Source organism: Panthera tigris, chromosome X, assembly GCF_018350195.1.
Source record: "Panthera tigris isolate Pti1 chromosome X, P.tigris_Pti1_mat1.1, whole genome shotgun sequence".
NCBI lineage: Eukaryota > Metazoa > Chordata > Mammalia > Carnivora > Felidae > Panthera > Panthera tigris.
Window position 1 is genome coordinate 84,082,873 of NC_056677.1, and position 72,089 is coordinate 84,154,961.

At 37.5% G+C, this 72,089-nt stretch overlaps 1 protein-coding gene across 1 annotated transcript; it reads left to right on the forward strand.

Moving 5' to 3' along the window:
- Nucleotides 1–22,726: 22,726 nt before the first annotated feature.
- Nucleotides 22,727–51,609, forward strand: FAM199X (family with sequence similarity 199, X-linked). Its single transcript, XM_007086425.3, has 6 exons — nucleotides 22,727–23,237; nucleotides 31,328–31,547; nucleotides 40,793–40,942; nucleotides 41,333–41,494; nucleotides 43,807–44,073; nucleotides 45,367–51,609. The coding sequence occupies exons 1-6, from the start codon at nucleotides 23,041–23,043 to the stop codon at nucleotides 45,535–45,537; spliced, it is 1,167 nt and encodes a 388-aa protein (XP_007086487.1). The 5' UTR covers nucleotides 22,727–23,040; the 3' UTR covers nucleotides 45,538–51,609.
- Nucleotides 51,610–72,089: the final 20,480 nt, after the last annotated feature.

Below are 72,089 nucleotides of genomic sequence, written 5' to 3' on the forward strand. Positions count from 1 at the left end.
CACTATACTAGAATTATTTACCTATGAGCATTCATTAATTCACCCAACAAACTTATGTGTCATATCTAGGACAATGAGTTAGGCATGGAAGACACAACAGTGAACAAAACTAGTTGAGCATATAAAGAGAGAATTAAACATGTAAACAGAGCGAAATTAGCTACCTTCCCACCTACTATAAAAATAATAGTTATTTAACATTTGTTGAGCACTTAATATATTCCTGGAACTTATCTAAGTCCTTTACATATATATGTATTAATTCATTTAACCCTTAAAAACAAATCCAGGCGGTAGGTAATATTATTATCTTCATGTTATAGATAAAGCAACAGAGGCACATGAAAGTTAGGTAAGCTGGCTGAGGTCACAAAGCTAGGAAATGAAAGATAGTACTTAGATTCAAACCTGACCTTGGTCCAGAGCCCATGCGCTAGTTAAAAAAAATACTACTGCACCCCCACCCCTTCCCAATGCCTGTTTGATGATTGAATAAATAAAAACCTTGGACCTCTGAAACCCAATGAGAAAATCTCAAGTAGTAGAATCTCCTAGTAGAAGGTTAAACTGATCAAGACTTCATCCCTCTGAATCTCACCTAGTTCCTGGAATTCTCTCTGCTGGATCATTGCTTCTAACACACTCTTTGCTCCCAAAGTGAGTGTTTTTCCTTTAATGTGCTGTCTTAAATATAAACAAAAACACTCCATATGATTCTTCCTAGCATGAAAAAAAACATGCTGGCATTTTCAAAAGATGCTGACAAATTCTAAAGGTAAACAGAACAGAAATAAACAAAGCAATTGCAGAGAGCATTCAAAAACAGTTTAGATTCTGACCACATCCATGTGATTTCCAGGCTTTGTGCATTTCAATATCTGGATTTGTAGCTGGATTCAGAGATAAAAATATGGCTGTCTTTTGGTGAGCACTTACTCTACACAAGGCAGGACAATAAAGAGAGAAAAATAAATTAAAAGCAGCCATATTGGAAGGGAAGAAGTGAAACTACCTCTACTTATAAGTGGCATGATCTTGTATATAGAAAATTTTAAGAAATCCACAAAAATACTACTATAAATAATAAATTCAGCAAGGTTGCAGGATAAAAGGTCAATATACAAAAATCAACTGCATTTCTATACACTACCAATAACACTACAAACAGGAAATTAATAAAATAATTCCATTTACAATGGCATAAAGAATACTTAGGAATTAATTTAACAAAATAAGTGAAAAAGTTGTATACTGAAACAACATAAAGTTGGAATAAATATAAAGACATCCTATGCCCATGGATCAGAAGATTTAATATTTTTAACATGGCAGTACTCCACAAATGGATATACATATTCAACGCAATTCCTGTCATAATCCAAGCAGTCTTTTATTGTAGAACTTGATGAGATGATCCTAAACTTCATATAGAAATGCAAAGAAACCAGAATGGCCCAAACAATCTTGAAAAAAAAAAAGAATAAAGTGGGAGGACTCACATTTCATGATTTCTAAAATTACTCCAAAGCTGTGGTAATTAAGATTGGCACTAGCATAGGATAAATATATAGATCAGTGGAATAAAGCTGAGAATCCAGAAATAAACTCAGCCCTTTACGGACATTGATTTTCAAAAAATAGTCTTTTCAACAAATGTGCTGGGACAACTTAGATATCTACATGCAAAAGAATGAAGTTGGACTCCTACTTACACCATATGCAAAAATGAACTCAAAATGCATCAAAGACCTAAATGTGAGAAATAAAAACATAAAACAGGAAGGGAACACAGGTGTAAACATTTGTGATCCTAGATCAGGCAATGGTGTCTTAGCTATGACTCTAAAAGCACAAGCAACAACTTGTAACTGAGATTTGTTTTTAGTAAAGGATTAAAACAACCAAAGTAAAACTCCTGAAAACACTCTCTTAGATGTAATTCCTTAATTGGTCATGTTTTGCTTCTCTAACACCCATATGTTACATATGTGGGTTACCACTTGTCTCCCCTCCAGACTTCTGATGATGCATACACACAAGGATCTGTTTTAATAATTTTAATGATAATAATGACAGATATAATAATACTTAACATTTAAACAGCACTTACTGTTTACTAGGCACCTTTACCTATATTAACTCTGCAAATCGTCCTATAAAGCTTCTATTTTACAGATGAGGAAACAGCAGCAAAGATAGATTAAACAACTTTCCCAGGGTTATCAAAGCATATAGAGTGTGGAGCCCAGATTCCAACACATGAAGTCTTGCTCTAGTGTCAATGCTCTTACTCTTAATCTGGGCAAGCCTCCTTAACTCCTCAGATGGAGGGGTTCTTATAAACCATGTGGTTTAGGACTAGACTAAGGCCAAAGTAGGGTTCTTACTCCTACTCCCTCTGCCCCAGGTTTTACTTTTTAAATAATATTTTATTTCATTTTTTAAAGTAATCTCTCTGTCCAACGTGGGGTTTGAACTGATGACCCCGAGATCAAAAGTTGTATGCTCTACAGACTGAGCCAGCAAGGCACCCCTGTCCCAGGTTTTAAATCTTAGAAACTGTATCTTCAGGCACCACAGACAACAGAGGGGATAATTTTCCTATATAAATTTGTGCAAATCACTTTGGCCCTGGGGGGTGAGAGGAAGAAAAAAAAAAGATTAGAGTAGAACGATGGAAAGAATATCTTCTTCCCAACTCAATAAGCAAAGACAAGAAAAACAAAAGACCACCAAGCCAAGGGAGGAAGAATTCAGATTGGTGAGCAGAGGATTCCCTTAGTGAGGCTTGACTACAGCCAAAGAGTATGTGTTTTTATTCATCCTATTTCTTGTTTTTCAGCCACATCCACAGTCTGCATTACCTGGGGTCAGCTCCACTGAGACAGCCCGGCTTCTTGGACAACCCTGGACCCTGGCCACAGTGTCCCATTGTGATGCTGGACAGCAAGGCCCATAAAAGGCAGCCATAGTAATGAGCTCTGCTTTTCTTTCCTTCTTATTTTAATGAAATGTTACATTTATCAGAAAATGTTTACATATAATCAAGGCATTTTGTGTCCAGCACATCACGTTTTTTGTTGTCAGAACACTAATGTAAGAGTTCAGTGGGAGCTGCCTCACTGTTCTCAGAGTTGCAATTCAGGGAAAGACAAGTGGTACAAGAAAGCAGTGAGAAAGATACAAATGCAGAAACAGCTGGGTGGGTGTTTCTCCTTTCTTGCATCGAGGCAATGCATGAGAAAAAAAAAAACTTGTGATAAGTAGACAATACACACACCCCTAAAACTTGTTATAATCCAGGTACAGGGATGCTTACATATGTTCATCATTTAGAATTTCAATAAATATGTATCGAGTGTCTACTATGTGCTAGGTACTGTTCTAGGCACTGGGGATGCAGCAATGAACAAAACAGACACAAAGTTTTGCCCTCATGAAGCACACTACTTCCTCCTGTTTTTCTTCTTCCCCCTTTCATTCCTTTTTCTCCTTCATCTAGTGGAGTGCATAAAGCTGTGAATTAAGAGACTTGAGTTCTGGTACCTAGTTCTGCCACTATGTGACGATGTGTGATCTTCACTAGCATCTCCAGGCTCAGGTGCTCTCTCTACAGTTCCTGAAGATGAAAACATCGATTACAGGGCTATGGTGAACCGACAAATCAATCTAATACAGACTGTTTTCCAGGAGTTCACAGACCAGCAGGAAGGCCAGATACGTGCCCAGATAACTATAATGCAAAACTGAAGATTGAAGGTGACAGAAAAGAGAAACAGAGAAAGATGATGAAGAGGAGAACAGAAGATCTAGGTTTCCAAGGAAGTGTTGCTGGCTTTGCATCTTGACTGTTGGATAAGATTCAGGCATGTGTGAATTGACAGAAGTACTTTTCAAGGTAGAGCGTACAGAGGGAATAAGATCCAGTAGCAGAAGAGACTCCCCATGGGGGAGCAGAGAGTAGTCCAGTGGATGGAACACAATGAAAGAGCCAAATACCATATTCACATGAATTTTTACAACGAAACAAGAGGCTGAGATGTTTTGTATTTGGCCCATAACCATGAAGTCAATTGGCACTGTATTCAACACATATAACCGATATCTTTGTGTGTTCACTGATTACACAATTTCAGTATATTACTAGGGCTTCTATTCTAACTTACAGATAGACTGAGTTACCCAGTAAGACCTATTTGTATGTGTAACATATAGACACATACGGAGGCTTTAAAAGTGAACCAGATTCTGCCAGATTAAAAGAATAAAACTCCTATACATGTCACTGGAAACAATATTGTTTGTGATTTCCTCTGACCCCATACAATGAGAGAAAAGCAAATGTCCCTTACCCTTTGTTTACTAAGTACTGTTACCAAGGGAGATTAAAGAGCTAACAGTCTTAACAGACAGTTTCAACACTAATTCCATCAAAGGTTCTTACATAAACACCTCGAAGTATTCTCAGGCAAACCTTCATATAACCATAGTAAAGTCGACATGATTTTTATAAATAACTGAAGATAACTGACTGAAAATGATTCATGGGATTTCCTCAAAGGATTGTTATCATAGGCAACCATAATATTACATTTCGTTATTCATAGACTAGTTTACTAATCAATGTACTAATATTACTACTTTTTTCTTAGGGAAAAAACACCCACACACTTTTAGTCAAATTTTAGTCAAAAATTTCAGTTAAATAAATAGTTCAAGATCATATTTTAAAAGAGGTGCAGGGGCATCTGGGTGGATCAGTTAGTTAAGCATCTGACTCTTGATCTCAGCTTAGGTCTTGATCTCAGGGTTGTGAGTTCAAGCCCCATATTGGGCTCTGCATTGTGTGTGAAGCTCACATACATACATACATACATACATACATACATACATACATACATAAAAAGGAGGTGCACATTATATGCAGAAGTTTCATTTAGCATACTGGATACCTTCTCTTCCCATGCTTCTTTCTCCTGTACAGTTCTGTCCACTCTGGGTCTCAGGGACTAAAGAGCCCAGCAGAAGCAGCAAAGCTAATTGCTTTGCTACTAGCCTGATTTCCCTCTACCAACTACCTTCTTTGCTCCTTTTACTCCATTCCTTTGGTTTTAACCAAACGTTCTTCGTCTAATTGGATTACTATTGCTTTGTGATAAACCAATCCAAAACAGTGGTATTAAATCAGAATTCTCTGATTCTGTGTTTCAGGAGCTCAGACAGAGTACAGCAGGATAGTTTGTTGCTGCTCCATGATGTCTGGGGCCTCAGCTAGGAGACTCAATGGCTGGGAGCTTTAATGATCTGGAGGTGTCTTTATTGACAGGTCTCCTGGTTAATGTTGGTTAGTAGGTAGAACCTCAGCTGGGACTGCTGATTGGAGGACCCATAGGTGACCTAAACATGGGCCTGGGCTTTCTCAAAGTATGGCAGGGTAGTCAGACTTCTCACAAGGCAGCTCAAGACTCTACAGGACAATCCCTTTGAAAAAAAATTAACATTTATTCATTTTTGAGGGACAGAGAGACACAGAGCGTTAGTGGGGAAGGGGCAGAGAGAGAGGGAGACACAGAATCAGAAGCAGGCTCCAGGCTCTGAGCTGTCAGCACAGAGCCCTACACAGGGCTCAAACTCACAAACTGTGAGATCATGACCCGAGCCCCAGTCAGATGCCCAACCGACTGAGTCACCCAGGCACCCCAAGTCAATGCCCTTGAAAGTAAGGCAGAAGCTGCACTGCCTCCCATGGCCTAGCCTCAGAGGTCATAGGTCTCATTTTTCCTGATTCTATTGGTCAGTCCAATCAAAGTCTGCTCAGATTCAAAGAAGAAGGGACATCAACCCTACTTCTCAATGGAAGGGTGGCAAGATCACATTATAGAAGAACGTGGGATGGGAGATACTGTTGTGGCCATATACAAAAACACAATCTGCTACATTCTCCCATATACTTATCTTGCTTAAGTATACTCTGATCTGATTTTTTGTTTAAGAAAAAACAACCTCAGGAGACTACTAGTTTCACTGAGGCTTTTAAGTTCTATTAGAGGGTACGCAGATGCTTTCAGCCACATCTACATCCACTCTCCAATCTTTCCTGTTGAACAGATCTAACCATTTTTCTGCTATATATGGCTCCTGGCAGAAAGGGAGTTTGGTTCCTTACAGTCTGCTGGACCCAACACTGATCACTCTAAGAAAAGCAGACACTGATGTATGGCAGCTAGCCTAGCCCTCACAGCTAGGCTTTGATGTTCTTAGTGTAAAACAATTTCATGGGCCATTAATATCAGACAAGGCCACTCTATCACCACTGTGACTGAGACAAAAGCAAGACCACTGCATAATCATGTCTGAAAAGAGACAGAACGTGAACTTTGACCAAACCACAAAATGACCAAATATTCTTCTATCCTGGCTAATGGCGACCACTGCTACTTTAGCAATTAGCCTTCTTCAAGTCTATCCTCCTTCTAGATAAGATTCACTAAGATACCCAGTTATAGCATTATCTCTATATTCTGCTACTTCCTAACAATCCAATCCAGAGAAAACACTCACTTCTTTAAATCCTCCCCCAAATCACCTAACACAAGTCCAAAACCTATAATCAATTTTTCCTAACATCCTCTGAGACACCCCACAAGTTCTCCACAATGTGCACTCTTCCTTAATGCACTGAGTAATCAACCCAACTTGTTAAACCACAGGTATGTTCCTGGTGGTCTTTAGCTAGAGGGCACTGACAACTCCTCTAAGGATCTTGAAATTAGGGAATATATTTCTGGCAAGGTCACTTCTTGTCGGCTGAACTCCAGATTTCAGTCAGACTTGGATTTGGTTCTTTTACCATTTAGTTTTGGAAGACAATTATTTGCATTCCTTAGACCTCCAAAAGCTATTAAAATTACCCTAGAGTTAAAAATTATATTCATATGATATTAAATCCTCCAGGTTTTCTCATCACCTTATTAAGTGCAGAAAAGTTATCATGATAACATGCTCTGTCCCCATGATGGTCACAGGACCTAAGGACAACCTAGCTGCAGGCATATAGATGCTTAAGCCTCTGCTTCTGCTGTGGGAAAAGCTAAGTAGACATGCACTTGCCAACTGACTTTTCAGTTTCAGATACCAGATTCTGGAATGTATTTCTGCTAGCGAGTTCTTCATTATTCTCTAATTTATTTACAATTCTCACTCACTTGATGTAGGGACTCTCATCCTTGGAAAGGCAGTTCCAAATGACTGCCATAGCCTTGTGGTTAAGTGCCTGATCTGAAACCCCACTCTAACTCAGGTTAGAGACACTTACTGATTTAAAGTTGTTTAGAGAATCAGCTGCAGCAAGCAAGGAGTATGAATTGGAAACAATCCTGTCTGAATTTGAATTGTGGAGAAATCATTTGTTTGTTACATGGCCCCAGATTCTTTTCCATCTGTCTGCTCTCAGAGTCTATGAGATATTGAGTGTTCAAGCAACAAAATTCAATCATTCCTACCTACAAATCACTTAGGATATAGCAATGTATAGTCCAACCTAACATAGATTTGTTTTATTTCTTTTTATTTCCTCACATTTCATAGAAAATTATACTCTCTGTAAGACTAGGTGCAGATTAGGTAGAGATGAAAACTGGTGTGGAGAGGAGGAATCAGTGCACAAATATAAGTGAGAGGCTCACCGACCATCAGCAAAATGTGATTAATATTCAAATTGTATGTATGAGTGTTGAGGGGGTTCAGGACATGCTATCCCAAAATATGGTACCTTAGCATATTGAATGCTTTAAGCTAAAGCATTTTGAAAAAATGGCAGAAGCAGAAAGCTCACTTTGATCCCCCCCGCCCTGCCATCCTCTGAAACAAGTCACCCTCATGTGAGAGATGGCCTCCCTATAGCATGTAGAAAGGAGTATCTTTATATTCAAAGACAAAGGGATGCTGAGAAGAATCCTAAGAAACAGGCCTTTGCTAAGTGTCCTCCAGTTTATTACACTTGCTTCATACTCATTATCATATTCCTCCATGACTGTCCACTCTTCATCAAACCTAGCATAAAATACTCAGGTCTGTTTCTTAGGGTCTTTATTTCCTTACAAGGCTCCTGTGTCATGTAAGACTTATATTACATTTGTACACTTCTCTCCTATTAGTCTGTTTATATTACATTTGTACACTTCTCTCCTGTTAGTCTGTTTTTTTTTTTCAGTTTAATTTTCAGACTCAATCAGGAATCCTAAAAGGATTAAGGAAAACTGCACCCCCCATAGTGTCCTGCTGACTCCCTTGGGATGTGAATATAACAGATCCGTAGATTTCTGAAACATCCAGAGTACTGGTCATCCTAGCAGCTTGATACTTCTTACAAAGGCTCATAATAGACTCAGTCCAGTTTGGACTATTTTTGTGTGTTTTATGTGTACATGTTTGGTTATGGAGTTTTGTTTTAAAACTTTCCTGGAGAGAGATTTGGGGTTCAACACTGACAGGGGTCTATAATGATTACTAACATTCCTAAAAATGTATCTTGGCCTTTTTTGGGCTCACGATAGGGATTTGGAAAGTAGATAGAAATATGGACCATCACCCTCCAAGAGACTGTTTAGGACATTCTCTAAAGGAAGTTTTCAAATTAAGTTCTGGCACAGCAAGATTCCTGGTTCTATCTGTGCTCTACAGTGAATAAACTGTTTCTTCTGAGAATGGTGGGGGTTTCACTGAGGATGAAAAAGCCCTACTCATCACACATCAATTCTAGCTCCTTATACTCATCTCTGTTGATTAGACTGTCACAATTTTTTTTTTTACTTTTAAAATCAAACATAATTTATTACAAGAAATTAGGAACATCTCATTTTTTTGTGGTGATGACACATGTTGGGTTGTGAGTTCCATTGTAAATACCTAGCTACTTGATTATAACTGAGCAAGGAATCTGAAAAGAAAATAGCTACTTTGGTTTTTAAACAATTTATGGCACAAGGAAATCTGATATTTATTTGTGAAGAAAAAAACTGATGCAAACCTTGCTTTCTTCAGGAAGGTTCATCTTTGTTCCTCCACTCAAAACATACAAACAACAAAAACAAATCCATTTTATTTCATATCTCCTGTGAATTAATTCAGATATATCTAACCTTTAGGAGGATATCTGGTCTTCCCTAGAGATGTCCTTTAGAGTTTAATGTCAGTTCTGTTTAGACCAGTAGTTCTCTGTGAGAACTCAGTACCAGTAGTATCTCCTGGGAATTTGTTAGAAATATAAATTGGGGGGCCAACCCAAGACCCACTCAATCATCAACTCTGTGGGTAGGACCCAGCAATCTGTTTTAACAAGTTCTCCAGCTGATTCTGATGCACAGCAAAGTTTGGGAACCACTTACTTAGATTGTCTGCTACGCTGTTGTTTCTCTGGTAAATAAAGCAGCAGGTTTAATGATTCAGATGTCTTAAAACGTTACTTAGGATTTCAGATGGATGCACAATTCGTGATGTGAGCTGAATTTGCTGGAAAACCAAATAACTGGCACAGAAGTGTTTCAAATGCTTAGGGCAGAGTGGCCTTGAGTCCTGCATTGTATTTCTACTCAGAGCTTGCAGGCTCCACGTGCAAAGGGAGGCCTTGCTCTCAGATAAGACTGATTCTCCAGCAGGGGCCCTGAAAGTGCCATTGTGATGGGACAACTGCTCTCAGCAAGAATGAACTAGTTTGGGCCTTAAGTGCTACTCAGTTCTCCAGGTAGCTGCTCCTGAACTAAACAGGCATGTAACATGCTTGCAAAAATTTTATAGTTTCGCCCTACTTATTTTATCTTCGAAGTATATGTCAAATCACCACATCAAAGAGCGTCCTAGATCGCACCCTCAGGTGAGACTGGTGGCCCCAGTACGTTTTCAAAACACTTTCTATCTCTGTCTTCTTGTATTGTAATTGATTGTCTTCAAATGCATATAGTAACTGACAGGCTTTAAATATCAAGGATAATGACTAACTCCTTTCCTCACCCAGAGCCTCTAGTCCAGTACCCAGCACAGATTGGGCACTTGATAATTTGTTAAAGGGAATCAATCAACCCATCAGAAGTAGAATCTGAAACCAGGGACCCATCAAAATCATTTCGATAAAATCATCCCGTATAGGTATGATTCATAGATGCTGGTGCCCAGCTTTTACCCTCCATTCATCTGTTCACCGCCTCCCCAATCTCCAAATAACCAGAAATTTACACGTCTCAAATACAACAGCTGCAGGACATATTACAAGCCACTCTCCGACACCGACGCAGTTCTAGCCGCTGGTCCGTCAGTCTGTCAATTCCCTCTAATCCTCACCCCGTCTCACTTCCGTTCCCCTCTCCCTTAGCGGTTGGAGGCAGGATGTGTGTCTACGCTTTCAGCCCTAAAGAAGTGCTATAACCATCCGCCTCATCTGGTCTCTGGCTGGCGGCCAAAGGCCCCTGCCTTGCGGCCTCGGAAGCAGCTCGGGCGTCATTGACCATACTCCACCCCGCCATAGCCCTCAATAAGAGTTGGTCATAATAGACAATCGCACTGCATATTTCCCAAGCGCCCGTGGGGCGACGTAAAACGGGGTTCCCACAATCCTCTTCGCCTTCTCCCCACCCCCCCCATCCATTACCCCCGCCCCGCGCAAAAAAAAAAAAAAAAAAAAAAAAAAGCATTAACCCCTTCGCGTCTAAATTCATTGTCTCATAGACACTTCCCTTGCGCAGATTGCTTTGTTGGGAGATCCAGGTAATTTATCTGGTAAACGAAATAAAAGACCATGCTTGTCCTCTTAGTCACAGTCATGTGACTAAGTTTTCTCAGTTTGCTTGTAAATTGACTTGTAAGTTTACCAGTCATTTTTAAATAGGAGCTTAACTTACTTGTTCATAACCTGAACGTTTCATAACGATGCTTTAAGCTTCTGGACCAACCCAAACTCTAACTTTGTAGTTTATGACTGTTCATCTTGAACCTGTGCCCTTTCTATCCTACATTCCCAATCTCCTTTTGGTTCTTGTCTGATTATTTAACCGCCTACCTCAATGATTAAGAGCAGGTACTTTCTAGACCTGAGTTTCTGGGTTTGGATCTCCACTCTACCACTTTCCAAACGTGGAATCTTGGGCAAGTGATATAAGCACGCTTTCTTTGGCTTTCTAATCTGTAGAATGGGTATAGTAGTAGTACCTACCTCTAAAGTTGTAGTGAGAATTTTAACAGTTCTAGGTGTGTGAACAGCACCTAGAACATTGCCTGGAAGAGTTAAGCAGCATACTGAAATAGAAATTTTAATTATCACTTTGAGGGTGATGTCTTCTCAGCTAAGGCCTTCTAGCTAATAAATAAATGGTAATAATTGTTAACATTTTAGCATCTATGGACCAGGTACAATGTTAATTGCTTTGAACCCATTGTTTTTTGTTTGTTTGTTTTATCCTCACAATTATTGTGGTAGTTAAAAGTATTATCCTTCCCTTTCCTCCTCTTTGTTTTTCTAAAGCAGCTAAGAAAATTCAGGTCAGTAAGATATCAGATAACTCTGTAATTTTCCCATAGTCACAGAGTCAGTAACAAATAGAGCCAATACTTAACCTAAAATGAATTCAAATATGTCTTGGTATTTCTCAAATATCACTGGGAAAATGGCAATAAATTATTTTTGTGTGTTTCCCACCTCCCAAGAGTTGCCTCAATACTGTGCAGGTCAGGAAGGCTAGGTTTTCTTCATAGGCAGAAGGGCAGCAGGCAATAAAGCAAGAGTCTCTCTCTTGAAGGCTGGCAGCAAAGGGGATGACCAAAATAGCAATAGTCATAACCAGCTCACTTATTGTGCCCCAGTGTGCTACACAGTCCACATTACTGCCTAAGGCCACCAGAGATGAAAATGCAGGATCCCCACCTCACCTGACCTGTAAAGCTTAGATATTATCAAAGATTTTGTTTTAGGACAGCATCAAGAGGCTCTGTAATATACTATTCTGACTCCAGCCAAAGCGGTAGTAATTTTCATATTTGCCGTTTGTAGAGCTAGGTGTTTCTACCTCAGCCCAAGAGCACAGGGAAATCTCCTTTTACCCCAGATGAAAACTAAAAAGGTAATTTCCTCCTTTCTTTCAGAGCCTACAGTACCCACAGTCTTGTTCTTGCTCTACACCCATCCACTCCCACTTCCCAGCTTAACCTCAGGCAGTTTATAATGTGTTTTTTTTTTTTTTTTCCCCAGAAGGACTGGTGATGGTTTAAAAAGGCAGGGGAAGGAGAAGGTAAATCCCAAGTTTGCTGAAGGTAAATCAAGTACTGCTTTATACCCACCGCCTATTACTTCTGCAGATCCCCGACCTTCCTCACTCCCTCTTGGCACTTTAGAACCCATTATTCTGCACACCCAGGAAACCTCTGGGCTGGAATTGTAGAAGAATCAACTTCTTGTCTTTTTTCCCCTCCAATGCCCACAATAGCATGTATGACTGGCCTTGGTCTTCTACTTAAAGAGGCTAAGTTTTAAAAGAAAAAAGGAGAGAAATAGCATAAGAAGACATTTTACTTAATTTTCTTCAATATTTTTAGCTATCAAACTATTAGAAAATGTCAGTGCAGGGGTAAAGCTACAAGAAGTTTAGTTCTAGAGGCCAGGAAAAATAGAGGTCTTGGTGCAAAGCAAAAGTGTTGACAAAAGAAAGACAAGCAGACAAGGGTGCCTCTAGGGTCAGTAGAAATAAACGAAGAGGGGAAGTTGGGATGAAGATCTCAGACAAGAGACCCTGCCCTTATAGCTCCTTTCACCTTAAACTCCATATCCTAATTCCAGAGACTTCATCTATATTAAATTCTTCTAAGCAACCTGGTCTCCTAACCAACCCAGCTTTCACTTCTGGGCATTTTGCCCTGATCACTGAAGCCACCACCAGCTGCAACTGCTTCGCAAAAAGAAAGGTGAGTGGGGAGAATATTCCTAACCCAGTGTTAGAAAGGGAGATGTGTTCCCAACATTCCTAGTGATTCTCAGAACATATTTTTAGAAACACTACATAGTTTCAGTGTTTTAGAAACCATACATAGTTTCAGTGTTCAAGTTCTGCAATACTTTCTGTAGTATGTTTCAGTTACATGTTTCTTAAGGGCTGATCTGGCATCCTAACACACAAATGACAGTGTTTCGGGACGCCTGGGTGGCTCAGTCGGTTAAGTGTCCAACTTCAGCTCAGGTCAGCATCTCATGGTTTGTGGATTCGAGCCCCTTGTCAGGCTCTAAGCTGACAGCTTGAAGCCTGGAGCCTGCTTCAGATTCTGTGTGTCCTTTGCTCTCTGCCCCTCCCCCACTCACGCGGTCTCTTTCTCTCTCTCTCAAAAATAAAATAAACATTAAAAAAGTTTTTTTAAACAAATGACAGTGTTTCTATATTGTAGTGTACATACACTGCTAGTGACCAGTTCAGGCCTCCTTTATAGGGCAGATGGACCCATCCCCCAGCAGCTCTGGGTATTAGCTGCTAACTACAGCTTCTTCCTTCTCTATAGAATTGCACTCTGCAGAATAAGAGCTTCAGTACTCTGCCACACTCCCACTCCTTACACACCCCTGCAACCTGCAGTCAGTGACTGAATGATGATGAGGGTACATAATGCCAGCCACTCTGCCTCAAGGTGGACCAACTCTGTGGGCGCAAATCCTACTCCAGTGCTCCTTGTGGGGTAAAGATAAAGCTAGTCTCCAACTGGCTTAGTTGTTTTCCTCCTTGCCCTGTCCTGCTTCCTTCATTTCCCTTTACATGAGAGCACTTCGTTAATAAATCACTTACATAAGAACCACTTCCTCTCAGGCTGCACTTCAAACAACACTCTCTAAGACTCGTGCTTTTTTTTAAGTTTATTTTATTTTAACTTTTTAAATGTTTATTATTTATTTTTGAGAGAGGGAGAGACTGAGTGTGAGCAAGGGAGAGGCAGAGAGAGAGGTAGAGAGAGAATCCCAAGCAGGCTCCATGCTGTCAGTGCAGACCCTGATGCAGAGCTTGATCTCATGAATCGTGAGATCATGACTTGAGCCGAGATCAAGAGTAGGACGTTTAACTGACTGAGCCACCCAGGTGCCCCCATGACTCATTCTTATCTCAGGTTTATCAGAGGACTAAGTAAAGAAGGCCCTCCGTAGTCCTCCCTTTCCCTGACCAGACCAAACCCCCATTGTAAGCAGAAGAGTCATCCATCTCTGGGAAGCCAGTGGTGAATTATGAAACTAGACAGGGCCCCTCAAATCAAAATTGGACCTATGACATAATTCAAATGACAATGAAGCCCAGCCAATTCCTAATATCTTTTGTCTTGCTGACACCAACAGACCACATTCTATCAAATCATAAATAAAGGTATATTTGTTCATACTTCATTGTAATTCTTTGTCACTACAGAATGTCAAAAATTCTTATAATTATGGGAAAATGCTATATAGCATTTCTTAAACTTTTTGCTAGATTATTATTCTCTTGTGATAGATATTCCTGCTCAATAGCATGAATCTTAAATTTGTTTATCAGCTGTTGGCTGTTTTATTTCTGTAAACTGTAAACTTATTGAAGATGGCCAAAGAATAAGCCCAAATTTGGATACCTGATAGGATGCACTGATTAATCTAGAAGTGTTAAAAAACAGACCAGATTGCTAGTTTGAAAATAATAAAAATATATCCTAATTTAATAATTCTGTGATTCAGAAGACATATTGGGGTAATCATTATAAACCTCAATATTGTAAAAATATAGAAGTATTAGTTAAGAGTAATGTTCAGGTTGAAAACAACCAGATTTTAAAAAAAATAATGTTTATTTATTTTTGGGAGAGAGACAGACAGAGCATGAGCAGGGAAGGGGCAGAGAGAGAGGGAGACACAGAATTCAAAGCAGGATCCAGGCTCTGAGCTGTCAGCGCAGAGCCTGATACAGGGCTCGAACCCACGAACCTCAAGATCATGACCTGAACCAAAGTCGGACACTTAACCGACTGAGCCACCCAGGCGCCCAGAAAATGACCAGATTTTTAAAATTTACATTTGCAAAGATTCAGATTCCATAACCTCTGGCATCTCGTCCAGTGTTTATCCTCCAATATGTATGTCCTATTATATATCCCTTTGTATAGCCACCCATAACCAATCTCAGTTGACTAAATCCACTGTTCTGGCTTACTATAAAAGTGCCAAGACAATAATTTTCACTGAGATTATCTTCTCAATTAACTTCCACCTAAATTAGCACACAAATGTATCTGAAAATCTATTTCTATCTATATTTGAATACTTTCCTTTTTGTGTGACTTCTCATAATTAGTTTTCTTTTTACTTATTTTTCATTGATTTACATATATCTATTTACATGTAATTTTTTATTTTAATTCTTTTCATTTGTTATTTTGCAAAATATGTTGATTATCTCTTCCCTCGAAAAAAATCTAAAGTATGGAGGAACTTTTAAGTGATTGCTTTTGATTTGGCAACTAAAATAAACATTGTCTATTTCATAAGAAGAAAATATCATTAATTGAAAATGTGTACTGATCTGAGAAATGTCTGTTGTTTCCAAAAAGTACTTAATACATTAGTCAGATAAATCTCAGTATTTATAGGACTTATATAGTATTTTAGTTGTGTGCAAGATTTGCAATATAGCATAGGAAAGAATACTATACTTACGTGTTTAACAGAGACATACTGAAGAGGAGATGAGTTTCCTAACTTATCTGTAACAATGGTTAAATGAAAGTTTGTTAAGAGCAATTGAAGAATGGAAAATTATCCACTCATTAAAAATTTTAAAGCACTTGAACATTAGGATGTACACAATTATAGGAGAAGATTATAAATTATTTCCTTTTCAAAAATAAGAAGAAAAGTGTATGAGGCAAAATATGTAAATCTTATTATAATAGTCCCCTTTGTTGGTATTTCTCAAAATATTTCTGGCCATCAACCCTTAAAGGTTTCCATGATTATATATGACTAATATCACATCATCCATTTCTAATCAGAAATGTTTTCTAAGTCCGTAATATCTTTCAAAATTCACTAGTTTCACCACAGAAATGATAGTGAATTTCAGTGCCACATTCTTTCATCTAAAATGTCCATCTTTCCTAGCCTAGTGGGCAGCTACTCATATTCTAAAAGCCCAGGCCAAATGTTATTCCCCCTGCAAAACCCTTACCAATCTTTCTCCCAGACAGAATTCATCCTTTCCTTAAACGTGCATTCATAGGTCTTTTTAGATACCTCTTTTAGACTTTACATCCCAGTGTATTATAATTATGTATTGCATCAGTTAGGAATTGTTTTGGCTGTCATTAAGAAACCCATGATTTTTCTATCCCGTAAGAGAAATCCAAAGGTAGGCAGTTCAATATTGTTATGGTGGCTGGATGCTTTCCTCTTTCTGCTATATTTTCCAAGCTCAAGCTTTGCCTTTGTAGCTTGAAATTTCCTCAATGTAACAATATGGTTGCTCTATCTCCAGCCATCACATCCATGTCCTAGGCAAGGATAAATAAGAAGGTAATGCAAAATGACCTCCCACCTTAGCAGCCTCATAAGCACCATCAATCTTCCTCTTCCCACCCCAGTGCATACATGTGCACACACACATATGCATGGACTCAATTATGAAGTTTCCTAGGAAGCCCAACCAACATCTTCCACCTCCATACAATTGGCCTATATATAGTCACATGGGCTCCTCTATCTGAAAGGAAGGCTGAGAAATTACATTTCGCCCTATTTGAGTGTATAGCCACCCCCAACAAAATCAGGTTTTGTCACTTAGAATGAGGAGATAGCATATGTGATAAACAACTAGCAATCTGCCACATTTTTCACTTTTTTTTCTTTTTTACCATATCTGTTTCCTTACCTAGAATGTAAAATTTTGGAAGGTATAGAGTATGTCACATTCACTTTGTATTTCTAGAGTCTAGCACAGTACAAGACACTCAAGATAGTGGTTTACTGTTTATTTCCTTCACCTACAATATGAAGGGTTATTCTGTGTACTCTGCCTAGATAAAAAAAGATTCCATGTTTTATCAGAATAATTTTTTGTGCTTTATGTTGACTTCATTGTGTTCTCAGTTATTTAAGAAAACAAAGCTTCTTCACCTATGTAAGGGCTAAGGTTCTTGACAATCATGTTACCTTCTATGTTTATCTTTAAATGTTTTATTGTTCCCTTCATACGAATAGCCAAATAATGTTTCTTGGCACTAACTATTCTATTTTAAGTGCTCAAATCTCCTGATAAATTTTCATTTTTTTCTTTCCTAAAATTTAATCCTTAATGTAAAATGAAATAAAATAAATTTCAGGATATCTTTTGCACCTATAGTTATCCTTCGGCATTTCCCCAAGGGTCCCTGGACAATCAAAAACTTGTTCTTTCACCTTGTAAAAAGAGAGGTGCTAGAAACTGTTGTGTTTATTCAATGTTACTACTGATGATTGTGTGGGAAAAGTTGTACAATTTGAAGAGATGCTCAGACTTCCCCAAGTTAAGTTTGCATGGGAAAAACATTATATTAATATAAAAATTTTAGAAATTATATGCTATATGGGAAGTACATAGAGATTTCTCAATGCCCTCAGTCTCCATGATGTTTCTATTTATCAGAGTACTGGTAGTGCTTTGCCTGAGAATATTAAGCAACAGCAATATAGTGTTATCAGTTATAATTTCAGTTAGTATTATAAACTTTTACTTGACCACAACTTACATCTTATGAATTTGAATCTAGCATCTCAAGGCCAGTGCTTTTTAATTGAGGATGCACGTCAAACTTAATTATGGAGTTCCATTAAAATATAGTTTTTTGTACCTCTTCCAGCCTTAATGAATCTCTTTATTTGATATTGTTCATATTCTATCAATATGTTTCTCCCTGAATGTTTGATATATTCATAGTATAGAATGTACATTGTATCTATTACTATATGCTATATCTTAAGTTTTTTTCTTTATAAAAGTTATTTTCATTAATTTTTTTGTAAATCAGATGTAATATTCACTATCTTTGCTGAAAATAGGCTCAATAATTATCCTTACAGATATTTTGTCTATAACTTTGGGAATTGGCTTTATTATTGGGATTGTCTCTGATTTCATACATTTGGGCCCATCGGTTTGTCATCTAGCAAAAAGGATCAGCAGATAATTAAATTCAAGAAAGAAAAAAAAAAGTTAGGGGTCTCTGACTCAAGAACTGAAACCCTAAGTACTTTAGATGACTTCTGGATTTCTTTTTTTCTCCCCTCAGCCCTCCTAAGTTCATGCTTTATAGGAGGTCTAGAAAGTAGAGCAAATCCTACATGCTGTGGTTCAGAGAATAGCAAGAAGTTTTGACAATGCCACTGCAACAGGCTGAATTGTATCCCCCTAATGATATTATTTCCACGTCATCATCCCTGGAACATGTGACTATTATTTAATATGGCAAAAGAGTGAATGTTACTGTAAATGGCAAACAAAAAAACATGTGAGTAAGAATTTTGAGAAAAGGACCTGATCCTGGATTATCTAGGTGGGCCCTAAATCCAAAGACAGGTGTCCTTATAAAAGTGAGGCAGAGGGAGATTTGACAGAGACAGAAGGTAATGTGAAGATGAAGGCTGAGATTGGAGTGATGGAGCTACAAGCCCAGGAATGCCAGTGCATCCCCCAGAAGCTGGAAGAAGCAAGGAACATTTCATCTCTAGAGTTCCCAGAGCAAGTGTGGTCCTGACAGATTTTAGATTTCTAGACTCCGGAACTGTTGTGAGAATAAATGTCTTTCGTTTTAAGCCACCATATTTGCAGCAATTTGTTACAGCAGCCTTAGGAAACTAACATAGGCACAAAGACTATAGAACTTTTTTTTAAGTTTATTTATTTATTATTTTTGAGAGAGAGAGAGTGGGGGAGGGGCAGAGGAAGAGAGACTATCCCAAGCAAGCTCCGCACTGTCAGTGCAGGGCCTGATTCAGGGCTCGAACCCACAAACTGTGAGATCATGACCTGAGCTGAAATCAGGAGTCAGATGCTTATCTGACTGAGCCATCCAGGCACCCCAAGACTATAGAACTTTTTGATCCGAAAGTTCATGAAATTGAACAGGTGGTGGTTCAGAATAGAGCTGCTTAGATATAAGACTGGTTTCTTGAGGGAGAGCGTGGGCAATTTTAACAGTAGAATTTTGTGTTTATATCCCTGCAGACCTCTCTCAGATATTTGATACTACTGAAAATACAGGAAATAAACCAAAAAATCAGAAATTACATAATTTGGAGAACAATCTCATACCTGCTTTGACAGACTCTTTCGATTGGGGCCGAGATCTATTCACTTGGTGTAATATGGGCACTTGGCTTTCCTAGCTGAGAAGTAGACCACAAACTGAACTGTGACAAATAATACATTCAAATTTCATTTTATCCGTAGGTTGTGTTGGTGATATTTGGGGAGCTAATTATTTATTTGTATATATTTGTGTATATATATATATATATATATGTGTGTGTGTGTGTGTATAATGTATATATATATACACACACAACTTTATATATCTAGATGTACATGTAGATACAGATACAAATATAGATACACACATAAACATACATATACATCAATCACATGAAAAAATTACAAGGGTTAGACTATAGATCATTGGGTCAAGTCCAATATATTTCTATCCAAAAGTAACCAAAATGATAAAGATTGGTTGACAATTCTCAATCTTGTTCAGTCTCTCCACAACCCTCTTGGAGCCCATCAGCTCTCTGGGAGGTAAATTATGCATCTGAAGAAGGCAGATCACCTTGGAGTTTCTTTGCAGGCCCAAACCCTCACAGAAGGTAGGGAACTACTATATCTATGTTTTCAGAGAAACAGGAATTAGGAAAGATATTGGTGGAGAAAGGAAGGGAGAGATGAACTGGGTAAATTCGTTCAGACTAGATACACCCAAGGGACAATACAAATAAATTAAAGTGGGGCAAGGAGGGAGGATGCACAACAGTCATGAGCTCTTAATGGTTAAGAGCTTGGTAAAGATGTATTAATACATTATTACCATATATTTAAGTAAAAGTTATATACACAGTGCACATACTCTGTTTACTGCTCTCAATATCTAATTAGTATTTCTCAACTGAGAAATATACTGGAGGGACTTCTTTTAAAGGAAAAACATTGTCTTAGACTCAAGCATTTATATAAATTCTTTTAATAATATTTCTTAAATGTAAACAAATATAAAACTAAATAGAAACTCTGCTGTTCATAAAGCTCTTATACAAATTTAACACCAAAGGAAATTTACAAATTGTGCACAAATAAAAAATATTAATTTACTGTGGTACATGATATTTACTGAGACAAAACTGCTCTTAGAAACCTGAACATACTACTGAGTGGCCAGCGTGCATTCTTGGCCTTTAAGAGGCTTGTATGTGAGTCTTGTGAGGACTCAGCTTTCCCATCACTTTCCTTTTCCAAACTACCAGAAAATCTTCATCTGTATAGTCAGCCATGAAGTAAGACGTACACCTAATTTATTTTCTCACTAGGCCATGACAGTTAAAGTAGTATTGTTGCCAACTTGATTTTTAAAACAGGCTCAAATACATGTCCTAATTATGTGGCAGCTGTTAGTTACCATTCATCATCCAGACACTCCAGGAAGTGCTTAAAATTAAATGTAAAAGTAAAACATATTTGTAAAAACTTCACAGCTCTGTCATTAGACTCCAGTTTGAAAAACACTGTGCTATTATTACAGTATGTGTAAAAAATATATATGTTTAGACCATTTTGCTAGCTTCTTATTAATAGCTTCTGGTGCTATTACCTGAGTACCTACATTATTTTTTTTAAGTTTATTTATTTTTGAGAGCGGGAGAGTGGGGGAGGGTCAGAGAGAGAGAGAGAGAGAGAGAGAGAGAGAGAGGGAGAATCCCAGCCAGGCTCCACACTGTCAGCACAGAGCTCAACTCAGGGCTCAAACTCAACATCCCTGAGGTTATGACCTGAGCTGAAATCAAGAGTTGGATGCTCAATGGACTGAGCCACCCAGTTGCCCCTTGAGTACCTACATTATTATGCAGCTCTTGACTCCTGTTTCATTTGGACAATTAAGTCTCTTATTTGTGAGGACTAAGCCATGGCCCATTCAGGCTCACTGGGAATGGTGCTTTGGAGACCACAAGTCAACCCATTATCACCCTCACATGCATGATTTTTAAATTAAATGAAAGAAGACAGGCACACTCAACAGGTAACTAAATAACTGAAGCAAGACAATATAAAATTTTAAAGGAGTGGTTCAGTTGTTTTCATTTTAAGTTGCATTGGTGGACATGGCACGAGAAAGACTGTTTGGGGCTTGTGTGTGACAACTACCTATTTCCCCCAACTTCTTTTCTCCTTTCCTTCTTTTTGGGTTCTTTCACCTTTCCTCTTTCTTCCACCTACTTTAGTTTTACTTTTCCCCCAGAGTTCAATGTAATGAGTTTTTCCATAAAGCTAAATATATTTAATGTTTTTTTTTATTAAGATATTATGCCTTTATCATTTTTATATGAAAATGTGCTTCCTTTTATAAAATAGAGTTTAGGGGCGCCTGGGTGGCTCAGTCGGTTGAGCGTCTGACTTCGGCTGGGGTCATGATCTCCCGGTTCATGAGTTCGTGAGCGTTGGGCTGTGTCTGAGCTAACAGCTCAGAGCCTGGAGACTGCTTCAGATTCTATGGCTCCCTCTCTCTCTGCCCCACCCCTGCTTGCTGTCTCTGTCTTTCAAAAATGAATAAACATAAAATAAAATAAAATAAAATAAAATAAAATAAAATAAAGAAAAAATGTCTTCATTTGGCAAAATAAGAAATTGGTAATCTTGTGTTTTCCTCTGAATATTAAAAAAAAATGTTAACATGTCCAAGATCAGCACCCACTTGTCTGGAAAACAGAGAAAAGAGACAGGGAGAAAGAATGGTATGCGATATCTAATAAGTTGACTTAAGTTGAACAAGTTAAGCGCCATAATATACTTTCTACTGGAGCAGGAATATGTAAGACTCATTTGGGAGTCAGGGAAGGCTTCACAGAGGAGGTAACATTTGAGCTGGGGCTTTAAGGATTAGCAGGGGAGAAAAGGCAGGGCATTCCAAGCAGAATGCATAATGCAAGCAAGAGCACAGAGCACAAAAGAGCACTACGTGTCCAGCAGCTCTGAGTAGCCTGGTGACTGTTGTGTAGAGTTCTCAGGGTTAGAAGATCAGGGGTGAGGCAGGGACTATTTTTTCCTTCTTGGCCCATTTTCCCTACAGCACATTGCACAGTGCTGGGCACACACTGCAGGGACTCAATATAAATACTTACTGAATTGGGACAGGGTGGTCAAGTACGCTGGGAACCAGGACATCTGGATTCTTTCTCACGCACTCTCAGTGTGACCTTGGCCAAGTCCCTTTTCTCAGGGCCACTGCTTGCTGCTTAGTAATCAGCCCTGAGTGAGAAAACGGAGGTGGTTGGCCTGAAGTGCCGGGCCTTTCCAGCGCCTGGAATCCCTGATTGCACGCGTCGAGGGCGGGGCGGGCGGAGGTTCAGTTCCTCCTCCGCTCCAGCAGGGGGCGCAGGAAGCGACTTCCCGCCGCCCTTCTCCTCCCGGCGGGCGCCAGACGGATTGCAGGAGTAGCGAGCTGCGAGCGCAGTGGGCGGGACGGACGGCGGTGGCTCTGTGCTGCGCTGCGCTTACTGGGCTGGGCCGGGCTTCGGCGGCGACGGAGACGGCTGCAGAGGCCGAGGCGCTGACCGGGTCGTCAGCGGCTGCTGTGGTCTCTAGCAGCCTCTTCGCGCGCCCAGCATTCCCCGGGCGGCGTCTGGCAGTGGCGCTCAGCCTGCTAGTGAGCTGCGGTGGGCACACCCTGGCGCGGCGGCGGCAGACAGGTTAGAGTGGGGGAAGGGGCAGGCGCGGGAGCCGCTTGGGGCTAGAGAGGGAGCCCGAAGCCAGGCAGTCTCCAGCCATGTCCGACGAGACGTCGGCCACCACTTCGTATGAGAAGTTTCTAACCCCCGAGGAACCCTTCCCCCTTCTGGGACCCCCTCGCGGGGTGGGCACCTGCCCGAGCGAGGAGCCAGGTTGCCTGGACATCAGCGACTTTGGCTGCCAGCTGTCCTCTTGTCATCGCACCGATCCGCTCCACCGCTTTCACACCAACAGGTACGAACTGCCGCTGAGGGCAGGGGCGAACTGCTCACACCCCTGCCTTAAGCTGGAGAACGCCAGGTCCCTCCCGTGCCTTGGAGGTCCACCTCGGGTCTGCGCTTCCTTTCGTCCCCTCCCCCACCTTCCTCCGACCAGCGCTCATTCCCTGGCTCCTTCCCTCTCCCCCTTCCTATGTTCACCCCTGCCCTCCGATTTTCCTTTCTGCTGGCATTTTACTTGCTCTCTTTTCCCATTCTTCTGACCACAGCGACTCCTCCCTTTCCCCTCTTGCCTCATCTGTACCCTGAGAATTCCAAATCCCCACCCACGATTTTAAGATGCATCCCTGTTTCCATCCACCTGAAAAAGTTTAACCCCTTCCATCTCCCATACACTCTAGAGTAGATTTCGGATGACTCAAAGTCAATCTATGGATCTTTTGAAAAATGGCACTTTTAAAACTAGAATCTTCCCTTTCCCGATTTTTAGCCTGTCTCACAGCCCAGTTCCCACCCCACCCCCCCATTTTTTTGGTGAAGCTCTAGAAAACCAGGCCGTTCTTTTTTTCCTGTCCTTATGAACTCTTTGCTTTACCACTTTAGGCCCTGCCAAAATGTATAAGCTTAGATCTGGAAGGTTCCTTCATGTAGCCTATTCCTTGGTTTGCTCCCCCAGTGGAGGGATGGAGCTATGCTTAGGATGGGCTTGCTTTTACAAATTTATTTAGAGGGTGCATTTCCTCATTTTATTGGAAGGAAGATTGTTCTGGAGAATTCCATCACACAGGCATTTAAGTATTATACCAAATGTGGGGATTTAAAGATGTTGTACACAGAGGTCCAACCTTTAATAAAGGTGGATATTGGGAGATACATACCAAAGCCTGGGAGGGTGTGTGGGGAACAAGGGAGGAGGAGAAGGGTTCAGCTATGGAAAATATTGGAGCTGACTTAAGTCTAGTTCTGATTTCTGATCCACAACATGAGCATGAACATCCTTCCACATTTTGATGTCTTTTTGCATACCCCATGCTTCTTAAATCAGTCTGCAGATTTACTGAGTACAAAGAGTGTATAAAACATGATTCTTACCTGAAAGAAATGTATAGTCTGGAAACGTGTTACATTTAAAGAGTATCATCAGTATAACACATTTGAAAAGGAAGTGGTAGTAAATTCGTTACGTCTTTTCCAAATCCTCATTACAAAACTGAGGAAACTGAGGCCCAGGAGGAACGACTGAGTTCAAGGTCATAAAACTGAGTTAGGCAAAGCCAAGATTATTTCTTTGAAGTCAGTGATGAAACTTGGAACAGAACTAATGGCTCAAATGTTATAAATGGTTGTTACAGTTCCTTAGACTAACTCACAGAAGCCTATTTAACCCAAGATGTGATTATAACATAAATGTAATCTGTTTATGAAATCAAGTGTCTTAGGATTGTTCGCACTGGAAAATGATATAAAAGAATACTTTTGCACATATTTGGTATTTAAGTTTTTGCAGCATTGGAGCAAGTCATATACACAGGAAGTGAAATGATTTCAGAATTGGTCTGCTCTGATGATGAGGGAAAGGGAGTGGAGAAAGAGGCTGAGGGTAAGCACTGCCAAAACGGGTGGGGTGATGAGGAGTGAAACCAGGAGAATAATACATTTCTTACAGCTTGTTCTGTTCTTTTGCCTCCTCCCCATTTTTGTTCTTGTGTTTTTCTATTCCTTTTCTTAGAGATGAAAGTGAGATCAAGGTTGTTTTCCAGAATGGGGCAGTTATGATAGAGGGGAGGTTATTGTTCAGCCCCAGTTTTTCTAAGTCAGACATTTTTCCTAGTTACTGCCTACTTTTCAGAAATCTCCATCTCATACCCTACTTTTCCGAAGGCTTGGAATGGCAGTACTGGTCTAATGTATTTTGCTCTGTACCCTTTCCAACAGAGATTAGGGCAAGCAGAATTAGCAATGTTTACATCCATGATGTTTCTGCCCTAGGCTACCTTTTAAATCTTTTCTCATTTTGGACTCTTCTGCCTTCCTACCCCTCCTCAAGATGGCATTTGAGAGGACCATATACTTCCAGTCAGTTCTTCTCAGAGAGAAGCAAACAGCTAAGTCATGTATGTAGGCAAAGTTTAGTTTACAGAATTCTTTTATTTTGAATTTGCATGTGTCACTTTTTTTCTTCACATCACCAGTTCAAGCAACAATTCAGAACAGATCTGAATAGTTGAGTACTGATGTTCTGCTTTGGGTTTAGTCATTATAAAACACATTGTATTGGAAATAAAAAGCTTGTCAGTTGGCAGATACTTGATTTACGTTTATTTTGCTTCTTCCTTGTTACCTGATGAGAAAACTGTGGAGATTGTTTGATATCGTTGATAGTATCTGATGATGACAGTTTTGTGCCTGCTCATTTACCTGACTCTGGGCTATATTTGCAATCTTTGTTAGCCAAGGGATTCAAGGCACTATTATTTATTATCCCTAAGTTTGAATGTTTATGTAGTGTTCATATTAGAGTCACCTGAGACTTCAAATGGCATGTCACTACTCTAGGTTCAGTGGAAAATTACATGAACAGAGCCACTTTCCTAAGAAATCACACTTTCCTAGGAGTATCTTTTAGGATTTTATGACCGAGTTGGGTTTGTCTGGAATTTTGCTTAGAATAAAATAAATGTTAAGAAACTTAATTATTTTTTTTTAGTTTAAATGTTAATACAGAATATATGTGGTGTTTATGACATTTTTCCTTGGTTTTGAGACAGGATTTTTCTGATGTAATTGTTGGCATTTGTCCATGGCACTCTCCACCATTATCAAAAAAGGATGTCATTTACCAAACTGAAAAAATTAAGATGATATTGGTTGGTCCTGGAATTAAATTGAAGGAGATTAATATGAACTACTCGATGTGTTATTCTCTTCATCTTTTAGTAGTACATCAGTACTTAGACATTGCACAATTGTGAAAAGCGTGTGGGAGGACGGTGCCCCACTTTTGTACACCCTATTGGCAGAACAGGAAGTGAACTATTGTATAAAGCAATTATTTGGTTATGTGATTAACCAGAAGAACCCCAACACTATTGTGTACCTTTTGTACTCCCCACAGTTTCTCTATCTCAATATAGAATTAACAGTTGCAAAACAGCTGTAAGTTGCAGGTGGGAGAACCACACTCCGTGAAGTAACAGATTATAGAGGCAGGAGGAATTTAGTTTGGGGACTTCTTGAGACAAGTTGAGAATGGGGATCAGGCTTGGGAGAAGTATCCAGGCTAGAAGTGTGGATTTGGGAGCATTCAGAACAGAAATTCCAGTAGCGTCTTAGGAGTAGAACTGTGGGTTACAAAGGTTGAAAGAAGAAGGAACTTTTCAATTAATTTAGCAGGGAAAGGAAAGAGAAGAGATATAATAATTTGAAAAAAAGGCGAAGGTTTCTTCATTGTTGTTGTTTGCTTTGTTTAGTTTTTCTTTTCCAAGAATAGAGCTTTTAGCTCTTTAGGAGCAGCCCACAGGAAAGGGAGAAATTGAAAATGCAAGAAAGTGTGGGATGACAAGAGATGGATGGGTTGAACTCAGAAGCCCAAATGGAATAATTAACCTTAGACCTGACATGGGACGTTTTTTGCTTCCGAGGCTGTGGAGAGGGTACCAAGACAGTTGAGATTGCTAGGAGGAGAGTTAGGAATTTGAGTGAGTAGAGTAGCTAGCGGGGTTGTATCACCTGCTCTTACTTGGGACCTTAATGGCTTGTGCTGCTCCAAAGGTGTAACAGAGGTCGGGAGTGGCTGTATGGGGTTTTTGGCGGATAAGCCTTGCAGATAAATGTTACTTGGCTTTACTTTTTTCTTTAAATTAAAATTTGGACAGCAAGCCTCGTTATTAATCAAACGCCATTGGGATTCTTTTCAACATTTTTCTTTTAAGATAGAAAGTCTCCTTTGTGAATAATTTTATGATTATAGCTAGGATCTTAGTATTAGGTAGCTTTCTCTTAGTGGAATAAGATGTAGGGGCTTTGCAGGTTTGAATAGTTCAGTGCTGACTGAGCACATGCACACAGTGGTCATTCATTACATATTTGAAATCACACTTAAATTTTTATTATAAAATCTCATTTTAGAAAATTGGCATATTCAAAGCTGTAGGGATCACCTATGATCCCTTTCAGTAAAGAAAACAACTATCAACATTTTGATGTTGTTACTTTTAATATTCTTTTTATGTTCATATGTAATTTTTAAAAATCAGGATCAGGTTATATAAAATTTGTGACCGGGTTTTTGCACTTACATTGTGAGTGTTTTCCTTTTTAAAAAATAGTCTGAAATATAAATTTATTGATTATAAAACACCATTATTTAGATATGTTATTTAATTATTCCCCATATTTGGGGACCATGTCTTTTCCCTTTATTGGCTATTATAAATGATACTGTTTGGACATGTTTGTACATACATTTTTTTCCAAATTTCTATTTGAGGAAGTGATAGATTCCTAGAGGGGCAATTACTGAGTCCAAAGGAATGAACTTCTTTGAAGCTCTTGATATATATACAGTACCAAATTGCTTTTTAGGAAGATTATGCCAATTTAACACTCCCACCAGCAGTGGATAAAAAAGTACTATCTAGTTTGTTTTTGTTCACATTGCCTTAAAGTAATAATAAAGATAATATTTGGAAATTAGAAGATAATAGAATTTTAAAAAAATCTCTAGTAGTAAAAATACTAATTTTCTGTTTTGTAAATGATTGGTTTCAAGTATGAACCCAGTTTTATTGCCACTGTTAATTACAAGAAAAAAGAGAAAAGGCTTCTAAGAATACCCAGAATCCTGTTAAATCTGTTATAAAGTCATGGACCTGGAAAATTGAGAAACATACTGATTTTGCCCTACGGTTAGAACACAAAACCAAGCAAATTCCTGACTGCCTTGTCAGTGATCCAAACATTAGATTATTAAATCTAGCATAGTTTTTTTAAAAAGGAAAGCCATTATTACTCATGGAAGGAAACACATTTCTACGGAATTTTTGCAAGCTCAAAAGGAATTCTCATTAAAAACAATTACCTAAAAGCTTTTCCTACCACATAACACAGTACGTGGCATATAGAAGATGCTAGCTAAATGTTTGTTGAGTGGGTGAATGAAGGTTTTAAAAAGTCACATGCAATTTGAAGACACAAAAGAAAAAATAATTTGCCCAGAATACAGTATAGGTACTGGTTTACTAGGTCTAGGACAAATCTTGTGATTGCCATTTTATAGCTTTTATATTGCCTCATAAACTATATTAACTTGGTTAATTCTGCTAGCTTTGTTGATTTTTTGAAAAATGAGGATACTGCCTGCCTAGGAGGCGTGTGATGAATCTATGTAATATTACAGGGTATTCTAAGATTGTTAGATGAATTAGATTTTTGCCTATTTATAAAAGCTTGATGACATCTGTGTTTATATTTACTGAAGTATAAGAGTTTAGAGAGTGTGTGTCTGTGTGTGTTTTGATGCTATAAAATTGTCAGATTGCCCAAATTTTGTAAATCAAGAACTTTGAAATTAAGATTAGTCATACAAAGTGGGGAGGTAAAAAATGAAAAACACAATTCAAGAAATAATGAATTTAATGAGGGATGAGAAACAATCTTATAATAAGTAAGTAACAGGCTTTTCTTCAGGAAGTAATTATTTCAGTATCTTGTTAGTATCGGATATACTAAATCATTATCTTAAGGATTAATTCCCTAGGCTACTGCCAAAGCAATGAAGATTACCTCCTTAATAGTATAAAGCTAGTGGAAATTTACAAAAGAAAACAGATTTGTAGATTTTGAGACAAAAAAAAAGTAACCCTGCAATAAATACCACAGACAAAATGTTAATGTTGCTAATGTATTAAGAACTCATAAAATCAATGAGGAAGACATTAACACATACAAAAACACTAGAGCAAAATAGCTAATAAATGTTTTAGAATTTGATCTTGCCAGTAATTAAAGAAATAAAAATTGATATAAAAATGTGTTTTTTTCTATCATATAGGTAAAAATTTTGAAAATTTCACTGCTGTTAAGTTTGTGGTGAAATGAGCACTTTTGGTATACTGCTTTGGGGATTGTAAATTGGTGCAGATTTTCAGAAAGGTCTTTGGCTAAGTATGATATGACCTTCAGAAGTGTTCATATTCTTTGACTCAGTACTTTCCTTTCAAGTAATCTATCTTTAGAGATTAAATATTTTGATAAATAGTTAAAACCAAAAAAGAGTTAACCCCCCAAATGGAAACAGCCTAAGTATTACTGAAGGAATAAGATTAAATAAATTATGATACTTTTTAATCAGTGGAATATTATATAGGCATTAAAATGTTTTCAAGATAGGGGAGCCTGGGTGGCTCAATCGTTTAAGCCTCCGACTTCGACTCAGGTCATGGTCTCATAGTTTGTGAGTTTAAACCCTACATTGGGCTCTGCACTGACAGCTCAGAGCCTGGAGCCTGTTTTGGGTTCTCTGTCTCCCTCTCTCTCTATTCATCCCTGCTCATGCTCTGCCTCTCAAAAATAAATAAACATTCAAAAAATAAAAAAAAAATGTTTTCAAGTTATATATACTAGTATCCTGCTTTCTATACTTAACATATATATGATTCTCTCTCTCTCTCTCTCCCTCTCTCTCTCTCTCTCTCTCTCTCTCTCTCTCTCGCCCTACCCCACTGACGTGCGTGTGCTCTCTCTCCCAAAATAAATTAATTAAAAAATAATAATAGCTACCATGTATTGAGCACTTTTTATGTCTGCTAAGTGTTCCATATGCATTCTTATATAATGTTCCTAATAACTGTTTCTTAAAGATGAGAACACAGACTTGAGGAGGGTATATTTTGCTTAAGATCAAGTAGTAGTAGTAGTAGTAGTAGTAGTAGTAGTAGTAGTAATCAAATGATAGAGCAAGAATTTGAACTCAGTCTGACTTCAAAGTGTATTCATAACTACTATGCTAGAAGTTTTGATTATAGATGAAGGTTTTACTGTATTCTTAATTTAAATACAATCTTTATTTAATATAAATACATATATTTATTTATTTTAGATAGAGCATGCAAGTGAGGGAGAGTGGCAGAGGAAGAGAGAGAATCTTAAGCAGACTCCAAGCTCAGTGTGGAGCTGATGTAGGGCTCGATCCTAGGACCCTGGGGTCATGACCTGAGCCGAAATCAAGAGTGGAACTCATAACCGACTGAGCCACCCAGGCTCCCCTAAATACAATTTTCTTTTAAAATGTTTTATTATAAAAATTTTCAAATACCAAAATTAAAGGGACTAGTGTAATGAACCTCATACCCAGCTTCAACAATTATTTGCATATGACAGTGTGCTTCATACCACTACTCATTCCTCAAACCCTTCTTATAATTTCGAGACAAATTCCAGATATATTTCATTCATAAATGTTTTAGTGTACATCCTTAAAAGAGAAGGGCTCTTTTGAAAATAATCACAATAACATTGTCATACCTAAAAATATACATACAGTCTTTTTTTAGGATGATTTCTTAATTTTTTTTTAAATTTTATTTTTTATGCTTTAAATTTACATCCAAATTAGCATATAGTGCAACAATGATTTCAGGAGTAGATTCCTTAGTGCCCCTTACCCATTTAGCCCATCCCTCCCACAACCCCTCCAGTAACCCTGTTTGTTCTCCATGTTTAAGAGTCTCTTATGTTTTGTCCCCTTCCTTGTTTTTATATTATTTTTGCTACCCTCCCCTTATGTTCATCTGTTCTGTGTCTTAAAGTCCTCATATGAGTTAAGTCATATGATTTTTGTCTTTCTCTGACTAATTTCACTTAAAATAATACCCTCCAGTTCCATCCATGTAGTTGCAAATGGCAAGATTTCATTCTTTTTGATTGCCAAGTAATGCTCCATTGTATATATACACCACATCTTCTTTATCCATTCATCCATCGATGGACATTTGGGCTCTTTTCAGTACAGTCATCATAAATGTCATAAATGTATCCTATTAATATCTTAAAATTGTGTGGATTTTGTAGTTCCTGTTGTAATTTCTTTTGTGTTGTGTTTTTAAGGTGGAACTTAACTTCTTGTGGAACAAGCGTTGCCAGCTCAGAATGTAGTGAGGAGCTATTTTCATCAGTTTCTGTTGGAGATCAAGATGACTGCTATTCCCTGTTAGATGATCAAGACTTCACTTCTTTTGATTTATTCCCCGAGGGAAGTGTCTGCAGTGATGTCTCTTCTTCTATTAGCACATACTGGGATTGGTCAGATAGCGAGTTTGAATGGCAGGTAGGTTTTGTTTTTCTTTGTATTACCATCATTATTCCATAAATAGAAGAATGAATTTCTATTTTGATATTTTCATCTCTGCCTCAAAGTAAATTTTCTTCAGTGTTTATCCAGTCCTGGACATTCTCTGACAACATTAAGAATTAGATGGAATATGTATCCTTTATTTTTGCTAATGTACCATTTAGGCATCTGATGCTGCAGATATCCTTATTTAGATTTTCATGTAATTTAATACTTGTATAATGTTCCCATTATTATATAAAATCAGTACTTTTCTATGCATGAATCCAAGCAAATGTATTCTTCCTGCTATAGTAAAAAGCCTTTGTGTCCTTATAGGCACAATATCTTTGCATCAGGGTTATGTTCTATATATCTCGGCTCTGAAACCATTATTATCATAAAAACAATTTTTGGCTCTGTTATCAGCAACACAATATAATTACTCATTTTGTATTCTCTTCATATGTAGAGATGTTTTTTGTCCTACAGTTTTTTTTTTCTTATGGCATATATACCATGTAAAATGGCTTTGTACAAATTGCTTGGAAATTCTGCCGTATAATGAGTGCAGTCTATCAGAAAATGTAAATCATGTTGTTGCCACATCCATTTTCTGATTGTAGAAAACAGTAACATTTGAAGAAGCTTTCCTTGCATATAGCAAATGTTATGTTCAACAGATACTTGAATGCCTACTATGTTTGAAAGCCATCCAAAACTTTGAAGTTGTGTTCTAAAAGAGGAATCAAATATTATTTTATTTTAAACATTTTCTTATTAAAATATGAAAACAGGCTGGCATGAAGTTAAAAATAAGTCTCCAAGTCCCACTCTGCTGTGGTTACCACTGTTAAGAGTTTGTGCAGATCCAAGTATGTTTGCACAGTGTTAAAAACACACAAATGGGATCATATGTTGGCCACTGTTTGGCCCTTTGCTTTTTTTCAACTAATATCTCATTCTTTTCGATACCTATATCATAATTTATTTAACCTGTTCCCTAATAATGGATATTTAGATTGGTTTCAGTTTTTTCTTGTTATAAAAATGCTACACTGAAAGTTAAATTTTTATTTTATTTTTTAAAGTTTATTTATTTTTGAGAGAGAGAACATAAGGACAAGTCGGGGAGGGGCAGAGAGAGAGATAGAGAGAGGGAGACAGAATCCCAAGCAGGCTCCATGCTGTCAGCGCAGAGCCCAACGTGGGGCCTGAACTCCCCAACCATGAGATCATGACCCAAGTGAAAGTCCCATGCTCAACTGACTGAACCACTCAGGTGCCCCTGTGGGTTATCTTTTTACTTGATGCTGTCCTTTGACACACAACATTTTTTAATTTTAAAAAATTTCAATTTATTTTTTCTTCAAATTCTGTGCTTATGATGTTATATTTAAAAAACCATTATTTAATCTAAGGTCATGCAGATTTTCACCTGTTTCCTTCTTAGAGTTTCAGTTTTTACATTTAGGTCTTTGATGTAAGATAGGGATCCAAATTCATTCTTTTGCATGTAGATATTCAGTTGTCCCAGCACCATTTGTTGAAAAGACTATATTCTTTTCTTATTGAATTGTCTTGGTACCCTTGTGGAAATGAATTGGTCATAGATGTGGGTTTAGTTCTGGACTGTCAGTTATATTCCATTAATATATATATGTCTATCCTTATGCCAGTGCCACAGTTTTAATTGCTCTAGCTTTGTAGTGAGGTTTGAAATCAGGAAGTATGAGTTCTCCTACTTTGTTCTTCTTTAGTAAGCCTGTTTTGGCTATTGGGGATCCCTTCTGCAATTCCGTATGAATTCTAGGATTAAGTGATCCATTTCTACAAAAAGGGCAGTTGGAGTTTTGATAAGGATTGTATCGAATCTGTTGTAGTTTTTAGTGTCTAAGCCTTGTACTTCTTTGGTTCAATTTATTCCTACATATTTTATTCCTTTGATACTGTTGTAAATGGAATTGTTTTCTTAATTTCATTTTTTTGTTGTTCATTGCTGGTGTATAGAAATAAAACTGTTTATATTGATTGTGTATCCTACCACTTTGCTGAACTAATTTTTTTAGCTTAAATGATTATTCTTCTCTGTGTGGATTCTTTAGAGTTTTTATGTTTAAGATCTTATTTATCATCTATAAATAGAGATAGTTTTTCTTCTTCATTTCCAATCTGGATAGCTTTTTTTTCTCTTGCCTAATTGCTCTGGCTAGATCACCAGTGCAGTGTTGAATAGAAGTGGCAAGAATAGGCATCCTTGTCTTTTCTGATCTTAAGAGAGAAGCTTTCAGTCTTTCACCACGGAGCATAATGGTAGCTGTAGGTTTTTCATATATGCTCTTTATCATATTGAGGAATTTCTCTTCTATTCCTAGTTTGTTGAGTGTTTTTATTTGAAAGAGTATTCAGATTTTGTCAAAATGCTTTTACTGCATTTATTGAGATGACCATGCAATTTCTTCCCTTCATTCTATTAGTAGGATGTACTACATTGATTTTTGTATGTTGACCCACCTTTGCATTCCTGGAAAAAATCCTAATTGGTCATGGTATATATTCCTTTTAATATGCTGCTGGATTTCATTTGTTAGTATTTTGTTTAGGATTTTTATGTCTGCATTCATAAGGGGTATGGGTCTGTAGTTTTTTTGTGATACCTTCGTGTTGCTTTGGCCTCATGGAATGAGTTAGGAAGTATTCTCTTCTAGATAAAATATTGTAATAAAATTTTTTCATTTAGCATATAAACTTTTTTATGATCTTCACTATAACTCTTTTAATGACTTTATAATATTCCTGGTGCTAGATATGCCAGAGTTTGTGAAACCATTCCCCTATTTATATCCATTTCAGAATTTTTTCTGTTTTAGATAGCACAGCAGTGAGCATCTTTGTGTCGGTACCTTTTTATTTTGTGCCTCAGTTTTAAGTGCACACTTTGTATTTAAAATCAAACTACTACTTGGCAATGAGAAAGAATAAAATCATGCCATTTGCAGCAACGTGGATGGAACTGGAGGGTATTATGCTAAGTGAAATAAGTCAGTCGGAGAAAGACAGATACATGTTTTCACTCATATGTGGATCTTGAGAAACTTAACAGAAGACCATGGGGGAAGGGAAGGGGAAAAAATAGTTACAAACAGAGAGGGAGGGGGCAAACCACAAGAGACTCTTAAATACAGAGGAGAAACTGAGGGCTGAGGGGGTGTGGGGGAGAGGGGAAAGTGGGTGATGGGCATTGAGGAGGGCACTTGTTGGGATGAGCACTGGGTGTTATATGGAAGCCAATTTGACAATAAATTATATTTTTAAAAATTAAATACATACATACATATCAGACTACAAGGATTCTTTAAAATATAGTCAGATGGAGTCCTGATAATTCTGAGAATTATTTTTTCTGATTATTTTATTTGAATTAAAGTTCTTACCATCCAGGGGCTCCTGGGTGGCTTGGTTGATTAAGTGTCCCACTTCAGATAATATCATGATCTCACGGTTCGTGGGTTTGAGCCCCGCCTCGGGCTCTGTGCTGACAGCTCAGAACCTGGAGCCTGCTTCAGACTCTGTCTCTGGCTCTCTCTGCCCCTCCCCTGCTTGTACTCTGTCTCTCTGTGTCTAAAATAAATAAACATTAAAAAAATAAAGTTCTTACCATCCATAATGTTGCAACACAGTAGTCGTTTTTTAATTTTAATTGCTGACTTCTTCATTCATTTCATGAGTAGAGTGGAAAACTATCCCCAGCCACTCACTGTTAATGTACATGACTGACTCTAACATTGGAGCAAAAATAAAGCTTGCCTTAGTAATGTGTTTTCCCACTTCTGAAACTGGAGTGCTGGTACTCTGTCACCATGGGTATTTGTTTTTAAGTACTATTCTGAAAGGCTTAAAATGCTCTCTCTGGCTGCCTGCCAGGGCATACAATGCACCAAACTCATAAGACATACTCAATAAATATCAGTTGAAATCTGTTAAAAAGAAAACTACAGGCCCAATATGGTGTCACTTAGGCCAAGTCTGGCAAACCAAGACTTAATACCTAACCTAACTGCAGTTTCAACGTCCTGGGAATGTAACCTTTAAGTAGTCAATATGGGATGTCTTGGTCAGTACTAGGAAATTTACTGATAGAATTCTTCCGCTCTCCTTAGGAGGACAGCAACCTTGCCAAACAATGCATTCCTTGTTAATAAATTCCTTTTTTTAAGGCCCTCTCTCTGCAGTTAAAAAACTTTTTGTTTGTTTAGCTTTGTGGATAATCTCTTTATTTGCTATATGAGATGCTGCCTGATTCATGAATGGGTTAATAAAGCCAATTAGATCTTCAGATTAAGAAAAAGTGCTCTTTGTGGGACCACGTAATGATTAGCAGTACATTATCCAAGAAGATGATTGCAATAATTTATCCAATTATGGAAGACAATTACAAATTATATGTTAGGATTAATATAGACTAGAAATTGTTGACTGTAATTTAAAAATTCATATTACCTTTGTTGTAATTAAAAACCATATCTGTTTAAATCTTTCTTTTTACCAGATGTTTCAATTACTACCAAAGTAAATATAAAGGATTCATAGATTCTTTGGGACGAGAAATACTAACTACTTGATAAGGCAGGATTTTAAGCCTAGAATGAAGTAGCATCAAAACATTTTGCTTTGCTGACAGTTTTCTTTGCTTGCAGTCCTTTTGTCATTAAAGATATATTTGACTAGTCTTAGAGCTTGAAAAATTATTTTACTGTTGAGCAGGGAACCATAGAAAATTTAGAGTGAGTAATTCAGCTGTCACACTTGAAACCTAAAGGTACAATTTGAAATTACACATCGACTGTTACACTAATGAGCTTACTCATAAAATTTTGCTGCATACTGCAAAAAATTTGGCAGAGGTTTGATTTAATTCTGTCTCCTTGCCACAATTACTGATTATAATATAAATATATTAAATGCTGTTGTCCATGAAAAATATGGAATAAGAATTATTAAACATTTTTAGCTTGAAATATATTATCAGTTATAAAATGGAAAAAGAATGGTCTGATAAATATACAGGAGCCCACACAGTTAATTCTGATGTACATCTACAGCTCTAATCCCATATCTCCAATTGACTACTTGACATTTCCACTTGGATGACCTTATTATTTAATGTACCTGTTATTTGATGCTGATTCCTTGGTCAGTAATGTAACTTCCAATTACAGTGTTTCCATGGGAAAAAAATAGACTCCACTTTGTGACATGTCTTATGGTGTAGTGAATAAAAACTATTATCATTTCGAAGGACATTTGTACTTGCTTCTTTCATTATCAGTACAAACTCTCCATATCCGAAATTGCACTCTTCTCTCATTCCAAACTCTCTGCAAGGCAGGACGGTTGGGCATAGTTGAAAGCACTGGACTTTTGTCCTACTTTGGATACCGCCGCTAGCCGTGTGACCCTCCCTAGACATCATTTTTCCTTATTTGTAAAATGAGGGTGTTGTAGTGGAAGATCTGTAACATTGCTTCAGGTCTCTTGCTATAAAAGTTGGAAGTCATCAAGTGCATACCCTGGATGGGTTGGTTGTATGACTGAAATGTGGCCAGTTTTCTTCTGGTTTCAACAAATGGTCATCTCTTATCCATTCAGTTATCAAAGAGCCTTGTAGGGGCACCTGGCTGGCTCAGTCGTTAGAGCATGCGACTCTTGATCTCAGGGTTGTAAGTTGGAGCCCCACATTGGGTGTAGAGATTACTTAAAAATAAAATCTTAAAAAAACAGTCCTGTAAATTGTTTTGTATTTTCCCTATTTATTCCCATTTTCTTTGCATTTTTGTTAATCTTAGTCCAAGTGTAGATCAAATAAGAACTTCCTGTGTAATTCCATTCTTTTATCACTCTAATTTATCCCCATATTGCTTTTTAGCTCATCTTCCCTCAAGACCAGTTACATCAAGTTACTTCTACTTAGAAAATGTTACTGGCCTACTTCTCTGTATCATATAACAGCTTGTTCATCCATTGACCTTTCAAATCCGTAGCACTGATTTTCTGTTTTAATTATATTGGTCTCATTAATCTCATCCTTTTTTTTTTAAATTTGTGTATTTACCAGGTTATTCTCCTTACCTGAATGCCTTCTCCTTTTCCCCATTCTGCCATTCTGAGACTACCTTGTGAAACTTCACCCACTTTAGCAACAGGTGTCATTCTGTGATGGCTTCTTGTCCTTTTCAAAGGGTACAAAACCGTGGCAAGAAATGGAAAAAGGAAAACACATCTGTGTATGGAGTATTGCCATGTGCCAGGCTTATTACCTCATTTGAATTTCTTAGCAGTCTTTTGAGATGGGTGGCCTTAATCATAACTCTGGGGCTCTAAGAAGAGAACTAACCTCTACAAGATCACATGGCTAGTGAGCAGTTATAGCCGGGATTTGAACTTTGGCATCTGTTTACTTCTCCCTGACAAAAAAAAAAAATGCCAAAGAACCATTAGTTGCCTTTTTTTACAGCCCCCCTGCAAACAAACACATAAACAGTACTAAAGGCACAAATTTAAGTGTTTAACATATAGTCTACTACCTAGCAGAAGTTCGCTAAAGATTTAGATGAAAATTCTTCTTAAATTTTGAGGGTATACATATTTTGTTAGTTCCTTTACCTAGTTTATCAAAGGAGCTTGAAGTAAGGGAAGGCTTTCATATGATAAGGACTGTTTCTTTTTGTTTTAGAAACCCCAGGGAGATCTTTTATGTAGTAGTATTGTGATTTGAACTCTTTCAAAGGGAAAATAGCAGGATATTTTCTTTTTTAAATGTTTATTTATTTAGGGAAAGACAGCATTTACCAGTGGGGAAGGGACAGAGAGAGAGAGAGAGAGAGAGAGAGAGAGAGAGAGAGAATGAGAGAGAATATCCCTTTGTGCTGTCAGCACAGAGCCTGACGCGGGACTCAATCTCAATTAACTGTGGGATCGTGACCTGAGCCAAAATCAAGAGTTGGACACTTAACTGATTGGGCCACCCAGAAGCCCCAAAACATTTTCTTTTTTGACATTAAAGGCTGAAAGATGGCCTTCATGTGTGCATTCAGCAGTTATTCTTTCATGACATTGACTAGATAACATCAGGGCTAAAGGTGAATGAACAAGTCAAGCAGTGTTAATTAATGAGGGCTTTTAATGTTTATTTTTCAGAGAAAGAGAGCATGCGTGCCTGAGGGTGGGAGGGGCAGAGAGAGAGGGAGACAGAGGATCCGAAGCATGCTCTGCGGTGTCAGTGCAGAGCCTGATATGGGGCTTGAACTCACAAACTGAGATCATGACCTGAACCGAAGTTGAATGGTCAACTGACTAAGCCACCCAGGCATCCCAATTAATGAGTTTTTAATGGAAGTCATACAAATTGTTGGTAGTCATTTATGCACTTGGATTCATCAGCAACTGTTAAAGTGAAAATGTGTTTTTTTGACAATAGTAGCTTAGATAATTTCATTCTAAGCCTTATGGTCACTTTGCATAGTGATCTCAACCCCATATTTGTGTCTTCATTAGGTTATTCTATGCATCTCACTCCCTGTGCCTGCCCTCTTGTAGCTCTCCCAAGCTTTAATCTTGTAGCTTTAACTCACTGCTAGATATTTCCACTGATGATCTGTCATTTCATACCTAGCATTTGTCATTTGATATTTTGTATAATTGTATGTTTGTGTTATTATATTCTCTTCCCCAGTGGAGAATAAAGTTTTAGTGTAAGGACCATGACAAAAAAATTCTTTGAGTCCTCTGTACTTATCAGAGTGCTATGGGTGCAGTAGGAGGCCAAATGTGTGTGATTGCAGTAATCTTCATGGCTAAACTAGCTTTTCCCTTTTGGTAACTTCAAAAGCCTAGTTATCATCCAGAGTTCATATATCATTGCAAAGGACAACAACAACCAAAAGGTGTTATTTTGTACCTTGTAAAAATGAAAGCATTGTCTTTGAAAGCTACGTATTCCTTGTAGAAGAAATTATCTTTTTGATGAATGACTTAAACTTACTTATTTTCGAGAGAGAGAGCAAGAGAGAGAGAGCACATAAGTGTGAGCTTGGGAGAGGGGCAGAGGGAGAGAGAGAAAGAATTTTAAGCAGGCTCCATGCTCAGCATGGAGCCCAGTGTGGGGGCTCGATCCCACAATCCTGAGATCATGACCTGAGCCAAAATCAGAGTCAGATGCTCAACCGACTGAGCCACCCATACATCCCTTTATTTATTTATTTATTTTTAGAAGTTTATTTATTTAAGTAATCTTTACATGCAACATGGGGCTCAAACTCGTGACCCCAAGATCAAGAGTCACATGCTCCTCTGACTAAGCCAGCCAAGTGCCCCTAAACACATTTATTTAAAATTAAATCCATTTTGACTTTTGAAGGTGATAGATCTATTACCTTGATTGTGGTGATGGTTTCATGGGTATATACATATGTCCAAAGTCCTCAAATTGTCTATATTAGTTATGTACAGTTCTTTGTATCACTTATAATTCAATAAAGCTGGTAAAAAATTAAATCCATTCTAACTGGCTTTTAACAGGCAGTATAAAATTATAACACATAATTCTGGTGTTCATCTCACTTCAAACTAATTTTCTGTGTATTAGGCTTGCTTGCTTTTCTCCTTTGTCTACACATTGTCTCAACATTTTTTTCTGATTTTTCTTTTATAATACTTCTGATCTTTAAAATGTTTTGTTACATATTAACAGCATATTTTAAATACTTTTAATTGCCTTGAGGTTATTAATACTGACTTGAGCACAAGGACCATGGCTTATCTGTCTTCATATTGGCAGTATGTCTAGCATAGTGTTGGGCAAAGAGCCAGGTAGTAGCAGATCACTCAAGTCTCCTGAGATGGAGACCAGTGTTACTTATTCATCATGCTGTGTGTGCCCTAGCCTACATTCACATTGTGAATTAAAAACCCTAATGATGATTGACTCTTAAATTAGCAGTTATTAACAAGTCTTGATTATGATTTTAAACTTTTGGAAAATATCTTTCATTGAATAAGTTACTATCTACAAAGAATATGTTGATGTTGCTGCTTTGTGTAATATTGGAGGGATCAGAAGTAATGTCTTCTCATTCTGTATTTGTCATTAAAAAATAATTTTTAATCAGTATGAAGTGCGTTGTAATATTTAAAATGTATTTTTGAAAAATTTTGCTTTTCCTACCCCCTTCTTATTTTTATAGTTACCGGGCAGTGACATTGCCAGTGGGAGTGATGTACTTTCTGATGTCATACCCAGTATTCCGAGTTCACCTTGCCTGCTTCCTAAAAAGAAAAACAAGCACCAGAATTTAGATGAACTTCCTTGGAGTGCAATGACAAATGATGAGCAGGTAGGGATCTTGACATTTCTTTATATAAAGTAGGCTTCACACCCAACACAGAGCCCAGTGTGGGGCTTGAACTCAACGACCCCAGGATCACGACCTGAGCTGAGATCAAGAGTCAGATGCTGAGCTGACTGCACCACCCAGGCATCCCAGGATCTTAACATTCTTAATTGAAAGCATATATGTAGAGAATATGTGAAATTCAGTATATTGCCTATTTAAAGTTACTGGGTAAATGTGGATTGCTTAGTAAAATCTGAATTTGAGTTTTAACTGTTTTGCAGGGAACAAATAAAATATTTAAGTGCTTTTGATATTTGAAACACGTTATAAATGAAACACTAAAATATCAGGTTTTGACATTGATGTTTATTATAATTTTTTATCATATAGGTGGAATATATTGAGTATTTGAGTCGTAAAGTCAGTACGGAGATGGGTCTTCGGGAGCAACTTGATATTATTAAAATAATTGATCCTTCTGCTCAAATCTCCCCTACAGACAGTGAGTTTATTATTGAACTTAACTGTCTCACAGATGAAAAACTGAAGCAGGTATGTAAAGAAAATACAGATTATACAAGTATTAAGAAAACTGTTATTTTATAACATGTAGACTGGAATAATCATGTTAAAATACACAAATAATTAAGGTCCAGATCACTGCTGTGAAATGTAATATTAGAAAAAATGATGGCAGTATTTGAGAGCACATGGTTGTAAGGTTTTAGGTACATCTCACCTGGCAGTACCTTTCTGGGTTCATGTGGATCTAGAAACTGCTGTTTAGTTGTGTAGGCTTTGAAACTTGATTTCACCACTTAAGGGGTGGTTATGCTATTTGCTTCTTCTAATTCAACTTAAAAAAGAACGATTGACAGAATCAGAATACTGATTATTGAGGGCTGTCTATACTTCAGTGAACATCTGAGTTGAGGGATTTGAGTAGTCCTGTGAAGTAATTGATCCTGGCTAGGGTAAAACGTAAATTTCCTTCTGCTATTCTGAAATATGCATTTCTGGCATCTTCTAAATATAGCCTTTACTGCTCTATTTTTCTCTGGTACATAGCTGAATGAATACTTACGTTCTACTTTCATTTTTTAAAGAATTTTTTTTTTGCATTTATCATTACTTACAAAAATTTTTTATTTCATTTCTCTCAACAGACATATTATTATTTTCTATATTCCAGCTCATTTTTCATTAGTGTTGAAATTGATGCCTTGCATTTGAAGACAGGTACCATGGGCCCCTAGCTAAGATTTAGGAAACACCCTAATCTTCAATATATTCAGCAACTTAAATCATATTAAGTGGAGATCTTTAAAACATGCCTAATCTGATCTATTTTATTGTTAATTTCTCTGAGTGTTATTTTCTTATAATCCTAAATTCTGGAGGCCAGTAGCCTTCCATTGACTGATTATATTATATGTTTTTAAAATATAGCTCAGTGATCAATATTCTACGATTTTGACATTGTCAATTTTTCTGGTACTTGTTTCTACATTGAGAAATTTCTTTTGTCCTTATATTCTACTTATGTACATCTGTAGCACTTTTTTATTTGATTTATTTATCTAACAATATTAAGTGTCTATCATGTATTAAGTTATAGGATAAAAAACACTTTAACAAATGATCGTTGTCTTTATAGAGCCTACAACTCAAGAAAGAGTCAAACAAATCAACCTGGATTACAATCCAAGTTCATAAATCATTATTCAATAAATGTTAATTTTATTTCTTCATAATTACTGTCTTTCACTTTCTATTTGTTAAGCATCTAGTTCCAAGGTTTTTTTTTTTCTGGTATACTCATCAAAAGCAAGAAATGAACATAGTTACAGTATTATTAAATAATCTACAGACTGTATTCAGGTTACACCAGTTTTTCTACTAATACCTTGTTTTATCCCAGGATCCAATCCAATCTTTTTTTATAAAGTTTTTATTTAAATTCTAGCTAACATACTAACTTCAGGTGAAATACTAATTTCAGGTGTACAATTTAGTAATTCAATACTTACATACAACACCCAGTGCTCATCATAACAAGTGCAATCCGTAATCCCCATCACCTGTTTAACCCATCCCCCCACCCCACTCCCCTCTGGTAGCCATCAGGTTGTTCTCTATGGTTAAGAGTCTATTTCTTGGTTTGCCTCTTTTTCCCTTAGCCCATTTTTGTTTTTTAAGTTCCACATATGAGTAAAATCATATGGTATTTGTCTTTCTCTGACTGACTTGTTTTGCTTAGCATAATACTCTCTAGCTCCATCCATGTTGCACATAGCAAGATTTCATTCTTTTTTATGGCCCAGTAATATTCCTGTGTGTGTGTGTGTGTGTGTGTGTGTGTACACATACCATATCATATTTATCCATTCTTCAGTCAGTGGACATTAGGGCTGTTTCCATAATTTGGCTGTTGTAGACAATGCTGCAGTAAACATTGGGGTGCATTGTATCCCTTTGAATTAGTAGTTTTGTATTCTTTGGGTAAGTACCTAGTACTGCAATTGCTGGATCATGGGACAGTTCTATTTTTAATTTTGGGGGGACCTTCCATACTGTTTTCCACAGTGGCTGCACCAGTTTGCAATCCCATAAAGAGTACAGGAGGGTTTGCCTTTCTTCACATCCTCACCAACACTTGTTGTTTCTTATGTTGTTGATTTTAGCCGTTTTGACAGGGGTGAGGTGACATCTCCTTGTAGTTTTGACTTGCATTTCCTTGATGAGGAGTACATCTGTAGCACTTTGGATAATCTTTTACTTTATGTACAATATTCTTCTTTTCTCCAGTATTTTGAGGGAGAATGTCAAGGAACACTAACCAGATTTTGTCTGTGTGTTCCAAGGTCAGAAACTATATCAAGGAGCATAGCCCTCGCCAACGGCCTGCAAGAGAGGCCTGGAAGAGAAGCAACTTTAGTTGTGCGAGCACCAGTGGAGTGAGCGGTGCCAGCGCCAGCGCCAGCAGCAGCAGTGCCAGCATGGTCAGTTCTGCAAGCAGCAGTGGGTCCAGTGTTGGAAACTCTGCTTCAAACTCCAGTGCCAACATGAGTCGAGCACACAGTGACAGCAACTTGTCTGCAAGTGCAGCAGAGCGGATTCGGGATTCAAAAGTAAAATGTCTAATCAATACAAAACTTTACCTTTCAATATTAATATTAGTACTCCTTCATATAAATTTCTTGAAGAGTTAAAATTATCTTGCTCTCTAGATGCCGGTGGATTTTGGCTTTAATTGAACAAGCAGGCTACTCTGCTGTTGAGTAAAGCCTTTTAGGCTGAGTACTTTGAAATACCGTTTTGACCCACAACCATATCACATTCAATTTTATCTGATTTTTGTGTCTGTTTTTAAGTAAGATAAATTGATGGAAATAGTGAGTGAGTCTCAAGATTGCAATATTGACTGCAAGTCACTACTGAGCAGATCTCACTATGTTGCTGATGTTGCTGTCTATTAGCTCCTAAGAATGTTCTGCATGTCTTGTGTGTGTGTGTGTGTGTGTGAAATGTTCTGTTAACTTTGAGTGTTTGTTCTTAGATCTTTTAAAAATGTAATAACACCTTCTCTAACTTCTGCCTATTCACAGTTGAGAAATTCTTGGTAATATTATTGGTCATGTAAAAAATAGGGAGGTATTAGTGCATATAGAATGGTTTTGTGATAGTGAGGGGAGTTCAGTTCCTTGCAGTGGGTACAGTTTGGAGCCAACTTAACAATGGTAAGAGTATCTCTGTAACTCTTTGGTAACCCAGTGGTGACTAGAAGATACACAGTGATTCCTTCCCTGGCTTTTACCAAAGTAGCAGAAACATAGCCAGCTTTGTTGGTTGCCAGGGGATTCTTCTGGATATGTGGTCATTCCTTTTTTGCATCACTTCACCAGTGACAAGGAATAGAGTACCCACTGGGTTTCTAATGGGTTTTTAAGATGGTATTTGCCTAATATGAAAAAGACATGATTCTTTCCCAGCTGTTGTAAAATTGCTAGTGCTTTCAGATGAAAGACACCTTAAAAGCATAAACATTAGAGATTTTCGCAGTGTTCTCTACATTTATATTTAGTATTGTTCACTGTGTATTCACTCCGCAGTGACACCAGTGTACCTTAATTTGGTAAAAAAAAAAAAAAAAGGCTTTGAAATGATTGATTATCTGTAACTAGTCAAAATGATCAGATGTCCACCCTTCCTAAGATTCACTGGACAAATACCATAAAAATAGAATCTTGAAGAATCATTTTCAAGTCTAAGCCAGTGGCTCACTTACTGGAACCAGGATCATACTGCAGAGGAATTTGAACATCTCTAAGAATTCTGAAAATACAGAATTTGATCCATAAAATACTCTGGGGTGGATATGGCAAAACTGAACCTTACTGATTGAGAAATTTTTATTTTGGCAGAAGCGATCCAAGCAGCGGAAGTTACAGCAGAAGGCCTTACGCAAGAGGCAGCTGAAAGAGCAGAGGCAGGCTCGGAAGGAGAGGCTCAGTGGGCTCTTCCTCAATGAAGAAGTGCTGTCCTTGAAAGTGACTGAGGAAGACCATGAAGCAGATGTAGATGTTTTGATGTAATAAGGGTGAATTTTTCAGCATTCTTTCTAAGCATTAAAGTATTCTCCTTTTATTTGTTTACATGCATCTTGACCAAACTTTTGGTTAGGGCTGTGCTGATATACCATTAATAATTTAGGCCAGTGGTTCTCAGCAGGTGGTCCCTAGACCAGCAGCCTCAGCATCACCTGAGAAGTTGTTAGAAAGGCATACTACCAGGCTCCATCCCAGATGCAGTGAATCATAAACTCTGGGTGAGGGGCCCAGCATTGTGTTTAACAAGCACCAGGTTCTTCTGCTGCACGCTCTACTTTTAAGAATCACTAATTTAGTAAATGTTTTCACTATTTAGACTTTAGGGTGGCTAAGTAGGCTTTTTCAAGAACTAGTACTTTTACAGTTTAGAAGATTTCAAGGTACTGCTGACAAGTAGCTTATTATGTCAGTATAGGTACATATGTCCGGATCATAATTCAGTTTTCCTTCTTAATGTTACAATTTTTTAGTTTGCTTTTTATAAGGGCCATAGCATAAGTCTCAATTCCTAGTGGAAATCTTGTTTTGAGGTTGTGGGTGTGGGGTGTAGATTGCTGTTTATAATAGTGCCTTCATTAGGTTTAGTTTTGTTTTCATTTATTATTAACTCAAAGGTGTAAAAATAGGCCCTAATGTCTTTCCTGTTAGGTTTGTTTCTGTTTTTCACTTTATGTAAATTCAGAATCCTTTCTGTAAGTGATGACTACTGAGGAAATAATGTTAGTAGTAGTTGAACTTCAGACTTGATGCTATATAGATTAATATTCAAATAGAGAAGGCAATTAAGCAAAACAGCCAATTCTGCTTTTCCATGGCTTTCTGAAATTTTAGTCTGTGAAACTGTCTCAAGTTCTTTTTGAAAGTCACTTTTTTTTTCCAGCACTACTCTAATTTTTAAATATTTGGTATAACAGCTTCTGGCATGTGAACAGGCTAATGTTCAAAGTTAACTAAAGAAAACCCTTACAGTTCTAAACTTCTCTATAAATCGCTAGAAATACACGGAGCAGTGTGATATAGAAAAAAAAACCTTCGTTTGTTGGCTACTGATAGAAGTCTAATTTTAGATGTGAAATCATGGGTTTTCTATAAATGTTTTCATGGAGAGTTTGTTATCATGAACATTAGAAGTAGTATTATTTCTTTTCTTCTACCACATGTCTTTAAACATTCACATGGGTTAAAGAAGATGGAAACTGATACTACTGACAATCAAGCTGCTTTCTGACTTTCATAATTTTTATTGTGGATAACTTTTGGGAGGTAATCATGATTCTGTAGGAGGAACTGTAATCAATATTTTTTTAAACTCTAGAGTCAGAGGTTATGTGATAGGATCTTTACTTTTTTAAACTATCATATCAAGTGGCTCATTAAGAAAACGATTAATGACTTAAATTTTTAATTCTCAGTTGATATAAAGGCTTTTAACCTTTGCTTACAATCATGTGTTTTGAAATTTTGATTTTACTCTAGTTCCTTGAAGGTTAAAGAATTGAAACTGAGGATAAAAATTGATGTATTGCAGCTTTGCTGAGGTCTGTGGTATGGTTTTAAGATTTTGAAGACTACTAAGTTCATACTTTAAATTTTGCTAAAATATAAAAGTATATGTATATGGTTTTCAGTTGGAGTACTCCTTTGACTTTCCTCTTACCCTTTCTTTGATGCTCCTAACTTGTTTAGAGGGCCCAAAAAGAGCTTAGGGATAGACCTCAGAATACTTTGAGGAAGGTGGAAAGGGTCAACCTCATTGTGTCTTCCTTCCAAGTCTAGGAAGAGTAAATGGAGAGAAGAGCAAATGCAGCTGAATTCTCTGCCTGCTCTTAGCAAAAGCAAAATTCCAGAGAATGACTTGTCTGTTCTCTCCCTATTCTTCCCAGGAAAGTAGGCCACTTCTGGAGACCATAGAGCAACATTTATCTGTTTGGAAACAATTGACAATGACCAGTAAAAGAAAATCCTAACAGGGTCATGATATAATACGACCATTTTTTTCACTCTCCCAACAATTACATAGTCTTATTACCTTAGATTTAACTTAAGTCACTATTAAACAAGTTTACCAAAGCACCACAAAGCCAGTTTTAAAAGTTTATAAAGATTTGAATGTTTATAGTAAAGTATGCCATGAGATTTTGCGTAAATTTGGATGTCATGTCTTTACAGTACTATAAACTAGAGATTGCCTATAAAGTTGGTTTGAAGGAGACTGAAAATAATTCTTCTGATTGAAGGGAAAAAAAATAAAACAAGTTGGCTTGCTTGTGATGTGGAAGAGGGAGATTACAAAATCTCTCTCCATCTTCTCCCCCCCCCAAAAAAAACAGCATAAAAAGATAAAAAAGTTCTTGTGTTTGTTAACATGCTGTACTGTACTTTTTTTCTGTTTTAATGTCTCATGTAGATAATTCAAGTTTGAATTATTTCTTCCCTGGAATAAGTCATAATTTATTCAGTCTGACATATCTCTGAGTTTAAGACAAATCCAACTGAGCATTTTTCCTGTTTATAAATCCAAACTAACAAATTAATAAAAATGTGAGACTTATTTGCTCTAGTGTCAGTGTCATCTGTAGAGAATTGACACTGGAGTAAATAAGTGTCTCCCCTTTAAACATAACCTTTGTTAACTTAGGGCATGATAAAGTCCCCTCAAGTTTTTCAAAAACATTTTATTAGAGACCTTGTATGTATGTTAATTGTACCTCAATAAAACTGGAAGAAAAAAAAAGAGTTTTTGTACAAGTCTATGAGACCCCAGCACAGCTTTTCAAAGTATGGACCTTGAATTAAACAAAATGGCATATCTTTTTCTATAGTTTTGCAACTGAATCAAAGTAAGGCAATGTAGTATAATGTTTAGTGGAATTTAAAGGGCTAATTCATTCTGCCCTAACAACTTACAATAAAATAGCACTTTTTTTCATGAGACTTGTCTCACTTTTTTGTTAGGCTGTGGCAGTTTTGTCCATTTCCTCAGCCCTTTGGGTTGACCAGATATTGCTGAATTAATCCCAGAAACTGACTTGTAATTTAATGACTCTACAGTTTGAACAGACATCTCATTTATTTAGCTCCTTAAAAGTGCTAATTGCCACTTAAAGGAGAAATTCCAAGAAACTTCTGTATAAAGGTATCCAGATTCTGGTGAGCTTTAAAAATTGTGAAATTAATGAAATGTCTTCATATTTAAGCCAAAAATGTTAGTATATGACAAATATAGAAGTCTTGTTTCCAGATTCCTTAGCAGAGATTTTTGTTCATGGCTTAATTTATAACCTCATGTGCCTTAAAGGTTAACTCTGTACTTTTTCTCAATATCAAGCTTTTTCAATCTCAAAAGTAATCTAAAAATATAATTTGTTTTATAAAATGTCCATACTGTTGGATATCAGTAAGCAAAAACATTAAATTAAATCTGATTAATCAATGGTGATAGAGTGTGTAATAAAACAAGAACCTTTCAGGTCTTAAATTTCATTTATATAACATTATTTTTGGCCCAGCTAGGTCATTGAAGGACACTGAAAGTTATCTGAAGTATAGCTTAATGTATTCTCTCATTTTTTCCCATGAAAAAGGTCATAAGCCAGAATGCTTTTTTAAAACCAGATAATTCTTAGTATCTGGGAAGATCATTTTAAAGGCAAAAGTAGTTCAAGAACATAGATTATAGAACAACTTGACTCTCTCATTACTTTAGGCATTCTTTGCATTCATTTCTGTAATAGCTGGAACACTCCCCTCCCCTTTAACAAATTACTTTTTAGCTCAAGAAAATGTTTGCTTAGAATGGGAGAAGTTAGTTAAAGTCAGTATATAATTTGAGACAGTTGATGGGAAAATTCCCAGTTGCATTCAAATATAGTATTGATATTGAGCACACTGACATTGAACATGTCTGAACTTAGAGATAAATCTAATCCTTAAAAGGACTATTAGTTAGAAAATAAGTATCTGTATACACATGTACTGTGGTAACTTTGGATTCGTTTTAAGTCTGACAAAGTAAGATAAATTCTATCTTTACAATGAAATTATGCTGAGTGGGTGAGAGAGAAATATTTAGACCTAGACATTTCTGTCAGCATAGTATCTAGAACATAGCTCCTTAGAATTTTAGCTTAATTCTCATTTCTTTGGAAAGTAATTTACTTTTTCCAAAGGCTTAGAAGGAACTCTAAAAATTTCTCTAATTAACTGGCAATTAATAGGGTACAGAAGTTGCATGCTATAGCTTCAGATCTCAGTTGACTCACTAAAATTTTATTTTCACATTTTCTCTAATATTAAAATTATTTTGAGCCCCTCTCACAGTTTATATTTTCAATTCAGGTTATTAATATTTTAACCTAGATCACATGATGCTAAGTTAATTTTTAATTTGACATTCATACTGAACTCTGAAAAACGGGTTTGTTCTTGTCTTATTTCAGAATACAGTATTTTTCCTTTATTGTCAAGTTTGTTACATCTTTGTGGTCAATGGAACCTGTGGAAATCTGTGTTCTTTTTTTTTTTTTTGTGGTGAGGGATATGGGTAGAAAAGAGAATTGCTCTAATCATACATACGCATTTTAAAGGTAGTTGTAGAATTAATATGTATAAATGACATGTTAACACTTACCTACTCTGGATTGTTCTAAGGAACAGTGGCCTGAAGCCATGGCTTGTTTTCTGGAGCTGCTTGCTCTTCAATAGTAGCTGACCAATTGGATTTAAGTTTAGACTTTGGAGTTAGGTTATCTAGCTGAGGCTTTTAGGAATGAAGCAGACTATGTCTGTTCCTGTAGTGAATCAATTTAATTTCCTCTTTGACTACTCTAATTTGGGTATAAGTATTATCCATTCTAAATCTTTGTGTTGGGAGTTTAATTGGACTGTTGTCAAAAGCTATTAAAAAAGCTAAACACAAATATATGTAAAACACTTCACAAATGTTTAAAATTTTCACTTTTTTTTTTTAGTTTCAAAGGTTAGTTATGTAGCATCAATATCATAACCAAAGCAAGTAGGAAGTTGACTGGTTTGGAGATTCTTCAAGTAGTCTTCAATACTGTAACACTTCAGATTGTTAACCAGGATTTTTGTCCTGTATTTCTGCTAAATGTATTACTATATTAATGCACTTTTGTATATATAACTGTCTCTGTACATTCTGTACTTACTGCAGTGTATATAAAAGCTGTTTTTCCTGAAGCTGTAGGGGAAAAGCAATAGCTGTAACACAAGTTGTTTCTATTTTGAGTTCCTTCTTGTACTTGAAAGTAGTGGTTCTGTAGTTAATTCTAAATGTGTATGTATGGTTGTAATTAAAACTGGCAATGTGGCAGACCTGTCTTTTGAAGCTGAATATCAGACTGAACAGTGTTGTTTTGGCTATTGAAAACTCTTGTAGCATTTTAATTGTTTCTTTTGATGTACCATGGGTTTCTACAAAACCCACGCCTTCTTACTTACTACTTTATACTTCTGAATCTACTCCTTTACATATTACATCCCAGAACATTTATCAACAGAGAAAATTAGGTCTCCTCTCTTTTGCTCACAGTTTGGTTAAGATTCCATAAACTTGTTTTGTTAAAGCCCCAATTTCCCAAATGTCATTGACAAATCATTTTTTTTTTTCTGGGGAGATAAGATTTCTAGGGAGATTAGTAATCATAGTAAGTTGAAAATTAGGTCTAAATTTTGTTTATAGAAAATCAGATTTATTTTCCTTATATATTAATCTAGAAACTTTTTATGTTATAATTATATGAAAGAAATGTCTGAGCAGTTTTACATAGTTTCAGAAGCAATTCAACTTTCAGCAGCAACTTTATCTCTTGCCACTAGAGGGAGGTCTGTGTTTGCTCTCCTTTGGAAAATCTCTTAGCTGCTTTTCTTTCGTTTTTAATTTCAGAGGTTGGAATCCACCTCATTTTCAAAATCCCTTTTGTGATATTACTTTCATTTGTTAGTGAAAGGTAAGTTAATTGAGCTTGTTTAATAAAGCAAATCTAACGCTTTTATGTAATCTTCAATTTTTAATAAATGTGAGTTAGATATTAAGTGAAACGTGTGTGTGTGTGTGTGTGTGTGTTTTTCTTAGATACTTTAGAACTGTACTGTCCATTATAACCACTATCCATATGTGGCTATTTAAATAAATTAAATAAAATTTAGTTCCTTGGTCCCATTAGCAACACTTCAAGTGTCCACTAACCACGTATGGCAAAAGACTACTGTGTTGGTAACTCCAGTGTACAGAACATCTTTACTATCATGGGAAGTTATACTGGACAGTACAGTCTAGAGATTTGATGGTTTATGTAGTGACCACTGTCATCATTTTACCACTGAACCATACTCAGTGATTCAAAACTGCTTCACACAGTTAACTGTTGTAGGTGATTGGTGTGGGAGGGAGAGCAAGCTGTGTTTCACTTTTTTACTTCATTAAATCTACTACCAAAGTTGAGACTTCGGTGATTTAGTGGAGAAATATCTCAAATATCGAGCATTTCACTTGAGCTCTGAATAAGATTTCTTAAAGACTCCATTTTAAAAAATTGCTTAGAGGGTTTCTTTATTCTTGTGATGTAAGAGTCTTAATAGAGTAATGGAGCCACTGTTACTTGGGACTGACAATCCTCTCCCCTCTCCCCATCAGTCTGAATCTTATGGTTAAGTGGTATTTTTATATTACATTATCTGTGTTTCTTAGTAATAGATTGATGGGTATTAGATTTAGGTACAATGTTATTTCCCTTCATAATGGGTAAGTAACATTTTTAACATTCCAGTTTATGCATTTGGTCACCAGGATCCCATTATATTCTTTTTTTTTCAGATTTGTCTTATAAAAATTGTCAAGTAAGACAGCAAAATGAATCCCCACATACCCATATTTACTTCCACTCTTGCCTTATGCCAATCTTGTTTCTTTTGACCTCCACCCCCAGAAACTCCCCTTACCTCAACTCCCAACGATACTAAAGTTAACCCCAGGTGATAATTTCATTTTTAAATGTTTAAGTATCAGATGTTTAAAAGATAAGGACACTCCTACTTTATACATAAATATGACCATATACCTTCATAAATAAAAATTCCTTGATATCAAATGTGTAGTTTACTTGCTTGAAATCAAAACCATAACCATTAGTCTTTTTCATTTAAAAATCATTCTACATTTTGTTAGCACTAAGGAAGAATTACTTTTATTATGGCTTGAGTCAGTGTTGATAGTATGTCTTGAGCGCATTTTAAGATGAGATATCTGTTGCTTTTAGATAAAAACAAAATCCAGCTGTTTTCCTTACTACTTTGTTAATGAAGGTATGAAATAATTTGGGTAGCAGGAAAGAAGGAGGGAATTAATTGTTCAAGATGAGTTGAACAGATATTTTCTGTCTCACCTAACTTTGAGTTCAAGAATGATCTTTTTTAGCCCAAATTGGCACACATGGTAAAGATCTGAATACCTATTATTTATTTATAAAGAGTTTTGCAAGGGTACTCAAGGAGACATAAGAAAAAATAGAGATTGTTTGACCCCCTCAAAATTCATTTCAGGAAACCTTTTTAATAGCTGTGACTGAGGCTATTGGTTTTGGTTTTGCGTTTTAACTTACTGAAGTTTAGACTTCCCAAATTGTAGAATTTCAGAGCTTGAAGGGACTTTGGAGATCATTTATTTAGCTTGGTGGTTCTTAAACTTGATTGGGCATCAGAATCCCCTGCAGGACTTGTTTTAAACACAGGTGGCCAGCCCCCACTCCTCAGTTTCTGATTCTGTAGGTACGAGGTGGGGCCTGAGGATTTGCATTTTTAATGAGTCCCTAAGTGATGCTGATGCTGCTGGTTTTATGAACCCATGGAGAACCATTGCGATGCAGCTCAATCCCTTTTTCTCTTGCCTGTATTTTTGCAAATAAAATTTACACTAAATGGAACGTGACTTCTTTGCCCAAACTGGTTAGTGACATGGCCAAATCAGAATCCATACCTTGAGGTGCCTTATTCACACTGGAAAAGTGGAGTGCTTTTCCTATTGTGCATTTGTTTTCTTTATAGTAGTTGCCTCCAAATGATTCCTTCCAAGTTTTTTCTTAACATTTGGATTTTCTTGATACTGGTCAATCTTTATCTCCCTAGATTGGGAGTTCCTAAATTGGAGTTGGGATTAAAATTGCTGGCAATTCTGGGGCGCCTGGGTGGCTCAGTCGGTTAAGCATCCAACTTCAGCTCAGGTCATGATCTCCCAGTTTGTGAGTTTGAGCCCCACGTCGAGCTCTTTGCTGACAGCCAATGTATTTTTCTGAGGAGGGCTCCATATCTTTTATTAAGTTCTCAGATGACTTTTCTTCCCTTTAATGGCTAAGATTCTGTCCTTTTAGGGCAATTTTGGTTTTTGGCAATAACCAAGGGTCATTTGGGAAGCTGTCTGGTGGTTAATGTGCATGAGAAACCTGGAAATTGCTACATTTGGTCAATGAAGTATGATTTTAAAAGTAATAAGACTGGTTTTCTCATGTGGTAAAAACTGGCTTTAATGTATATTAAAGAAAAGAGTTCTAGAAATATTTTGGGCAGTGACAGCATTATTGGATTAGGTGTATGGTGATGACTTGGAATGGGGATGTTACTAATTTGGATGTAAAATAGTCATTTCTTTATAATCATAACTTTTATTCTAGAGCAAAATTCTCCAGTAATGTTTTAGAAATGTTGGGTTAGACTTCATAGATTTGTTCATCAGATCTGAGATAACAGAACTAGATGGTAATCTGAAAACTTGAAACAGATACAGACTTTCTGATATAATGGTCATTAAAACAGTCTATTTTTCAAGTGAGAGAAATGAAGTGATTCATTCAGGTCCTATATGATGACATATTAAGGACTAGAATCCAAGGCTCTTGAGTGCTTTTCCCACTTTATCACACTGCTTTATATCATGCTACTACTTTTCACAGTGTTTTGGGGAAAACACCTTAGGATTTTGGTATAGAGCAGTGGTTAAAGTGTGGACCCCACTTTGCTGGACACCAGCAAAATAAGTATCACCTGAGAACTTGTAAGAGGTGCAAATCTTTAGGCCCTACCCCAGAACTAGGGAATCAGAAACTGGGGGGAGGGAGGGTAAAGCCCAGTAATCTGTGTTTTAGCAAGCCTCCCAGAGGATTCTGATGCACACTCAAATTTGAGAACCACTAGTATAGAGTAATGATTCTCTACTCTGGCCAAACATCACAATTATCTGTGGGAAACTTAAAAAACACCATACCACCTTCCCTACTCACCCAGACAAATCAATCTCAGAGGTGACACCTGGGCATCTATTGTTTTGTAATAAACATTATATTTTGGAATAATTTTATGTTTATAGAAAAATTGTGAAGACAGTATAGAGAGTTCTTGTGTACCTGTTGCTCAATCCTCTAGTGTTAAAATTAGTTTTAAAAACTAAGAAATTAACATTGGCACATTACTGTTAACTACAGGTTTATTCAGATTTCCTTATTTATTCTTAATTCAGATTTCACTAATTTTACCATTAATGTTCTTTTTCTATTCCAAAATCCAATCCAGGATTCCTCATTGTGTTTAATCATCATGTGTCCTTAGCCTCCTCTGGTTTGTGACAATTTCTCAGTCTCTCCTTGTTTTTCATGATCTTGACAAATATAAGGAGAATTGGTCCTTTATTTTGTGGAATGTCATCCTCAATTTGGGCTTGCCCAATGTTTTTCTCACAGTTAGACTGGGGTTTGGGGATGACTCACGATCAACATGACTCAACCCTAGTTACATTAACTTTGATCACCTGGCTAGTGTTCACCAGGCTCTTCACTGCAAAGCTACTATTTTTCCCTTTCAATACTCTGTTTTTTGGGAGTAAGTCATGCAGTCCAGCTCACACTCAAGGAGGAGAGAGAAAATAGGCTCTGCCTCCTGGAGAGAGAAGGATCTATACATATGTTTTGGGGATTTCTCTTTGGGAGGTTTGCCTCTTCTCTGTATTTATCTACTTGATCACTGATATCAGTATGGATTCATGGATATTTATTTTATACGCTGGCCTATAACCTAATAGTAAGTTATTTTATAGCTCAAAAATTTCCAGATTTGGACATTGGGAACTCTTAAAGGTTGCTTCTAGTGCCCCTTCAACCTACCCATATCCTTTTGTACTTTGAGTGCTTTATTTTCTGGCACTACACAATGCTTTAGCCCTAGAATCAGCATTTAATCAAGGAACTAGACACCTTTTTTTCCTTCAAATTTTAATTTAAATTACAGTGTAATTTTTGGAAGTGTTTTGGACACTTCTTTTTTAAAAGCTTCTCAGGTGTGGGACACCTGGGTGGCTCATTCGGTTGAACATCCAGCTTTGGCTCAGGTCATAATCTCATGGTCATAAGTTCAAGCCCAGCTTTCTGGCTGACTGGGATCCTCTGCCCCCACCCTCTCTTTGCCCCTCCCCCACTCACGCTCTCTCTCAAAAATAAATAAACGTTTTAAAAACTCTTCAGGTGATTCTAGTGCAAAATAAGTGTGGGAACCACTGATATTGAGGGTGAACCACATTCTTCTGTAAATCTAATGCTGTGATCAGTACAGATCCTATCTTCCATCCTCGTAAAGCATAGTCATCTTTGATTCATTCCTCCTCCTTTTCTTTTCATGTTCACTGTTCACTAAAGCTGTTTTCTCCTCAGCAACCAGAACAGCACTATTTAAACTTTATATAAGATCTTGTTAAAATGCAGATTCTTGGGGGCGCTTGGGTAGTTCAGTCGGTTAAGCATCCGACTTTGGCTCAGGTCATGCTCTCATGGTTCAGGAGTTCGAGCCCTGTTTCAGGCTCTGAGAGCCTGGAGCCTACTTCAGATTCTGTATCTCCATCTCTCTCTGCCCCTCCCCCACGTGTGCTCTGTCTCTCTGTCTCTATCAAAAATAAATAAACATTAAAAACAATTTTTAATGCAGATTCTGATTCAATTGGTCTGGGGTAGAGGCTCGAATTTTTGTATTTCTAATAGGTATCTAGGTGATATAAATCCTTCTCAGCCATGAACTACATTTTGAGTAGTGAATGTCAGAACAAAATCCAGATAACTTAGAACATTTCGAGAGCCTCCATGGTTTGCCTGACCCCAGTGTGCTTTTCAGCTTGATCTTCCGTGCATTTTTACACTCAAACCAACCAGTCTACTCAGTATTTGTAGTATTCACCTTCTGACATGGCCCCAAAGATTGTGGCGATTCATTTCTTTGTTTAATTCCTTTTCCTTGGGTGTAGGCTGGACCTAGTGACTTAGTTCTGATAGCATACAGCAAAACTGATGGGATGTCACTTCTGTGCTTAGGTTACAAAAGATTGTGACTTCTGTCTCACTTGTACTCTTGTTGGTTGCTTACTCTGGTGAAGCAAGCTGCCAGGCTGTGACATGCTTTGTGAAGAGGCCCACATGGCAAGGAACAGAGGGACTGAGTCCTTAGTATGTAACAGCCCATGAGGAACTGAATTCTGCCAGCAATTGTGAGTTAGTTGGGAAGTGTATCTTTTCCAGTGGAGCCTTGAGATGACTGCAAACTTGTGACAGACCCAAGGCTGAGCTTAAGTATCCATCTAAGTCATGTCCAGGTTCCTGCCCACAGAAACTGTGAAATAATAGACGTGTTGTTTTAAGCTGATAATTTTTGGGATAATTTGTTGAGCAGCAATAGATAACTAATACATTATGTATATAATATGGAATGAAATGACTTCCTGTTGCACCCTTCTTATCCTCAGATGCTCCTGCCTCCATTTATTCAGCAATATTTGCCGGATGCTATTATATGCTAGGCACTGTGTTAAGCACTAGGGGATAAGTGGTAAATAAGCAGACACAGTGTCTGCCCTTACATTGCTTGTATTCTTTTGTATTGATTTTTGGAGTCTCACAAAAGAGGAAACCAAGATACATTTTGTTAAAGCAACGCTATTTTTAATGCCAAGAAAGTAGGAAGGAAATAACCTAAAGGAGCTTCATGAAAAACTTTCTTACAGTGTCATTTTTGTCATTTTGCTATAGAACAGTTAACACTTCATTATGGAATAGTATGGGCTGCATTTAGGCGAAGTCCTGGTTCTAGTGCATTTTAAGTCAACCCTAATTCCTCCCAAGTTGGGTGTATTACTTTTTCTAAGCATCATTAAATATTTATTGTACCCTTATTTTGCTTGTATGCTATTCTGCCTTACAATTAGGTTTATTTGTTTTCTCTACTAGTCCTCATTTTCATTTGTACAACTCCATGGTTGTTTGCACATGTGCAAAGAGCTTTGTTAATTTAATATTAATAATAGCTTTGTTAACCTGAGATTAATGGAGCTTTCAATTCAAACAGTTATTTTAAAATTCCAAGCGCCATTTTTCTTCATTTTCTTCTTTTTAAAAAAATGTTTATTTTCGAGAGAGACAGAGAACAAATGGGGCAGGGGCAGAGAGAGAGGGAGACACAGAATCCAAAGCAGGCTCCAGGCTCTGAGCTGTCAGCACAGAGCCTGACGTAGGGCTCGAACTCACAAGCTGTGAGATCATGACCTGAGCCAAAGTTGGATTGCTTAACCAACTGAGCCACCCAGGCGCCTCTCTTTTTCTCCTGTTTTAAGAGAGTATTTATTGAAAGCACAAATATATCATCACTTGTAGCAAAAGAGTTTGACACCTAATTTTTCCCAAATTTTTGAAAGAAATATGTTTTTCAGTTAAAAATTTCAAATTCCCCTTCTACCCTTCCCCATGTTAATGCATATATTTGTTTAAAAATTTGATGTTATACTTTTAGAATTATCTACCAGTTTTATCTGATATCTGATCTTTTGTTTAAATTTTGTTGGCTTTTTCCAAAAGCAAAACATATCGGTAAATCTAAAATATTAACAATATAAGATTAGACTGATATAGTCTACTTTGGGGTTAAAAATAGCAAAAACTCAAATAGATTAAAAATAGCATATATGCAATGGTGGGTGAGACAGTGGAAGAGCCAGAACTCTGTAAAACTGTTTGGTAGTATCTAATACAGCTGAAGGTATACATTCCTTAAACCTCAGCAATTTCATTCTCAGATATGTATTCTATGGAAGATGTATATTTGCCAAAAGATGTACTGGAATATTTACAGCAACACTATAATATCCCCAAACTGGAAACTACCCAAATGACCAATAGGTGCATAAATAAAATGAGGTATATTCACGCAATGAAATACTATGCAATCTTAATCATGAATATGGTTGAATATTGGATGAATATGGATGAATCTCACAAACATAATGCTAAGCAAAATAAACCAAATACAAAGGAATATGTATTTTAAAAAATACAGGGGAAACTAATCTATGTTACTAGGATTAGGATAGTCTGGGGTGCCTGTAATGACTAGAAAGGTATTTGAGGGGGCCATCTGAGGCACTGGTAATATTCTATTTCTTGACATGGCTAGTGGTTGGTTAAATAATGTGTTCAGTTTATAGAAATTCAGTGAGCTGTTCACTAATGTGCAATGTTTTAGGTATGTTAAATTTCAACAAAATGCTTTAAAATTAGCACTTAAGCCATCAGGAGATGAATGGAGTCAAAATATTCTAAGAAAGCTTTATAGAATATAAATTTGAACTTCAAGGATAAATCCTAAAAACATAGAGGCTGTAACTTACAAGTCTGTAAAGGGAGAAATGGTGTAAGAACAAAGAATCTTTCATTCAAAACAAGGCAAGGAGAAAGAAACAGGACAATTGGAAAGCACAGAATGGCTGAAAGAAATCTAAATATATTTTTAAAAATTAAAACAAATGTAAAACAACTACGGTTAAAAGATGAACAAATGTATGACTAGGTGTTTTGGGTTTTTTTTTTTTTTGAGTCAAATGCCCTGTACCAAAAACACCTCTATGACATGAAGACCCAACACTAACCAAAAGAAAGATGGCATAGATGTATTAATATCAAACAAAATATAATGGAGGGCAAATGTCATTATTACAAATAAAGAATGTTGTGACTATGTAAATGATACAAGTTTCAAGCTACCAGAAGAATAATACAATTCTAAACTTGAATATGTCTAACATAGCTTCAAAGTGTATAAGGCAGCGGCGCCTGGGTGGCTCAGTTGGTTAAGCATCCAACTTCAGCTCACATCATTTTCTCACGGCTCGTGAGTTCCAGCCCCATGTTGGGCTCTGTGCTGACAGCTCAAGCCCGAGGCCTGCTTCAGATTCTGTGTGTGTCTCTCTGCCCCTCCCCTGCTCACACTCTGTATCTCTCTCTCAAAAATAGACATTAAAAAAATTACAAAACAAAGATAATGAAAATTCTATGTATTGAAACTATGGCATGCAGCTAAATATTGCTCATTGGAAATTTATATCTTTACAAGCTTATATTAAAAAGGAAGAGGGACAAAGATGGTGGCGCAGGAGAAAACTGGGCTCACCTTGTCCTGCTGATTGCTTAGATTCCACCCACATCAGCCTAAATAACCCAGAAAACTGCCAGAAGACTGGCAGAATGGACTCTGGAGCCAGACAAAAGGCCCACAGAAGAGGGTAGGAATGGTGGGGAGGTGGTGCGAGCTACAAGGACTGGCGGACTGGTGGGAGGGAGCCAGGGTGGTGGATGGGCAGCCCGCCAGGCAAGGCAGAGCCCCCGAAGTCTGGCTTGAAAAAGCTGGACTGTGAAAGTTCTGACAGCCAGTGGGCCTTAACATCTGGAATGTTAAAAGTCAACAGCTTTGCTCTTGGAGAGCGGGGAGGGCGAGAAGATGCTGGGAGGGAGAGTTGTTGAGTCCAGGAATGACAGAGCTCGGTGGGGGAAACAAAGGCGCAGGCAAGTGCCATTTCCCTCTCCCATCCCCCAGCTGAAATTCCAAAGGGAACCAGTTCCCCTCACCAAACTTGCTTGCACTGTGGAAATGCCCAATGCTGTGTTTCTGTGGATCCATCCCTCCAAGGGGCCTGCCTCCCTCCTGGTGCTGCAGGGCCCCTCCCACAGGGGACCACCCACTGCAAAGCCAGCTGAGCCTGCCCCTCCCACCCCTGTGCACCTTGTGGATCCACCCCAGCTAATATGCCAGATCCCGTCAAAGCAGCACCACAAGCCTGGCAGTGTGCAAGTAGCCCAGACAGGGACCACGAAAGTTGGCAGGCCAGAAAAGAATGGCAGGAAATCTTCAATGTGATGAACAGAAAAAATATGCAGCTGAGAAACCTTTATCCAGCAAGTCTGTCATTCAGAATAGAAGGGGAGATAAAGGTTTTCCCAAACAAAAACTAGAGGAATTCATCACCACTAAACCAGCCCTACAAGAGATCCTAAGGGGGATTCTGTGAGCGAAATTTTGCAAGGACCACAAGTACCAGAGACATCACTACAAGCATGAAACCTACAGACATCACAATGACTCTAAACCCATATCTTTCCATAATAACACTGAATGTAAATGGACTAAATGCTCCAACCAAAAAACATAAGGTATCAGAATGGATAAAAAAACAAGACCCATCTATTTGCTGTCTACAAAAGACTCATCTTAGACCGGAGAACACCTTCAGATTGAAAGTGAGGGGATGGAGAACTATCTATCATGCTACTGGAAGTCGCAAGAAAGCTGGAGTAGCCATACTTATATCAGACAAACTAGACTTTACCTTATTGATAAGAATTTGGTAACTGCAGGGGACTTTAATACCCTACTTACAGTGATGAATAGATCATCTAGACACAGTATCAATAAAGAAACAGGGGCCCTGAATGATACATTGGATCAGATATATTTAGAACTCTGCATCCAAGTGACAACATATACGTTCTTCTCAAGTGCACACGGAACATTCTCCAAGATAGATCACATACTGGGTCACCAAACAACCCTTCATAAGTATAAAAGAATTTAGTTCATGCCATGCACACTTTCAGGCCACAATGCTATGAAACTTTAAATCAACCACAGGAAAAAGTCTAGAAAACCTCCAAAAGCATGGAGGTTAAAGAACACCCAACTAAAGAATGAATGGGTCAACCAGGCAATTAGACAAGAAATTAAGAAATATATGGAAACAAGTGAAAATGAAAATGCCAGAATCCAAATGCTTTGGAATGCAGCAAAGGCAGTCTTGAGAGGAAAATGCATTGTGATCCAGGCCTATCTCAAGAAACAAGAAAAATCCCAAATACAAAATCTAACAGCACACGTAGAGGGAATAGAAACAGAACAGCAAAGACACCCCAAACCCAGAAGAATAAGATAAATAATAAAGATCAGAGCAGAAATAAACAATATAGAATCTAAAAAAACTGTAGAGCAGATCAATGAAACCAAGAGTTGGTTTTTTGAAAAAAATAAACAAACTTGATAAACCTCTAGCCAGGCTTCTCAAAAGGAAAAAGATGACCCAAATAGATAAAATCATGAATGAAATTGGAATTATTACAACCAATCCCTCAGAAATACAAGCAGTTATCAGGGAATGCTATGAAAAATTATGTGCCAACAAACTGGACACTGGAAGAAATGGACAAATTCCTAAACACTCACACACTTCCAAAACTCAAACAGGAAGAAATAGAAAATTTGAACAGATCCATAACCAGCGAAGAAATTGAACCAGTTGTCAAAAATCTCCCAACAAATAAGAGTCCAGGAGCAGATGGCTTCCCAAGAGAATTCTACCAGACATTTAAAGCAGAGATAATACCTATCCTTCTCAAGCTGTTCCAAAAAATGGAAAGGGAAGGAGAACTTCCAGACTCATTCTATGAAGCCAGCATTACTTTGATTCCAAAACCAGACAGAGACACAGAAAAAAGAGAGAGAGAGAGAGAGAGAGAGAGAGAGAGAGAGAGAGATAACTACAGGCCAATATCCCTGATGAATATGGATGCAAAAATTCTCAACAAGATACTAGCAAACCTAATTTGGCAGCATATAAAAAGAATTATTCACCAAGATCAAGTGGGATTCATTCCTGGTTCAATGCAGGGCTGGTTCAACATTCACAAATCAATCAATGTGATATATCACATTAATAAAAGAAAAGAAAAGAACCATATGATCCTGTAATGGATGCAGAAAAAGCATTTGACAAAATTCAGCATTCTTTCTTAAAAAAAAATCCTCGAGAAAGTTGGGATAGAAGGAACATACTTAAACATCATAAAAGCCATTTATGAAAAGCCCACAGCTAATATCATCCTCAAAGGGGAAAAACTGAGAGCTTTCCCCTGAGATCAGGAACACGACAGGGATGCCCACTCTGACCACTATTGTTTAACATAGTGTTGGAAGTTCTAGCATCAGCAATCAGACAACAAAAGGAAATCAAAGGCATCAAAATTGGCAAAGATGAAGTCAAGCTTTCACTTTTTGCAGATGACATGATTCTATACATGGAAAACCATGTATCATTGTACATGTACAATTTCATTGTAGTCATTTCAAGGTCAAAATTATCTGAACATAATTACCCATGGCTATCTACAAAGAGGGGACAAGGAACAACCAACGGAATGGGAAAAGATATTTGCAAATGACATATGGGACAAAGGGCTAGTATCCAAAATCTATAAAGAGCTCACCAAACTCCACACCCGAAAAACAATCCAGTAAAGAAATGGGCAGAAAACATGAATAGACAGTTCTCTAAAGAAGGCATCCAGATGACCAACAGGCACATGAAAAGATGCCCAATGTCACTCCTCATCAGGGAAATACAAATCAAAACCAAACTGTGATATCACCTCACACCAGTCAGAGTGGCTAAAATGAACAAATCAGGAGACTATAGATGCTGGAGAGGATGTGGAGAAACGGGAACCCTCTTGCACTGTTGGTGGGAATGCAAACTGGTGCAGACGCTCTAGAAGACAGTGTGGAGGTTCCTCAAAAAACTAAAAATAGATCTACCCTATGACCCAGCAATAGCACTGCTAGGAATTTACCCAAGGGATACAGGAGTACTGATGCATAGGGGCACTTGTACCTCAATGATTATAGCAGCACTTTCAACAATAGCTAAATTATGGAATGAGCCTAAATGTCCATCAACTGATGAATGGATAAAGTTGTGGTTTATATACACAATGGAATACTACATGGCAATGAGAAAGAATGAAATATGGCCTTTTGTAGCCACGTGGGTGCAACTGAAGAGTGCTATGCTAAGTGAAATAAATCATGCAGAGAAAGATACCATATGTTTTCACTCTTATGTGGATCCTGAGAAACTTAACAGAAGACCATAGGGGAGGGGAAGGGGAAAAAAAAAGTTAGAGAGGGAAGGAGGCAAAACATAAGAGACTCTTAAAAACTGAGAATAAACTGAGGATTGATGGGGGTGGGAGGGAGGGGAAAGTGAGTGATGGGCATTGAGGAGGGCACCTGCTGGGATGAGCACTGGGTATTGTATGGAAACCAATTTGACAATAAATTTCATATTAAAAAAATAAAAAATAAAAATAAATAAAATAAAAATGAAGAAATGCTTAAAAATTAATTCATTAAGGGTATAAGTTAAGAATTCAGAAACATAACTTTTTGTCTTTTTTTCCGCTGTTTTGTTTCTTAAATTCCACATATGAGTGAAATCATATGGTATTTGCCTTTCTCTGACTTATTTCACTTAGCATTATAACCTGTAGGTCCATCCATGTTGTTGCAAATGGCAAGATTTCATTCTTACTTATGGTGGAGTAATATTCCATTGTGTGTGTGTATGTATATATATATCCATTCACCCATTCACCCATAAATGGATACTTGGGTTGCTTCAATATCTTGGCTATTGTAAATAATACTGTAAGAAACATAGGGGTACATGTATCTTTTTGAATTAGTGTATTTGTTTCCTTTGGGTAAATACCCAGTAGTGGAATTACTGGGTCATATGGTAATTCTATTTTTAATTTTTCAAAGAATTTCCATACTGTTTTCCATAGTGGCTGTACCATTTGCAATCCTACCAACAGCGCATAGAGTTCCTTTTTCTCCACATCCTTGCCAACACCTGTTATTTCTTGTTTTTATTTTAGCCATTCTGACAGGTGTTAAGGTGATATCTCATTGTGGTTTAGATTTGCATTTACTTGATGGTTAGTGATGTTGAGCATCTTTTATGTGTCGTTAGGCCATCTGTTATGTCTTCATTGGAAAAACATCTATTCAGTTTCTCTGCCCATTTTAATTACATTAGTTTTTGGTGTTGAGTTGTATAAATTCTTTATATATTTTTGATATTAACTCCTTATTGGATATATAATTTGCAAACATCTTCTCCCATTCAGTAGTTGCCTTTTTGTTTTGTTGATGGTTTCCATCACTGTGTAAAAGTTTTGAGGGAGGTGAGTGGGGGGATGGGTGAAATACATAAAGGGGATCAAGAGTACACTTATCTTAATGAGCACTGAGTAATGTACAGAATTGTTGAATAATTATATTGTACACCTGAAACTATTATAACACTGTATATTTTACTTAAATAAAAAAAGAGAATAAAAAAGAATTCATAGCCAGAACAACAGAATAAAGCTAAAGAGAATAGAAGGCAAGTAATAAAAATAGCAGAAGTGGATGAACTAGAAAACAAAGATATACTAGACAGAATTATCTACGGTATCATACCTGAAACCTTTCTTTAGCTCACAACTTATACTCAATCTATGCATGAACCCTGTTGTCTCTACCTGCAAAATATTTTCAGAAACTGACCACTTCTCACCACCACCGTTACTACTACTGAGGCCAACGCTGCCATCACATCACTTGTCTTTAAACTATCATGCAGGTCTGACACCTGTGGAAGCAAAGAGGGAAGGAAGGAAGATTGGGGAGGAAGAGTTTCAGATTGCAGTGCAGCTTTGAAAAAAATCTTGGCCAGCTGGATGTGCAGTTCTGCAAAGATTATCCTGTGCTGGCCGTAACATGCTCAGTCATAGGCTGAAAGCTGCCTGGGAAGCACATGGCCTCAACTCAGAAACAGCAGGTCCTATAAGAGCCTGCAACTGGAAGCTGTCAGATAATTGCACTCCTTGAGGCAGGTTCTCTGGAATCTGGAAGTGGAATCTGGAATCTCTGGAAGTGAGATCTGAATGGTGTCCTTTCATGTCTACCACAGTATCCATTTCTCTTTGATGTTGTCAGGATGAGATTTAGGACACAGTACAGGGCTCAGCAAACTATGACCCAGGGGCCAAACTGAGCCTGCCACCTGGTTTTGTAAATAAAGTTTTATCGGTCCTTAACCACACACATTTATTTCTTGTTCATGGCTGCTTTTAGGCTACAATGGCAGAGATGAGTAGTTATGATAAGACTATATTGCTTATAAAGCCTAACAAATAGCCCTTTACAGGAAAAGTTTGCAAACCCCTGACTTAGTATATATTTAGTAAGATGCAAGGCACAATGGAGTCTTTGAAGTTTTTTTTTTTTAAATGTTGATTTATTTATATATTTTGATCAAGAGAGAGTATGCACACAGGGAGGGGAAAGAGAGAGGAGAGAGTCTTTGAAGTTTTATATGTTGGCCATCTTTTAGGAAGAGTAAGACATGCACAAATACTTGTGATGTCTCACAATTTCTATTCCTCATACTACATGTAAAATCTTTGGGTGTATAAAAGAAGGAGGGATTTAAGAAAAGCAGTTCTGTGTTCTTATTTAGGCTTTTAAAGGCTTATTCTGGCTGCTCTGTGTGGACTGTATTATAGAAACACAAAGATAAAAGCAGGGATACCTGTCAGGAAGCAACTGGTCTAGTCTAGGCAAGAAACAATAGTAGTTTGGGTTAAGATGATGGTTATAGAAAGGGAAAGAACATTTTCTGAGATGAAAACTGTAGAGGGATTGAGTAGTATGACAATCAACATTTTGTTTCTGGCATGTTGAATTTGAGGTATCTAAGTGGAAATATCAAATAAAATGTTAAGATATATGAAGCTAAAGTTCAGAAATGGTCAGGTTGATGATGTAAATTTGGGAAATAGTATATAAGTGGTACTCCAAGCTAGGACTAGATGGAATCATATAGGGAAAGAATATAGATAAAGAGGTGTTTCTTACAATGAATATTTGAGACGCCAACTTTCAGATATTGGGGAGGGGGAAAGAAGCCAGAAGAGGAGTCTAGTATAGTGTCTCCACAAACAGGCAGTGGACAACAATGTGGAATGCTGCTGAGACGAAGATGAGGTAGGAAAATGGTCCATTGAATTTGGCAACATGGAGATACTGGTGACCTAAAAACTAAGCGGGATTTTTTTTTTTAATGTTCAGGAGCAGAAGCTAGAGCGAAATGGGTATAAGAGAATGGGAAGTAAGGAAATGAAGATAAGGTAGAGGTAACTGTTTTGAGACACTTTACTGTGAAAGGGAGCAGAGAAACTGGGGTTAGTTGGAGGAGCTGTGGGGTCTAAAAAAAATACCAGAGCCTGTCTGAAGGTTTTAAAGCAGGGTAGTGACCCCATTAGTGCTTTAGGAAGACTGATCCTCCTTATCTTCCGTTGCAGAGTAGAAATTACAGGGAGAGATCCAGATGAGAGACAATTAGTCTCAACTAAGGTAACGGTAATGAGAATGGAAAGTGGGAGGCAAATGCATTCCTCACTGTGTAGAATTTTTACCTCAGCTTATTTCTTCAGAAGTTTATATGTATTAGCCACCCTTATCTTGATATATTTCTTTCTGAAATGTATAACTCAAAGAGATTTTTGTCTTTTCCTATAATACTTGAATTAGCACTAAATGTTTAGAGATGGAATGATTAATAAAAATAATTAGCTCTAATCCCGTGCCATGCAGGCTGCTATATTGCCCTTTGTCTTGTTACTTATAGGTTGGAATCAGAGAGACTGGGCTACCATTGTTCTCTCTCCTAATTTTTAGCTGTGTGATGCTGAGAAAACCATCTGGATTATTGTGAGGAATATTTGAGGTAATATTTAAAAAAAATGTTTCAAGCAGGATTTCCACTCTGGCAATGGTGAATTAGAACAATCCTCCCATTGAGGAAAATTATGAAAAGTGTGTGTGTGTGTGTGTGTGTGTGTGTGTGTGTGTAATTATTCATTGCTTCAAAGCAATCAAGAGTTTTGGAAGTCAAGATCCAAAGGGCCAAGAAAGGCAGAAACTCAGAAAGGTAAGTAGGGCATTTGGGGGCAACTTTTCCTATAAGGCTTTTGTTGATTCCAGAATATACTGCTGAATGACTGAGAAGCCAAGCAGTGCTTTAATAGCTTCAAGGGACAAGGGGGTACAAAATCTGCAGACTAGAGATCGCCAAGGAGAAGAGGGCCTGGAAAGTCCACCCAAAACTCTTAGGTGGCACTTCAAAAAGGCTACATCATAGTAATAATGGAAAACTGGAAATAGACTGATGTTTACAAGATTTGAAGCCCAGCTTCCAAAAATCTCAGTCTTTGAAGTTGGATTAAGATAATACTATATGGCTAGGGACTCTAGCCACTTGCAAGAAGGCTCTCTTGGCTGAGCAACTTCATTCTAGGCCTCAAATTATGTTTTGTAGTTGTTCATGTACAGTGTTTACCATTCATTCAAAAATAACCATGTATAAGAGAAAATGAAATGTGAACAAAAACCAAGAAAAACAACAGACAAGAGAAACAGAAACATTTCATATATGTATATTTCATATAATGGAGTTAACAAGCAAAGATTTTGCAATAACTATCCTTGGGGCACCTGGCTAGCTCAATCGGTGGAGCATGTGACTCTTGATCTAGGAGTTGTAAGTTCAAGCCCTATGTTGGCTATGGAGATTACATAAAAATAAAATCTTTAAAAAATAACTATCCTTAGTATGTTAAAGAAGATACATGGCAAGATTCAGAATTTAGAAAAAAGACTTGGAATTGAAGAAGATTCTTGAACAGGTGCTCCACAAGATCTCCACATGGCCAGTGAGCATATAAAAAGGTGTTCTACATCATTTGTAAATAGGAAAATGTAAATTAAAATGATGAGATACTACTATGTACTCTTCCAAATAGGTAAAATTAAAAAGACTGACAGAGGCACCTGGGTGGCTCAGTGGCTTAAGCATCTGATTCTTTTTTAGTTTTTATTTATTTTTTTTAATTTACATTCAAGTCAGTGAATGTAACATTCAAGAATGATTTCAGGGGTAGATTCCTTGATGGCCCTTACCCATTTAGCCCATCCCCCCTCCCACAACCCCTCCAGTAACCCTCAGTTTGTTCTCCATATTTAAAAGTCTCTTATGTTTTGTCCCCCCATATGTCCTCATATGAGTGAAGTCATATATTTGCGTTTCTCTGACTGACTAATTTTGGTTAGCACAACACCCTCTAGTTCCATCCACATAGTTGCAAATGGCAAGATTTCATTCTTTTTGATTGCCAAGTAATACTCCATTGTATATATGTACCACATCTTCTTTATTCATTCATCCATTGATGGACATTTGGGCTCTTACCATACTTTGGAAAGCTGATAGTGCTGCTATAAACGTTGGGGTGCATGTGCCCCTTCAAAAGAGGATACCTGTATCCCTTGGATAAATACCTAGGGCCAGATGGCTTTCCAGGGGAATTTTCCCAAACATTTAAGGAAGAGTTAACACCTATTCTTTTGAAGGTGTTCCAAAAATAGAAATGGAAGGAAAACTTCCAAACTCTTTCTATGAAGCCAGCATTACTTTGATTCCAAAACCGTACAAAGACCCCACTAAAAAGGAGAACTATAGACCAATTTCCCTGATGAACATGGATGCAAAAATCCTCAACAAGATATTAGCCAACCGGATCCAACAATACATTAAAAAAATTATTCACCACAAACAAGTGGGATTTATACCTGGGATGCAGGACTGGTTCAATATCCGCAAAACAATCAATGTGATTCATCACATCAATAAAAGAAAGAACAAGAACCATATGATCCTGTCAATAGATGCAGAGAAAGCATTTGACAAAATACAGCATCCTTTCTTGATAAAAAGCCCTCAAGAAAGTAGGGATAGAAGGATCATACCTCAAGATCATAAAAGTCATATATGAAAGACCCAATGTTAATATCATCCTCAATGGGGAAAAACTAACAGCTTTCCCCCTAAGGTCAAGAACAAGACAGGAACGTCCACTCCCGCCACTGTTATTCAACATAGCATTGGAAGTCTTAGCCTCAGCAATCAGACAACACAAAGAAATAAAAGGCATCCAGATCAGCCGGGAGGAGGTCAAACTTTCACTCTTCGCAGATGACATGATACTCTATATGGAAAACCCAAAAGACTCCACCAAAAAACTGCTAGAACTTATCCATGAATTCAGCAAAGTCGCAGGATATAAAATCAATGCACAGAAATCGGTTGCATTCCTATACACCAACAATGAAGCAACAGAAAGAGAAATCAAGGAATCAATCTCATTTACAATTGCATCACAAACCATAAAATACCTAGGAATAAACCTAAACAAAGAGGTGAAAAATCTATACACTGAAAACTATAGAAAGCTTATGAAAGAAATTGAAGAAGACACAAAATATGGAAAAAGATTCCATGCTCTTGGATAGGAAGAACAAATATTGTTAAAATGTCAATACTACCCAAAGCAATCTACATATTCAATGCAATCTCTATCAACATAACACCAGCATTCTTCACAGAGCTAGAATAAACAATCCTAAAATTTGTATGGAACCAGAAAAGACCCCGAACATCCAAACAATCTTGAAAAAGAAAACCAAAGCTGGAGGTATCACAATCGCAGACTTCAAGCTGTGTTACAAAGCTGTAATCATCAAGACAGTATGGTACTGGCACAAGAACAGACACTCAGGTCAATGGAAAACAATAGAGAACCCAGAAATGGATGCACAAACGTATGGCCAACTAATCTTTGGCAAAGAATATTCAGTGGAATAAAGACAGTCTCTTTAGCAAGTGGTGCTGGGAAAACTGGACAGTGACATGCAGAAACATGAACCTGGACCACTTTCTTACACCATACACAAAAATAAACTCAAAATGGATGAAAGACCTCAATGTAAGACAGGAAGCCATCAAAATCCTGGAGGAGAAAACAGGCAAGATCTTTGATCTTGGCCACAGCAACTTCTTACTCAACACGTCTCCGGAGGCAAGGGAAACAAAAGCAAAAATGTACTACTGGGACCTCATCAAAATAAAAGCTGCACAGCGAAGGAAACAATCAGCAAAACTAAAAGGCAACTGATGGGATAGAAGATATTTTCAAAGGACATATCAGATAAAAGGTTAGTATCCAAAATGTATAAAGAACTTATCAAACTCAACACCCAAACACAAATAATCCAGTGAATAAATGGGCAAAAGACATGAATAGACACTTCTCCAAAGAAGACATCCAGATGGCCAACCGACACATGAAAAAAATGCTCAACATCACTCATCATCAGGGAAATACAAATCAAAACTATAATGAGATACCACCTCACACCTGTCTCAATGGCTAAAATTAACAACTCAGGCAACAACAGATGTTGGCAAGGATGCTGAGAAAGAGGATCTCTTTTGGACTTCTGGTGGGAATGCAAACTGATGCAGCCAGTATGGAAAACAATATGGAGGTTCCTCAAAAAATTAAAAATAGAACTACCCTACAACCCAGTAATTGCACTACTAGGTATTTATCCAAGCGTCTGACTCTTGATTTCAGCTCAGGTCATGATCTCAGGTTTTGGGCTCTGTGCTGACATTGAGGAGCCTGCCCAGGATTCTCTCTCTCTCTCTCTCTCTCTGTCCCTCCCCCAATTTCTCTCTCTCTCTCTCTAAATAAATAAATAAAATAAAATAATAAAATAAAAAACTGCTAATACCAAGTATTGGTGAAGTATGTGGAGCAATAGGAACTCCCACACGCTGTTTGTGAAACTGTATTTTGCGCAACCATTTTAGAAAAGGGCTTGGCATTATCTACTAAGGGTGAAAACATACATGCCCTGTGGCACAGCAACTTTACCTGTAGGTATATACCGACAGATATGTATGCCTATGTGTACCAAGAATCTTCAGAACCACATTATTTGCAACATCCCCAATTGAACACAGTCCAAATCTCCATTAGTGGCATAATGGAAAAATTAAAAATGTGTTCTCTTCAAATAATAATATACTATACCATGCAGTATGTACACAGCTACATGGATCAATCTCACATTTACGATGTGGAAGAAAAGAATCAATCACACAAGCACTTTATCGTATGGTTCCCTTTACATGAAGTTCAAAACCAGGCAAAACTAATCTCTGGTGTTAAAAGTGAACGTGGTGGGGGCGCCTAGGTGGCTCAGTTGGTTGTTCGACTTAGGCACGGGTCATGATCTCGGGGTTCATGGGTTTGAGCCCCGTGTCAGGCTCTGTGTTGACAGCTCGGTGTCTGGAGCCTGCTTCGGATTCTATGTCTCCCTCTCTCTCTGCCTCTCTGCTGTTCGTGCTCGGTCTCTCTGTCTCTCAAGAAAAAATAAACATTATT

What these genes read in the sequence shown, in the direction of transcription:
- FAM199X (XM_007086425.3), top strand. Translation starts at nt 23,041, where the DNA reads ATGTCCGACGAGACGTCGGCCACCACTTCGTATGAGAAGTTTCTAACC. An exon ending in ATAGCGAGTTTGAATGGCAG is followed by an intron (nt 31,548 to 40,792) that starts GTAGGTTTTGTT and finishes TTATTTTTATAG; the next exon opens with TTACCGGGCAGTGACATTGC. An exon ending in CAGATGAAAAACTGAAGCAG is followed by an intron (nt 41,495 to 43,806) that starts GTATGTAAAGAA and finishes GTGTGTTCCAAG; the next exon opens with GTCAGAAACTATATCAAGGA.